The following is a 72,089-nucleotide window of genomic DNA, read 5'->3' as shown; positions in this document are numbered from 1 at the left end:
CACGTCCGCAGATCTTAGCACTTTCTTTTCGTGGGCGCGCATTATCTAGGAGTGACTGCGTGTCCAGCGTCCTGTACGCGCACCTAAAGGCGCTGCAGCGACAAAGTGCGGGCTATAGCATTGGACAGTTTTGTTCACCTGAAGCCGTAAAACAGAAGTTCTAATGAGTTTGTCTTTGTACATTTATAGCCGCCAAAACTAACATGTCAACATGAAATAGAGTAAAGTATAGCAGTGTAGCTGGCGACGTAAAGCTGATCATAGAAAGAATGTCGCCCACAACGTGACCATTTGCCTTCTGCTTCCTTCCTTCCTTTACGGAGCCCACATTGCGTCTGGGGTACAAAACGAGCTCACTACCGTATCAAGAATAGGCTTCTGTATTGTTTTTTTTCTTTTTGCTGCTGTAGCTGCGCGCTTTTACTATCAAAAGAAACCACAGTAATCGAAATGGTCTTACCTTGAATGATGTGAAAATGCAGCTGCTGCCCGTGCTCGACATGTCGCGAAGGCGGCTTTCTTCCTCTTCCGTGAAGCTCTATCCTTATGATTTGTCATGACTCATGTGAAGCCCGGCAAGGCACTCGTGCTGCAGGTACTCCCACACGCACTCGCAGCGCACCCTAAACAAACTTTAAAGAAGCCCTCTAAGCGAGCATGGGAAACAGAAATTCGCACCATTTTCTGCGTCATCAATCACTATATCAATAGGTACATATTAGCGCGAGCAAAATAACAATGACTTGAGAAAGGAATGGCAGGAGGCAGAAATATCTCAGCTCCCAACATTTCTGCTTCGTTCCACTTCTTTCTCGAGTGTTTTTGTTTTCTTGAGCTGATATTAATTAATTCCTTATAGCGAAAGAGGGACGCACGAAGTTCGCACAATGGGGGGCCACCATTCCCCTCATCATGATTTACGGCCCGTGAATCGACCGGCACTCGCAAAACTGCCCATTTCCTACGCATTAGTGCAATGCACCTTCCATTGCTTACATGAATGCGAAGCGCATGTTTCGCACTCATGTAAACGTGTTTTATGCACACCGATGTCACCACACTTTCTTACAAACTTATCCTTTTCAGAAACGTTTCTGTTTTTTTCGAGCTACTAGGCGTAAGTCCAAGATCGCCTATTTCTACTCGTCAGCCTTATGACTCACGCTAACGAGTCAAGGAGCTGCTATCTTGACGCATTGACAGTTCTCCGCACGGCAGACTTCCCAATGACGAATTGTCAGCAGGTGCCGCGTGTTCTTGACATTTTTCTCTATTCTTTTTCTCCCCTTCTCCCTCCCCTTGTAGGGTAGCATATAAGCCTTTCCTTTGCCTTTCTCTCTCTCTCTCTCTCCTTCAGGCGAAAGCGTCCTTCAGGCGAAAGCGTCGGCAGGGTGCCTTGTCGCATGGTGTTGTACACTGGCACTGAAGAAAACCAACAAGTTCCCTACTCGACGTTGCAATCTTTAGATTGAGTGGCATAAACCCTCAGTGCATAGGAAATATAGATGGGCTTCGCCACTGCCACTCCCCCACCAGACCTGCTCAGTGGGAGCATAGTCAAAAGTTATCCGCCTTTCTGCCTCCCTGAAGGACCTCACTTGTCGCAGGTGCTTCAAAGCAGAAAAAAAAGAGCCCTGGTGCCTCATTGCTATCCCCGCACCGAAGTACTTTCTTACACCACGCCGTGCATTCAGCAAATTTCATGTCACTTCGCTTCGTTGTTACTGGCTGAAAAATCTGCAAGATTTTCAGGCAGTAGCATGATTTTAGCCAGTTTATGCAGTGAGCAACAGAATAAATATTGCTTGATTTTGTGATTTATTGAAACCGATGACGGATATTCACAGCCGACTCCGAGAGAAGAGTTTGCAAGTGCCCGCGTCCCCTTAGAGCGAGTTTGCAGTGATTATGAGGAACGCCGTCATGGGGTACTTCAGAACATTGGTGTTCGCGCATTTCGGCGCTATGAAATTGTGCGCTTGTCGTATATAAAGGTGGAAAGCGAACACGCGTCCTCAACTCCTGCCGCACCATAGTTTTCCCCAGAGTAAATAAATGAAATAAACACGCAGAAATACAAAACAGACTTCATCTCATTCCTGTAGGTGTGCCTCGTTTTGTGTTTGTGCTGTTTATTGTGATGGGTTCATACCAACAAGTGCAGCACGTCTGAAGCTCCGTATATTTCACGGTAAAAAAGGATATTCACAAATACCTTACCCACGCACGTCTGCTCAGTTCGCTCGTATCGCTCATTTGTCGTTCGTTTTTCTACTTTCTTCTGACTGTCGTCGCACAGCCCTCGCTTTTCGCTATAGTCCGTGGGGGGTGAGGAGGTCGACAAAGACGTGCACACATAAAACAGGGACTTTCAAAAAACTCGGCCTTTCTTTTCCCGTGAATACACTCACCCCATCCTCTCGGAGGATACTGCCCACCTGTTTTCACGCTCTCTCGCGGTACCGCGCAGCCTTATGAGACTCTGAGGGGAGGAAGGCTTACAGATGACGGTGCATGGTTTGAAGTTAGAAAAGACGTTTCCTCCTGAGGCAAAATGTTTTCGCACGCCGCATTCGGGGAGACAGGGAACCTTCAAATTCAGCGCTTTCCTTTTTTCTGTTTAGGTGGCGCTAGGGGAAGATTTTTGTTGTAGTGATAGGAATAATGTAGATTTCTCAATATTCCTGCAGTTCTTGTGTGCGATTCGTGTGCATAAGTATACCAGGAGACCGTAACTGTTATATTTTAGGCTATGCATGCTTAGATTTCAGCGCTATTTCAAGATAACGATTTTGTTGATGTTTATGGCACGATAAATTACGACAATTGGCAAGCTTTATTTCGCATTTCTGCTTGCTTTATTGAAAAACACTACGTTGAGGAAACATATCAGGCGTTCTAGTTTATCCACGTGCAAATTCAGCTAACAAATTTCAGTAGTTCTCCGCAAAAATGGGCCAGGGTAGGCCTATCTAATGAAAATAATGGCCAATTTAAATCAATATAATTAAAAAGCGAGCGGGCGTACATAAATCAAATTGAGCACTCAAACGGAAAATGCCATCCTCTATATACACCCAAAAAATGAATTTTCTCTAGCAAATAGGTGACGGATAGTCCGCATCGACATTTACTAAATTTGGCTCTTTTCAAAAGCTAATCAGCAATACAGTAAAAGTGCTAGAATAATTTGCTACGTTGAGGAAATAGATAAATATGTCTTAAATGTTCTGCGCAAAGAACAGTGCTGTAACTGCAGCAGATTTTTCAGAAAATGGTTACTGCTGACACACAGTCAGACCAAACCATGTAACTAGCGCTTATTATTGGCTCTCCCTACCCAAATGCTAAAAGCTTACTTTTCTTTAATAGATATATTTAAAATGTACAAAAATAAGCTTTTTAATGACACATAAACCAACTATATAGACAAGAAGAACTGCCGCCACGTCAGTTGGAAAAGTGACAAAAACGATGTGGTCGTGCCGCCAGAGTGATCCCGCCGCCTTAAGTGCCAACGATTCGGCCACAGTTTTCCGAGCTGCCGCGGCCGTCAAACCTGTGCAAAGTGTAGTACGCACGAACATGCCACATACAATTGTTAAGAAACCGCTACCCACTGCACGAACTGCAATGGTGGACACTCCGCTTACTCTCGCCCATGCCCTACATGGAAACATGAGAAAGAAGTACTCACCGTGAAAGTAAATGAAAACATGTAGTCCAGGGAGGCGCGAAAGCGTCTACTGATGCAAGGTCCTTCATTTGCGGAGATGGCACGAAAGGGGGCAGTTCCACCAAAATCTGTGGCGCCCGCACGTACCACACAAAGTGGACGAGCGGCAGCGCCATTCACCCCCTCAGCGAAAGTATCACAGGCTCTTCCGCCACCAAAAGGCTTGTAGGCCTCCGGAGCTGAAGCCCCAGGGCCTTCTGTTTCGACAGATAGCCCGAAGACCTCCGTGCCTGCACACGTGAACCACGAGTGGGCACCCAGCACCTCGTCCGAGCTGATGGAGACAACAGCGAGTCCAACGGTGTCTTCTGTGCCGAAGGACAGGCGCGCGCGCATTGGAGCACACCAGAAAATCAAAAACCATCATTACAGGGCCTGAAAAGGCTTGGTAACTTGACGCAATACTTCTTTAGTACACACATCACTCGTTTACACTCATAATGAATACACAATATATACAATGGAAGGTCAGAGGATTGCTTAGAAATCTCGACGATATCCACGAACTCTTACACCAACACTCCCCAAAAGTGCTGTGTGTACAAGAGACACACCTAAATTCCAGAAACACTAATGTTCTACGTCGTTATGTAATGTTCAGAAAGGACCGGAATGACACTGTAGCGTCACCTGGCGGTGTGGCCATTATAGTTGTTCAGGGCGTAGCGTGTACACATCTACCGCTACAAACATCCCTTGAGGCAGTGGCTGTTCGACCTGTTCTTTTGAACAAACTTGTCATCATAATCTCTCTTACATACCTCCACAGTACCGTCTTCAAAACACGAATTCCAGTCACTGATACATGAACTACCGGAACCTTATATGGTCCTTGGAGACTTGAATGCACATAATGGTCTATGGGGCAACTCTCTCTGCGATGCACGAGGTCGGCTAATCGAACAGTTTCTCTTTGCTTCGAGTGCAATTCTTTTGAATAGGAAAGAGCCAACATACTTTAACCTCGCCAACAAAACCTATTCTTGCATAGATCTCAGCATTGGGTCCCCATCGCTTGTACCTCTACTTTAATGGAAAGTGATCAACAATCCTTTCGAAAGTCATCACTTTCCGATTATTCTAAATGCACCACTAGAAAAAGGTCGTCCACATGTTCCCAGATGGCAGACAGACAAAGCGGACTGGGAACAGTTTCAAAACACTACTCGTTTATGTTGGACTGACATATGTACGTTAAACGTAGATGAAGCTGTGCAGTACTTCACAGCTTTTCTTACTGATGCAACAGCCAAGTGCATACTGCAAACATCTGGTATGCCGGGCAAGCGATGCGTTCCATGGTGGAACACTGAGTGTCGGAATGCCCGAAAAGAGCAGAACAGGGCACGGAGGTTGCTTCGGAATTCACCGACAGCCGAAAATTTTGACAGCTTTAAGAAAATAAAGTTTCAAGGCAGGTGAACATGTCGACAGGCCAGAAGAGAAAGCTGGCACAAGTTTTTACCAGGGCTAAAGTCTGGAACATGGTTGGTAGGGTAGCAGGAGGACAAGTGCAGTCACTCCCACTCGTAAACACACAGGGTGACAGCCTGCAAGATCAGGCGAACTTCTTTGGTGCACACTACGAGCAGGTGTCTAGCTCGTCGCACTACACTGAAGCTTTCCAAAGATACAAAGCAAAGATACAAAAAAGAAACTAGAATACAAGTGCACAAATTACGAGGCATATAATCAACCTTTTAACTTAGCTGAGCTACAAACATTACTAAACTCCTGCAGTAATTCTGCCCCAGGCTACGACCGTGTGAGGTATGAAATGTTGAAAAACCTGCCACTCAAAACGCAAAAAACTTTACTCTCCCTATACAATGCCACCTGGCTTTCTGGCACCATCCCAGCTTCCTGGAAAGAGGCCATTGTTATCCCTATTTTGAAATAGGGGAAGGACCCTTCCTCAGTTTCGAGTTATAGGCCCATTGCACTTACAAGCTGTCTTTGTAAACTTTTTGAAAAGATGATAAACCGCCGACTTCTACATTTCCTCGAAACACACAATCTGCTCGACCGATTCCAGTGCGGGTTTCGAGAAGGTAGATCCACCACCGACCATCTGGTGCGCATTGAGGGAGAGATTCGAGACGCTTTCGTCCACAAACAATACTTCCTCTCGGTGTTTCTCGATATCGAAAAGGCATACCACACAACATGGCGTCTTGGCATATTAAAAGACATGTCTCACTTGAGTGTGCGCGGTAGAATGCTTTCCATAATCGAGACTTACTTGTCCCATCGCACATTCCGTGTCTGTGTGGGCAGTATTCTCTTCCAAACATTTGTCCAAGAAACGGGAGTACCGCAAGGTGGTGTACTTAGTGGTACACTTTTTATTATCAAAATGAGTGCCTTGCACCTGTTCATCCCCCGCAACATGTTCTATTGCACATATGTCGATGACTCCAGCTTGGCTTTAAGTCATGCAACCTTGCAATGTGTGAGCGGCAGGTTCAGCTGGGTTAAACATAGTCTCCAAATAGGCAGATGAAAACGGATTTCGACTTAACCCACAAAAAACACGTGTGTCTTGTTCTCTCGAAAGAGAGGCATGCACTCGGAACCCGACATTGAACTTAACGGTCAACGCCTGTCTGTTAATGCAGAACATAAATTTTTAGGCTTAATCTTAGACAGCAAGTTGACCTTCGTACCGCTCATCAAGTATTTAAAAATAAAATGTTTAAAAGCCATGAATGTTTTAAAAGTATTTCCACGTCCTACGTGGGGTAGTGACAGGCAATGTCTCATGAATCTGTATAGAAGCCTCATTCGCACCCACTTAGATTATGGGGCTCTTTATCAGTCTGCGACGCAAACCGCTTTGAATATGCTGAACCCCGTGCACCGTTTGGCCATTCGCCTTTCTACGGGTGCATTTCGCACCAGCCCCGTAAAAATCTTTACGTTGAGTCAAATGAGTGGTTACTTCATCTGCAGAGAACATACACGTCCTTTGTATATTTTCTTAAGGTGAAAGCAGACAAAAAGCACCCCTCATACTCTACTATTAGTGATTTGACGAGCTCCACTCTGTTTCGAAACAGGCCTTCGATGAGGCAGCCCTTCTCAGTTCGCCTAAAGGGTCTAGTTGAGGAAACTGAAGCGTCACTTGAACACAGTTCAATGGCTCCTGTAGCATACCCACCACCGTGGCAGCATACCCGCCACCGTGCTCGATTTTATCAAATGCGCTTTCGAGGTCGAGGCCAAGAATTGCTCTGGTCCCTTTCGTGTTGTCATCGAGTACATGATGTTTCAACTGTAGCATTGCATCTTGTGTAGATAACTGTGGGCGGAATCCGATGATCGATGATGGATATGCCCCTTTTTGCTCTAGATAGAAGAAAGTATATAGCTAAGACGTAAAATAGTGATAACATGTATCATCGATGCAATATAGCACGGAGCGAGTGCTTCAAATATGTTATCCCTGCTTCACGTGTACACATGCTACGCTTTCTGCGTCAGTGTCGACTAAGCTACTCGCCATTTTCCAGTACTTCTTCAGATTATCAAGGAGCATGCTTTTGAGGGTGTCGATCTTTTGCTTTTGCTGCTCGTGGTGTCGTAAGAGATCGTCGCGAAGCACTGATATTCGAAGGACGAGGTTTTCAGTATTCTGGAAAAGCTTGCCCATGTCTTCAGCCATCTTCTCGGCCATTGCACGCACTCTTCCACCAAGGCCGGCGTAGAAAAATCGAAGCGTTTGCGAATTTTACGTGATTCTTCGATCGTCCAACTTATTTACCACAGTAACAATGAACAACATGAGGCGAATGGGAAAAGATATACAAGGTATTCACATTGTATTTGTGATCACGCTCAGTAAAAATGTTCTTTGGTAAAATTTCAATATATGCGCTGAGTCGAGGTGTTTAGGCCCCATGCTTAGCTTAAGATATCAGACTTATTGTACACTGACCCCCCTCCTCCCCCAATCATACCCTGGAATTATCCTCCCTTTCACGGCGATTCACCCGCTGGCCGGGGGATGGAATCCCGGTCGCGGCGGCCCCATTTTCAGTGACGAGTTAAAATGTTTGAAGTCCGCGTACTTGCATCCGAACCCCTCCCTCACTTGCCACCCCCTTCAATGCAGCACAAGCCAATTTTTATAGGCGCTGCTTTGAGACGGTGCAAAGTTCAAGTCAAGGAGCACTTCTGAATACGGGGTTTAGCTTATTTAGTTTCTTTCTATTTTGTGTTGCTCTCTTGTGAACACAGATGCAATATAGTGATGTTTCCTGCTGCTGCCCACTGTAAAATGTGTAAGGCCTATAGCGTTTTTCGCTTTTACTCTCATACCTTCCACCAAGTTCAATTGTATTGATCAGAAGTTAATAATTGAATAAATTATAATATATCAAAATATATAATAAATATAATTTATAATATTGTGAAGTTAAGTTCACGGTAGCAAGCTGTCATTAAAAATTTTCATTACGATAAAGCACACTTTCGAATCAAAATAAATACTTAAATTCTTTTGCTAAGTTTTTTACTGCTGCAGGTACTCAGAAGTCAATGGGCATCCGTTTTTTATTCAGTCAAAATCACGCGGTTAGAATGTTTTGTTTTTTGGGTAATTTACGCTTATTTTGTCTCTCGAACGAAAATTCAACTGCCCCATGACTTTCCGGCTCTTTTTGAAATCAATTTTCTCCTCGAAAAGTGAACAGAAGTGAACCAATGCGCAACTTTACCTACAATCCCTTTTCTGGAGCTGCCTAATAATGTGAATTCAAGCTCACGACAGCAAACTGTCATGTTGCATTTTCATTAATATAAAGCACAACTTGGAATGATTAAAATAAAATAAATAAATAAATATATTAATAAATAAATAAGTGCACTACCTTAGCATTCTATATTGCTGCATGCACTCAAAAGTTGATGGGCACCCGTTTCTTATTTAGAGAGAAAATGATGCGTTTAAAATGTTTCGATCTTTTGGGGTAACTTACGTGCATCTTGTCTTTCGAATTAGCCCTGACTGTGCCAAAATTTTCCAGTATTTTAAGAGGCACATTTTCGCCTGTAAACGCTGAACAAATGTGAACCAATAATTTAAAAGTATGTGTAATTGCAATCACACTGTGAATGCCCGAAAAAACAAAAGCTATGGGGCATATTGAGGCATCCAAACACAGGTTGACTACTTTTGCATGGAATATGTTACACTGCGTTTGTTTGTTTCTTAATTACTTGATTAAGTAGGTTTTATCCAAATTCTTTTGAAGCAGTGAAGCTCTGCAAAAAATAGGAATTCAAAGAGGAAGCTGTAGATTAGTTTGAGGAACCTCTAAATAGGTAGTTTCTTTAAGTATTCGCGAGTCTGTGTGGGTCCGGCTTACCTTACCTTCACAGTTTCAACTGTAGCATTGCATCTTCGGTGGATAACTGTGGGCGGAATCTGATGATTGATGATGGATGTGCCCCTTCTTGCTCTAGATAAGCTTGCCAGCGGTTAAGTAGGGCGTGCTCCGTAGCCTTGCCTACTTACGACGTCTGCGATATGGGGCCAAGATTGTCGAAGCTCGGTGCTTTTCTAGGTTTTGGGATAAGGAAAATTCTTGCAGTTTTCCACTGTTCCGGCAAGCAACCCCGCTGCCAGCAGTCGTTCATGTATTCCGTAAACCGCTGCACGGATCAATCGTCAAGATTTGTTAGAGCACGATTCGACACCCTATCTAGACCTGATGCCGATCTGCTGTTGAGACTGTGCAGCGCCGTCCTCTCTTCTACGCTCAAGTCCTTAGCCAGTTTTTCGTTAACGTCCCCTACGTACGGGCGGTGAGGCACAGATGAAGTCTTTGGTAAGTACTTCGCCCATAATCTGGCAGCCACTGAATCTACCATGTTTTTCGATCTCCTTGTGTAACAGACGGGCAAGGCAGTCCCTCTGGTGTGACTTGGTTTTCTTTTTGTCCAGGAGGTACTTGAGCAGGTGCCACGCTTTGCCATTGTGTAGTTGCCCGTCCACTGAATTACACAACTCGTTCCATTGCTGGGGGTTGAGAATGCGGCAGTGTTCCTCGATGTTGCGGTTAATCTCCGCTATTTTCTTTCTGAGTCTACGATTGAGCCTCTTTCCCTTCCATCTTGCTAAGATAGAGTTCTTCGCCTAAGTAAGATGCGCCAGGCGGCTGTCGATCTTGTCCGCTTCGAAACGCCGTTGCAATTTTCTTGGTCGAAGCTTTGCTGTCCGCTACCAGCAAGTGGGACCACGCTTCAATGTCCGTGATTTTATCTTCTGTAGATTCTTGTTGCCCTCGTTTTTTCTGAAATCATCCCAATCAGTCCATTCAAATCTGCGTTTACTGTCCTGCGCTTTGTCCGATGTCGGAACATTAATTTCGATAATCATGTGGTCGCTACCCAGATCGGCAAATGTGTTTTTTCACAAGGTGGCTGCCGCCCCGGCATTTATTACGAAGGTCAAGTCCGGAGTCATGTCCCTGGTTGTGGAGTTGCCTATGCTTGTCGGGTGCGCCGGATCCGTTATTAGACTGAAGTCGAGCTCTTGCGCGTCTTTGCCTAGTTGTCTTCCCTTGACCGTGCTGTATCCGTAACCCCCTGTCGTGTCTGCCGCATGGAAATCACCCTCTACAACAAGCGTCTGAGACCCTGCAATCTTGAGCGTCTTCTGAAGCAACGCCCTAAATCGTTGACGCTGCTTCTACGGGCTACTATAAACGTTCAATAGAAATATGCTTTCGCTGCTTCGTTGAGTGGGGACTAGTTCGATGAGAGCGTGTTCCATCTGGGCGCCGCTTAGTTTGTGGTGAGCAAACGTGAGACGCTTCCTTACGAGCGTGCATAAACCTCTTCTCTCGATTTTGCTGCTGTTTGAATCGTAGCCTGTTTAGGTAGCCGCGTCTTTAAGCGTTTCTTGAAGTAAGGTAACATCTGGTTTTTGTGTTGAATGCCTAATGTGTTGCTGTAGAACTGCCTTTTTTCCGGTGAAGCCACGGCAATTCCACTGCCATATGACCATCCCTTGAGCAGCGTTAGCCATGATGTGGGTTTGGGTTACCCGGCTGCCCTGGAAGGGTGCTTGGTTTCGCGTCGCTGTGTGCCGTTACGTGTCCATGTTGCATGAATACTGGGTGATTCATTGTCATCTGCATGATTCCCTCGAGTTTAGAGGTCCTATGTCCGAGTCTGAGGACAGTTGGGTGTAAAGTCTCAAAGGAGCTTTGCATGGTGCACAGTATTTTCTTGATGTCCAGAAAGAATTTCAGCTCCTAACTGGCTCTCGGAACCTTCTTCGTGTATTTCTGGTTGAATCGCCCGTTTTTTCGAAGCTGGAGCACCTGCGTCTGAATCTGAGTCTGAAGCGCCCACGTCTGGAACGCTCGCCACCACCGGGTGGTTTTGGGTATGTTTGTTTTGTGCCGACACCGCACGCTCGTGTCTGAGTTCTTGCATCTCTTGGGTGGCCCCTGCGCAAAGATGACACGCAAAATCGTGAAGCGTTCCACATCTTTTGGGTACACATCTCGGCGAAGCATGCACTCGTAGAATGAACGACCCAGGAATCGTTTGCAACGAATGCCAAAAGGTTGGAAGACCTAGTTCTCATCCAACTTGACACGAACTGTGTCCTATATTAGGAGAACATGTCGCCCGCATGAAAGCCAGAACAGACCATGAATAGTCTAGGAGGTGCGTACATCAAAGAAGGACGCAGCGGTCTCTATAACGTGCACTGTGGTTCATGGTTTCCTACATTAGTGCATGCATCGATTTCGGCTCATTTATATGAACCACATAGAGATCGCTGCTTTTGCCGCTATTCTGCTAATTATGGCATATTCATACACTAAATTACATTATATGACACAAACTTACAAAAAACTACACATCCCACAACATTACACGATATTTCTTTCCTAAAGATATTTGCTGGTTGCGCGGGTCACAGTGCAATACATGAAAAAAGGCTTCTTACAGCTTTTCGCATTTTAGTTTCACTGAAGACATCGCGCTCGTTATTTAAAACTGATCAGAACTATCATGACTCACTGCAGTAACATAAAATTCTTACAGGCTAATCTGGACCATACACGTGATGCCAGGAAATTATTGATAAAATACATGACACAACAACATTTCAATTTCGCCTTCGTGTGTGACCTGCACATCCGCGCTGGCACTGTTCAAGGCCTACCACATAAAATAACAAAGTTCCACGCAACAAACAATCCTTGCGTCATGCTTATAGTACACAACACTAATTTTGACTTATTCCCATTATACGTAATAGATTTGGTTGTTGCAGTAAAGTGTGAAAGCTTTAACCAAACATTAATACTGATAGCTGCTAGTGGACCGCTGTAAAGACCTATTGATCCAGTTGTGGATCAGTTGGAAGGTGTAGTTTCATTATTCACAGATTGTACTTTCATCATAGCCGGAGATTTTCATTCTAAGCATAGAATGGGGGGCCAGCTATAGGAGATGTTCGTGGCTCTGAAGTAGTCCAATTCGTGACGGCGAATGACTTAGTCATACTGAACAACCCCAACTCCCCTCCATCTTTCACGACTCTGTATGCAGATTCATGGATAGGTTTAACCATGGTTTCGCATGACCTCACCCGCGATGCTTACAATTGGAAGGTTCTCCAAATTGCTACCCTCTCGGACCACAACTACATTGAATTCTCGTTCTCACAAGCACATACCAGCAGTATTAAACGATTAACTAATATAAGAAGAGCGAAAATTCTTAACAAATATACAGGACGACACTTGGTTCACAAAGATACTCGGCTGCAACATTGGGTCACCTGAAGCCTTAGACATGGTTATAGACAAGTTCTATGCAATATACTCCGCTTTAAGCCAACGTTACTCACGACACATAACATCGCGCAGTAAATTAGGTAATGGTTGTGGACACCAGAATTGACTATTGAACGTAAGCGTGTTCGGGCTCTGCGACCACGATATCTGCGAACCGCTAACCCCCTCTTTCGATACATATATCGCAAATTGTACGCTGACGCATTCTTCACCTACAAGGATAAAATCAGGAAAGCAAAATCATAGTTTGATAAAGACATTTGTGACTTTCTTACTAAGGAATGATTATATGGTGATGTTTTCAAAACAGAATTCCAAAAACACCACCAAGTAACTTTTCTTTCTCCTCTAGATTTACCTAACGGCACTCGCACAACTTGTGGAATTGAGTCCGGCCGGCTCCCACTCGATACATTGGTAGTAGTGGACAGCTGTTCTGAAGACAATATGCACCACACTATCATGCATAACATTGCGGCTAGTCGTTACCCGTGGCATACTTCTGACCCCCCTTTTACAATATCTGAGATAGAGTGCACGATAAAACAGGGTAATTCACACTTTGCTCTTGGACACGACGGATTACCTTACCCATTCATTAAAGGAATATTGGAATACCATCCTCAATTTTTCTATTTTATATTCAATACCGCCTTAAGAATCGGACACTTCCCACAGTCTTGGAGAAGAGGAAAGTAATATTCATACCAAAGCCAGAACGTCTGCTCAATTCTTCTAATGCATATAGACCAATAGTAATGAACTCTGTATTCAGTAAAGTATTAGAAAGACTCTTGAATGCTCGTCTGTATTATTTCCTGCATAATAATAATCTTCTTCCCAATACGGTTTTACGTACAATAAAAGGGCTACTGTAGCACTGTACACACTGCCAAGCAAGTTAGCTGCATACAAGGCATCCTAATTTCCTGCCATACTCATATCTATTAACTTTGTAGGAGCATTTGATAGCGTTTGGCATCCTGCAGCCTTAAACATTTTACGCCAGCACAGGTGCCCACAAAACTTGTACTGTCTACTCAAATCCTTTTTATCGAACCGCACTGTCTGTAACTTTTTCGACCAACGTCACACAAGAGACAGTTCGTACAACAATTGGCAGCCCACAAGGATCTTCTATCAGTCCGCTACTGTGGAACATAGTAATACACAGCTTACTCAATCTTCCCGTGCCACCCGGTGTATACATACAGGCGTACGGGGACGATACCATCATTGTTATCACAGATACGTCAAGACTCCGGTTACAAGCAAAGACTGAGGATGTCCTGGCTTTGATATCCGAGTGGGCACGAGAACAAAATGTTACGGTAAGTGCCGAGAAGTCCTTCGTGTTCTTTAATAACGGATACATAAGTACATCAAAACGTCGCCCATCTATCCGCATGGATGGCATTTTTCTGGAACGCAAAAAAATTAAGATTCTAGGTGTATTATTTGACCCCTCTTTAAGTTTTCATGATAATAACTTCGTTTTTTTGTTTTACATTTCAATTTCTTTTACAAGTGGAACTTGACGTGGTGTATTCTACATATTGTTGGTCAGTTTCGTACAAGTGTCAGTACAAGAAACTTGCCCTTTCATTTGTGCAATATACCTGTAAAATATCATTGCAATCTAAGTACCTGCACAACCTTCGGACCACCTGTTTTGGTCTTGTTTACTGCTACCTGTCTGGCTACTTTTTACAATTGTTCTAATGGCCAATTCTTTGTATCTGTCTGCTTAGTAAAAGATGTGTTAAATCTTAGTGCTTAATTGCACATGCTTGTACGATCAAACTTATTTTATCACACTGCGCAATGACACCAGTGAAAAAAAGATTGTCTGATTTGCTCAACCTGCGTTTCACCATATTTGGTAGTTAAATTTTTTTGATTCTAACTCACACGACCCGTGCCTTTCACACTGCCAGAGTGTTGCATTTTTAAGAAGTCATTAAAAATAACCAAATGGGCCAGTTTTTAAAACTGTAATATGCGCTAGTCATTGAAAGGAGCAATATTTACAGCAAAGAACGCTTGTTTTTGTACTCCCGTTACAGTTTATTTTCCTGCAGCTGCTGTTGCAAAGCTCTGTGGTGTTGTTTGTACTTTTAAAATGAAATAAAATTTCAAGTTGTGAAATATTTCTTCATGCGGTTTGCTAGTCATAAAATTTTATCTTTAAAGTGTTACATGATAATGAAAATACTTCACACCTGTCATGACTGTCTCGTAATTTTCTGAACCACATCGATGATAGTTCAAAAGAAATAGCAAATGGTCTATAATAGGTAGAAGTGTGCACAAATTTTTTAGCAAACACCTCCGAATAATTTACAGCCTTCTAGATCATTCGCAAAAAAGCTAGAATACTGAATGTAAATGAATGGCTCAGGCGAAAAAAAAACCACAACCATTTGTATAATAAGCATTTTTCTAGGCAATACTTCCATTCATTCACAGCATGCTTAGGAGTGTTTACACAGTTGGAATCGAAAGGGTTGGGCATGTGCATCAGCTGCAAATGTCTCGGCAAGCAGCAGTTAACAAGTGGCACAACCCTGTTAAGCAGCGTTGGAAACATTGCACAACAAGCTACTTGGAAGCTTAGCCAATATCTTATCAGTATGCCAAGGAGAAAGGTTATTTTCAATAGCCTAGCAAGAGTATCCACATGCTAGTTTGGCAGCGAACCCCTGGAATCACTGCGTACAAAGTTGTCTGTTCGTCTAATGCAATCAGTAGCAGGGGTTGTAGAGCCAATTTCGTAGAGCCAACGTTGCCAAAATACAACAAATGCGCTTTTAAAACAGTTGGAAAGAGAAGGTGGATGCTTGCGATGAAAAATCCGTGAACAGGGGTTGTGTCATGCCTACGTATTGTCACAACCCCCATTCACGGATTTTTCGTAACGAATACACCTTGAAATTTGTCACATCACGCTCAAGATTTCAGTGCAAACTTTTAAAATGAAACATTGAGGTTGATTTTTTTCTTTGCTTGTGAAAGCTATGATGTAGTTAATGACATTAGAGTCTTCATAGTACATTTTGTCAATCTAAACCAGTTTACCTTAACAGTGAAGCATACCGTGAATCTAAAGTGACTACTGTCACGGCGCGGCTCAACACATTCCTGTGCCGCAGAGTAGCGTTTTCATGTTCGGAGAAGTGCACATGGTTGGAGATATTGAAAATGCTACACAAGCCCTATCAAATCAATGCTGAGTGGCTGTAGGGGGGGGGGGAGGTGCAGCAGCTTAAAATTCTCATTTTATTCTTTCTTTTCAGAGATTTTGTGTTTCTTCACTTTTTGGCACAGACTCGAAGCAGCCAGAATATATCGTTACAACCGGTAACGAGGGGTGGTGGGGTGAGGGACATAATTTGGAGCAGCTGTTGAAGAACTCGATTTCGTTGACGTAGTAAAAAAGTGCTTTAACCTAAACCGAAGGAAGCCATGAAGCTTCCAGTTCATTTTGCGGTGGAATCAACAGGCGCATGATTATAAGCGGCTCATTTCACTGTAGAAAGCACAACGCTTGACGACGCAGCAGTTTCTGATTGTTATAAGCGTATTTATTTACAGACACTATTGGCCCTTAAACGGGGCTATTACAGGAGTGGAAGAGAAAATATGAAAACATAATCATTCTAGAATCAGAAAAAAAATAATATGTATAATTGGAACTTACTGATGAAGAAAGAATATGTAGCAGTACTCCTACACCACAAAATGTAACCAAATAATAAAATATATGCAAAAGCTCATGTACAGACAAAAAAAGCTTTTCAAAAAGAAATCTGCGGATGAGCACGAAAAGGCTTCTTCGGTCGAGGAATTCCATTCGGTGATAGCTCTTGAGAAGAAGCTATAGTACTTATAACAATAGGTGAAAACAGCAGGGGCACGAATGAACTTTGAATGACACTGACCAGAAGTTTCCCCACAATGGATATCAAAATAGTCATCATATGTTGCACGGACATGGTGAAAAATAGTCAGGTAAAAATAATTAGGTCTTTCGTATTCACTTTCAGCCTGAATGATGGGTAGATCTGCTAGAGCACATGGTTGAGATGGTGAATTTGTCCACCAATGTTTATTAAATATAAACCCGACTGCTAGATGCTGAATTTTTCAATTTTCGTGATACTTGTAACATAAAAAAGATCCCGACAGTGGCACAAAGTGCATCCTAATAAATAAGTAGTTGTACTTGAAGCAATTACAAGTGCCATATAACTAAAATTATAAATCAACATGCCTCACTTTGGCTACTGCATGGTCGTGAAGCAGCGAGTACCACACTTACAGTAACCATGATCGAATCCTGTATGGTGCACCTGCTCTTCAGGATCCGACTGACTAGTATCACTGACAGAAGCCTGCTCAGGGAAATATAGCTCAGCTGCTTGTTGGCGCATGTCAAAAGTTTTAGATTTGGGTGAGCGACAGTGGTACTGCTCCTCAATTTTGTCACTGGATGAATCACTGAGTGCATGACTTGACGACGGTAAGCTCATTACTGAGGTGTCTGTTTTTGAAGGAGGTGAAATTCTCTCCACCTTTGCTAGAATATTGGACAGCGCAGGCCTAAGCCAAAGTGTGGCTTGGTCTTCTACTATTGGTGCTGCTACCAAGTGGTCCAATATTTCTTCAAGCATGGTAACGCAGTCACGGTCGTAAGTGCAGTCTTCTTTTTCCAACTCTTCAATGTCTTCAATCATGTCTTCAACTCCTTCCTCATCGTCCCAGTCCTGCAATATGTAGCAAAGGAGGTTTTTGTATTTCAATACACTCTCATTCAATTTGTGTAAATCCAATTTTAGTGAATCCATTCCATGGTTCCTTGAAAAAGCAATTCAGGACCCTTTAACAGCAACGTCCAGTCTTAAAAGATCATAAAGATATCTCCAACTTCCCACATAGGCAAAGATACTTCGGACTCGGTAGCAGAGCAGTGGCCTTGTAATGGTCGTTGCTCTAGAAAGAGTGATATTCACAATGCCCATAATAAAGGGGTGCTGACACGAAAATTTATGGCCGAGATAGACGGTGGCAGTGGTTCTCAGATGGCAATCTTCGCATCCTAGGGGGACTGCGAAGCCATTTCTAAGATCTGCAAAACTTTCACCAGCTTTTGATTTTTTATTTTTTTACTTAAGCAACTCTGTCTAAGCGATACTGTGCCACATATTGATGAACTGTCCAAAATAAAACGTGGAAAGTTTCTTTGATGTTTTTGATAGCAATGAAAGGCAGCTGCTTCATTCTCCAGTTGTGTTAATTTGCCTACTTACCCCACCCCACCTCCCTACCATCCGCGGCTAGGGGTTCCCATCACTTCCACCAGTCCGCAAGGGGTCCCTGACACATCCATGACTGAGAACCACTGGCCTGTGGGATCGATTTTCATGAACACCCCATGAGTAATAAAAGCGAATATAGCTTGAAAGGTGTCTTAAATCAATTTTGAAGTTTACGTGAGCGATCGACTCCATCGTGCTATTTACGCCTTAAGGACCCCTTACTTCTCTCAAGTGACTTCGCTGGAGCAAGTTACGACGTCATAGCCGCCATTTTTCTTTGGTCGCAATCGCTCCAACAGACTATTACTTGGCAGCTGCTCGCGAGTCTGTGGCTGTGGTGCATGAGAAAAAACATTTGTGTTTGACGTCATTGCTGTCCTGTTTTCTGTTCAGAAAAAAATTTGTATAAATAAAGCTAGCGAAACGGCCGGGAGCGCATTATGAGCATGGCATGTAGTCATGTTGTTACATGACACGAATGTCATGATCTTTATGCTAGGGTCTTGTGTTCACCATGCAATCTCGCCATACTATACCAGTTTTGCAATATGCCATGTGAACGAAACCACTGCAAGAGCTGCAGGATCATGAAATGTAAATCATGACATACATGTCATGATTGTCATAATATGACTAGTCAAATATGTTCATCAAACAGTCATGTTATGTCATACCAAGTTTGGTATCGATACCTTTATCGAAAGGGCCGGGAGAGCTAAAAGTCGTAGGCGAATAAATAAATAGATAGATAGATAGATAGATAGATAGATAGATAGATAGATAGATAGATAGATAGATAGATAGATAGATAGATAGATAGATAGATAGATAGATATATAGATAGATAGATGGATAAACAGACAGACAGACACAGATAGACAGACAGACAGACAGACACCCACGAAACACGAAACGTCGTATAAACTTCTCGAAATGACTAGAAAGGTATGCGGACATCTAGGTATAATATTTGACGTTGAATAAATGTTTTCAAAGAAGTTTTTAGAAGACATTGAGAAAACGCTCTTTACAAGAAGTCTTTTTCAAAACATTTACAAAAAGCTATCTTCTAGAACTTTGGTAGAATTCGCGGATGAGGTTTTGAGGGTGTTTTCTCGGTTTCTTTCTTTTTTTGAATCAAAATACTATTCGCTTTACATATTTAGGTAGCATATATTTTTACATGATTTTTACATTTTAAATGTAATAATTGAGCTCTCTAGTCAGCATTAAGAAACTAAGATGCGCAAATGCGGTGTGCGCCTGCGCGGCTAGAACGATTTTACTTGTCTGGACGTGTTTACCGGTTGCTCAGTCGCCTCTTGAAGAAGCGGGTTTGAGTCGATTTCTCTCGTGTTTTAAAGGTGCGCTTGCACTTTGTGTTCGTGTTTTGTGTTCTGCCAGTGCTGCTGACTACGAAGAAGCGCTATACCCAAGCGAAGACGTGTGGGTTCGTATCGTGGAGCACTCGCCAGGTTAGTACCACACTGCTGCTGTCGGCGCTTTGTTATCACTCACCACGTTTTTCCTACCATGTGCACGATGAGCGAGCTTTCGCTTACATGGGAACCCAGCTTTTCTGTAGTACTTCAGCAGTGTAAAAGCAAAGTTGTACGAAGTTAGCGCGGAAGCATGCACGCGTAGCGGGAATTCGGCGGCAGATTCGAGCAGAGTTGTGGCGGCTGTCCGCCTCTGTTGGCAGTGGTGTTGGAGGAGGGCCCTGCTCGCGAGTGACCACTATTTTTTTTTATTAATTCTGGGGCGTTAGTTAGCTGTAGGCATTGATGCCTGTTCATATTTTGCACTATTGAAGTGAACGTGTCTAAGGCAGTTTCATCTGCTGTATGTTCCATTTTAAACAGCTACAGTATTTATACGTTATGACAACTATCAGAGAAGTTTTGGCAAGGCTCTGTTTGGCATCTCTCAATTTTTTTCTTGCCAGTAGTCGAATGTATGCCGGTGTGTGCATCCGCGCCAGCACGAGTCTTTATAAACTACCATGATACTCGAGTTGATCCGTGTTTGTGTGCAGTGTGTTGCATCGTCCTAGGTAGGGGTTGCAAAGGTTTCACCTACACTTAAGTGTTCATGCAGCTTGTTTAGTAAAATTCTAACTTTCGGTATACACCAGCAACATAGGTTGCCTCATGCGGCCTGAATCTGTGGATTTTAAGCCATTCGTTTATCCTGAACTGTATTTTAGAACGAATATTTCTTGGCTAAATGTGGCCAAATTGTTGTACCTTACTCTGCGAGCACTAATTCAGTCATAAGTCCACGCGTTTGAGCACCATGGATTTTACTATGCTGGTTTCCACTATGCATGTATTTTGATTTGGTTTAATAAATCTTTTATGCACCTCGTCCAACCTTTGTGCTGATACTTTGCTGTATGATTGTGTATGAATATTAAGAATAGTTTATAGCATTACCTCAAATAAAATTTTCTGATTAATGACAAGCTTACAGTATATTGGATAAAGTAAACTTTCTAGGCATGCGCGACAGATATTGACGGAATCTTTTGCATGTGCAGAATCAATATTTCATTTATCACTCAAAACTCGTGATAATGTCATAAATATTGGTAAGCATGCATAAGTCATGCACGTATTGCTGTTAAAATGTAGAGTTTGAGACCGTTTTTACTTGAGAATAACAACTCTACGTAGAATGCAAGTTTTCAAGCTATTGGCACCGAAGGAATTATACAAACTCGGAAATCAGTTTCATCAGATCTTATTGCTGAATCGCGGTCAATAGCTTCCAAGATTCTGGTTCCCACAGATTGTTGGAGACGTTTGCATACTTTATTGGGATGGTGTGTGGTTCAAGATGGGTGCCTCATATGGTTTTTTTTTTGCATTGAGAGATTGTGGTGTTTGAGTGAGGCGTATTGCCATTTTAGCCATTCAGAATCATTGAAACTGATGATCATAGTTTGGCAGCACACAATAGTATTTTTTGACACCAATTTATGACATTGGAGGTATGATTGTCTCAGTGTGAGCAGCCTGAAAAAGGCTACATTAGTTGTATTTGAAATCAAATTCATGTTCGAATATATAGGGGTGATTCCACGAGAGATCGACACGGGTCCAAAAGTTTATATTTTAGATTTCATTGAGTATTTTATATTTCGTGCACCTCTCACCAGGTAGCCCGAATATCAACTTCGTTTAATGATAACGGCATAACTTACGAGAAAAAAAATATCAAACTTCACCAACATGGAGGCACCAATGTCGTCACTTGTCATTTTCAAAAATTGCAGATGCTATAAAAAGACAAATATTCTTGTTTCAAAGAAGATATTTTCTACCTGAAATGCATGTCTAATGAAAATTGATTTCATGCCGTTTCAAGTTTGTAGACGTTAAGAAAATTGCTTTTAAAAACGTCTAATTTTGCGACAGTTTAAAATAGGTTACGCATTCCCCATTTTTTGTCTCTGAAAGTAATGCAAGCAGCATTTTCAAACTTGACACGTTTTAAGGATATAGTTTGTTCATTAGGTACATAAATTATTGCTGCCGTAGGCAAATATAAATTTTTATATATTGCCTTAAAGTTCTCATATTGGCAAAAGTGTACTCCACTGAAATTTGAATAATAAAAAAACCCATCTTCGATTTTTCTTAAAATCTCGTAAATAGACAACCGAAGGCCATCATACAGTAATATAGAAAAACATGTTGCATTTTGTTTTTAGCGACAATATTCGTGGTACAAATCAGAGCTTTTCGAGAATGCGCTGATAAGTTTAGAAATCTAGAAATCAGAACGGAAAAGCGGCAATAAGCTTCAAACGCAAGTAAACGTGACCGCATTTGGTGAAGAAAGGCTGTTTTAGCAGATAGGAGTAACTATACTTAACATGGTATTTACAGTATCTGAATTCACTCTTATACGTAGAGCACTGAGACTTCTATTATGTGGTGCCTCTCCATTACTGACACACAGATGGAGTTGCTGTGACGGCCTTGTGTTTGCAACACGTTGGGTAGGATAATTGAATGTTGAATGAGTTCATAAATGATTCATAACAAATTTTTATCATTTGGGGCACGAAGACTGAAGAACACGCTTTAGGGCAAGTTGTCGTCCCTTGTCTGCTCTACAGATGAATTGCTGTGCGCCGCATCTCGGAGGCAATGCTTTAGAGCATATGGTTAAAAGTTGGGACAAAGATTACGCCTCCCGTAATTTTATCGACAAAAACACTGTAAAATTCATTTTAACGTACTATACTTCAGTTTTGCATTCGCACTGCGGATACTTGTGCGCATGTATAGTAAACATTTACAAAGATTCTTTAAAAATCTAGAAAGACGTTTTTTAGACTTATTGCTAAAAGTTTTCTAGCCCTATAATAACGTGGCGTTAGCACAGCTACAGGAGGTTTTCATGCTGCTCAGGTTTAAATAACATCTCAACAAGACTTCTTATATACTTTTGGACTATCCTTTTTGGACATTTACAAGAAGTTTTCAAGCTTTTCTTGTGTTTTGTGGGTAGACACACAGACAGACAGACAGACACGCTCAAAGTGGCTGAACTTCGCTAAAAATGCTTTGCATTTTAAATTTCTTGATGCGAACCGCGCGGAATTGCGTCACAGTTTTGAGTGCTGACATGGTCGAATGTTGCACCCGCTAGGTGGTGATAATTGCACTCTGTGGCTTGTCACAGAGTCTAACTGTATTGCGACAAGCCTGTATGTGTCGCAGGCTGCAAAAAACGATGTGTAGTGTTATGACTAACAGGCCCCAAGGAAGACATTGCAGTGAAAAAAACGCGAGGCCAAAATTTTCGTGTCAGTACTTTTTCAAACATTTTCATCACCCGAACACTGACTGCCTAAACAGCATCATCTGCAATGCAAAAATGGCTAGCATAGTGTGGTAGAGTAAATGGATCATCTTAGTTCCAGCTTTACATATCATGAATTTTCCCATATTTTATTGCAAAATTTTGCATGTGTAGTAAAAAAAGCTTATTGGTTTCACTTTGTGCGATTCGGACCTTATAGTAATTGTGACCTTTTTATTGAGTTATGATCCAAATTTTACATTAAAACACAAAATTAAATGTGCCTTTGCTCAGAAACACAAGAGTATGGCTACGAAATCTGGCATGCTTATTCCACTCAGTAGTCTCAATAGCCCCAAGCAGGGTTTAATGCTTGGGGTTGATGCTGCTACCGAAAGTATTTGTACTTATCATAGCTCAATGCGATCGATAGCTGGCTGATACAGTAAAACCTCCTTCACCGAATCCTCGTTAATTTGAAAAATCAGATCATTCAGATGTGTTTCCTGGTCTTGGCCAACACATGCATTGTTCAATGGCACCAAACTCTCGTTATTTGGTCATATGTTGCCACAACCCTATTACTTCGGATGATTCTCGGAGCTCACCAAGCACAAACCACCGCAAATGTACAATGCAGAAGAATGAAAACCAAGGTGACAATAGCCAAAACAGACCACCGAGACAAGGCAGCACTGTCCAAATCGTTATCTTCACCAGCTAGTGACCATGGCTATGTCCGCAGATCCGGCACTGAGTGGCTTCATTTTAATTTCATGCAACGCATGCACGATATCTCAAAGCCCAAACACAACGGAAGCTGCTGATTAAGACCTTTCTGCTGTGGTCGGCTAGGCGGCATAAAACTCCTTTGCTACATAGCGATAAATGATCTATCAGTTGCCGGTTATTTTACTTGCAAATAAACTATTGTTACGTGCATGTGGTGGTGGTGGCAGCAAAAAAAAAAGATGAAGTGTGCAGAGCATGTTTCGAGCTGAATAAACGTGGAACTCTCGCACCACCTTGCACCGGGAACGAATTTGTAGATTGAAAATGGCGGCTTTTACTCTGCTCTGATGCAAACTAAGTAGATCTATGTATTCATCAAGAAAATAAAAGCATATTCATGTAACAAACACTTGTTCGTTGTTTTCTTGACACTTTTAATAATACTACATTCACTAAATTTGGCCATTTTTCCTGGTCCCATAAAATTTTTATCAACGAGCTTTTACTGTACATTGTTCCACATCTGCGCGCGGCACGCCCCCTTCACAAACGACGCCAGTGCAGAGACATCACAGCTGATATGCACACAGCGAGCAAAGGTCGGGAAACAACCTGCGCTAACCAATGGTCGCTTCTTGCAAACACAAAATATTAAGGCCCATCCACATGCTCGTGGGTGCGGCGAAGGCATAGTGGTTAGAGCATCCACCTCGCATGCAAGATGTCCGTGGTTCAAATTCCGGTGCCGCGCAATTCCCAACCGGATTTTTAAAAAAAATTCGCATGTTGATAGAACTGCATTAAGAGGCCTGGGGTGCGGCCTCACCGGTAACCACCGCCGGGAACGCACTCCCTCTCCAGAGAAGGATTGGCCACCCTGGTGCAGTATCTGGCTACTACCTCCCACATGCACACGTCAAATAACTCACGGCCCTCAGTCCCCAGCAGCTGCGAAGCAACTGACCACGGCAGCGGTCAGATCTGCAACGCAGCAGAGGGTGCTAAAAATCTTTGGCTCCGGACAGGCCGCCATTGGAACCTGAACTTGGCAACATTTAACGCTAGAACCTTATCTAGTGAGGGAAGTCTAGCTGTACTATTCAAGGAGCTAGAGGGTGTTAAATGGGATATAATAGGGCTCATTGAGGTTAGGAGGACAGATGAGGCCTATACTGTGCTACAGAATGGGCACGTCCTTTGCAATCAGGGCTTGGCAGACAGAAGAGAACTGGAAGTGGGGTTCCTAATTCACAGAAACATGGCTGGCAACATAGAGAAATACTATAGCATTAATTAAAGGGTGGCAGGTATTGTAATTAAACTGAATAAAAGAGTCAAGATGAAGGTAGTACAGGCTTACGCGCCTACATCCAGCCACGATGACGCTTCAGTTGAAAGCTTCTATGAAGACGTGGAATCGGCAATGATAAGGTAAAAACACAGTATACTATAGTGATGGGTGAGTTTAATGCAAAGGTAGGGAAGAAGCAGGCTGGAGACTAGGCAGTAGAAGATTATGGCATCGGCACTAGAAACACCAGAGGAGAGCTACTAGTAGAATTCGCAGAACGCAATAATTTGCGGATTTTGAATACCTTCTCCCGAAAACGAGAAAACCGCAAGTGGACATGGAGGAGCCCTAATGGCAAAAATAAGAACGAAATAAACTTTATAATGACTGCACACCAAGGAATCGTGAAGGATGTGGAAGTGGTTGGCAAGGTACGATGCAGTGACCTTAGAATGGTACGGTCTCGAATTCGCCTAGAGTTGAAGAAAAAACCAAATAAACTGATACGCAAGAAGCCAATCAATGAGCTAGCACTGAGAGGGAAAGTAGAGGAATTCAGAGTGTCGCTGCAGAACAGGTATTCGGCTCTTAGTGAAGAAACCAACCTTAGCGTAGATACAATGAATGATAATCTGACGAGTATCATTACGGAGTGTGCAGTAGAAGCTGGAGGCAGGGTAGTTAGGACACTTGCAAGCTTTCCCAGGAAACAAAAAACCTAATTACGAAGCGTCGAATCATGAAAGTCTCAAGTACAACAGACAAAATAGAATTGGTAGAGCTTTCGAAGTTTATTAATAGGCGTAAGGTATGCGATGTAAGAAGGTATAACATGGAGAGAATTGAACATGCTCTAAAAAACGGAGAAAGAGTCAAAGCAGTGAAGAGGAAACTGGGGATAGGCAAAAGTCGGATGTATGCACTAAAGGACAAAGAAGGCAAAATAACTACCAATATAAATAGGATAGTTAAAATAGCGGAGGAAGTTTCAGAGATCTGTACAGTAGCCGAGACAACCACGACCTTAATACTATAAGAACTAGCAGTAACACAGATGACACCCAACCAGTAATGACAGAAGAAGTCAGAAAAGCTTTGGAGAGCATGCAAAGAGGCAAAGCTGCTGGTGAGGATCAGGTAACATCAGACCTGCAGAAAGATGGAGGACAGATTGTGTTCGAAAAACTAGCCACCCAGTTTACGAGGTGTCTCTTGACGGGAAGGGTACCAGAGTCTTGGAAGAACGCTAACATCATCTTAATACATAAGAAAGGAGATGACAAGGACTTGAAGAATTACAGGCTGATCGGCTTGCTCTCTGTAGTATACAAGCTATTTACAAAGGTGATTGCTAACAGAGTAAAGAAAACATTAGAATTCAATCAACCAAAGGAACAAGCAGGATTTAGAACAGGCTACTCAACAATTGACCACATTCATACTATCAATCAGGTAATAGAAAAATGCTCAGAGTATAACTAACCACTATACATAGCCTTCATAGATTACGAGAAGGCGTTTGATTCAGTAGAAATATCAGCCCTCATGCAGACACTGCAGAGTCAGGGCACAGATGAAGTATATATAAACATTCTGGAAGAAATCTGCAGGGGATCAACTGCTACCATAGTGCTTCATAAAGAAAGCAACAGAATACCAATCAAGAAGGGTGTAAGGCAGGGGGACACAATCTCTCCAATGCTATTTACCGCGTCCTTACAGGAGGTTTTCAGAAGCCTAGAATGAGAACAGTTAGGGATAAGAGTTAATGGAGAATACCTTAGTAACTTGCGCTTCGCCGATGACATTGCATTGCTGAGTAACTCAGGGGACAAATTGCAACTCATGATTACGGAGTTAGACAAGGAGAGCAGAAAGGTGGGTCTTAAAATTAATCTGCAGAAAACGAAAGTAATGTACAACAACCTCGGAAAGCAGCAGTGCTTCGAGAGAGGTAATAGTGCACTTCAAGTTGTAAAAGAATGTCTACTTAGGGCACGTAATGACCGCAGAGCCTAACCACGAGATTGAAGTAACTGGAAGAATAAGAATGGGGTGGAGCACATTCGGCAAGCACTCTCAAATTATGACAGGTAGATTGCCACAATCCCTGAAGAGGAAGGTATATAACAGCTGTATTTTGCCGGTACTTAGCTACGAAGCAGGAACCTGGAGACTTACAAAGAAGGTTCAGCTTAAATTGAGGACGACGCAGCGATCAATAGAAAGAAAAATGGTAGGTGTAACCTTAAGAGACAAGAAGAGAGCAGAGTGGATTAGGGGACAAACGGGGGTTAAGGATATCATAGTTGAAATAAAGAAGAAGAAATGGACATGGGCCGGGCATGTAGCGCATAGACAGGATAACCGCTGGACATTAAGGGTAACTAACTTGATTCCCAGAGAAGGGAAGCGTGTTAGGGGGAGACAGAAGGTTAGGTGGGCAGATGAGATTAAGAAGTTTTCGGGTATAAATTGGCAGCAGTAAGCACAGGACCGGGTTAACTGGCGGAACATGGGATAGGCCTTTGTCCTGCAGTGGACGTAGTCAGGCTGATGATGATGATAATGAAGTTTTCATGCCCACATTGACTATATTGAAGAAAAAGCTGAAGTGTCCACCTCCCGCCTCCTCGCATTGGTAAATCGCACCGTTCACTAAACAGTTCACTCATTAGATTACTCTACCGTCAAGTGATATTGCCCTCTCTCACACATGCATCTCCAGTATGGTGGCCTATGTTCCCATCAAAATACAATAGAGCGCGAGTTTTATCTCTTCAGCGAACTGTCTTAATTTCTTTAACAGGTGCATTTTACACCACACGTACGTCATCTCTGCAGATTCTCGCTAACGCGCCTCCGTTACCATTGGAGTTGCACAGACTTTGTGCAGAATTTTCTTTATTCATACTCCAGAACATAACTTACTATGGTGTAAAAACATTCAAACCGTCTGACATACTATATTCATGCAGTCCGTGGGCTCATCACCCCAGTATAAAATATAAATTTATTTTCTTTAAACTCTCATCATTACAAGAAGTGGTTATTTTAGAAACAAAAGCCATTCACGTGTACACTGACGGCTCATACACATCTTATACAGCGGGAGCGGCATATATTGATTTGAGAAATGACGGAAAAATCATAACTATCAGAAAATTTGAGATCCGTAATGCATCAAGCGCATGCGACACGGAATTATTTCCATTCCAAGAAGCCCTCCATTTCGTTTTTACAAACAACTTTAACACGCCTGCCCACATTTACACAGACTGTCTATCGCTTCTAATGAAACTTTCAAGTCTCACTAATAACTATAAAAGAATTTGGAACATGAAGCTTCTTCTTAATCATATATTCTCACCAGGCAAAATTATAAAACTGTATCATGTACCTAGACATGTGGGAATTTTGGGAAATGAACTAGCCGACGTTGCAGCTGCAGTAGGAGGGAGATGAGGCTTCGTGCGTTACCCCAAAATATCAATTCGTTCAGTACGAACTCATTTTCATAAAATCTTGAATTTATATTGGCGCGTCCATTCGCAGACTGAGGGACCTGAGACAACGCTATTTCATTGGATCACAAGACCGTACAAAATTCCTCAATGGTTCCTCTCTCCTAAAAGCCTAAGGGACTTATTGTCTGGTCACGGACACTTCCAGTATTATTTTTATCGATTCAATATAACTGCATCGGACAGGTGTATGTGGTGTGCACCTTGCTTGAGCGAACAACACTACTTTAATGAATGCCCAAACACGCAACACATTGTGACCCATTTACGTGTGCACAAAAGTGATACAACACTTATCGCACGCAATATTATCGGCTATTGACCAATAAAAAATCTCGTGCGTACCTACTTCAGTTAGTGACTGTCATGCGCAACTCGGTTTCTATGACATCCACATGAAACGCATAAGCTACCAACACTTTATCAGGACGTCGCTTCATACTGCGAATAACCTCCCTATCATAACTCTTGCGTGAATGCTCTCGATTATAGTCGCAGTTATGCCAACAAAGGTGGAGGAAAACCTCTGCGAGTGATAACGATAGCATCACTGCTCCATTTTCCCTAAGTACTCGAACCATAGCATCCGCAACGCTTGCGCAAGTACCTAACCTTGCCCCCCCCTTTTTTTCAAAGCTTGCTACTATTGCAAATGGCGCCTTGTCTAAGTTCACAGTGGCAAACAGACTGCCCAAGGTTTCCTATTGCATCGCTTGTTGGAACGACAGCCCGACGTGCCTGGCTACACTGCTCCTGGTGAATAAATAGGCTTCGACATCACAGAGGCCTCTGCTACCATCCTCGTCAACATTTACTCATCGTCAAGACCACTGGCCGGCATCCCACTTCATCGTTTTGTTTGGACTTTCCGCATCCAACGACAACGCACCTAAAATAAACATGCAGAAACACACACACACGCACACGAACCCCAATAACTCAAGTTAGGGAAATACACTGCTGCTGCATGTCGATCAGCTCAACCCTGAGAAAATAACTAGTTTATTTATTGCACAATCATGCTGCACTCACTAGGTTCTAGCCATGTCATTTTTTAAGCTAATTTGCTTAAAAAAAGAACTTAGGAAGTTTCTCCTCTTCATTTAAGTTAGATTAGCTTGAGCCCGTTTTACCTTCTGGTGGTACAAGCTATCCCCATTTTCCTTTTAGTTCTTTTCACATAAATGTGCCGAAACACACACACACATACCTCTTGGGTTAGCTTTTGGACTATCTCGCGCATTACTGCGTTCTCTTTTTTTAGTTCATCTATAATAGCAGTATTGATCAAATTTGTTTGCTCTGGAGCCCCGCAGGGGCGCCTGCGCAAGCTGGCGTTTGGTGTGTAGTGACACCACTGACCCGAGCTAACGGGGGAGTTTTGACTCCCTGCCACGCCTAGCCGTGCGTGGCTTTGCCGTGTCCGGGGAAAGGGGGATTCTGGGGGTTGAGCTGACGCTGGGTGATTGCACCTTTAAGGCCCCCCAGCAGAGGCAACACACCCCTTTGGCCCCGGTTCACATAGACGGCACCCCTAAGCTGACCCACCTAGGAGAAATCGGCAGTCGCCTTTTGCTATCTCTCTCTACCTACATCTTCGTCTTTATTTCTGATTTTTATCTGTCCTGTCACCTCTTTTTCATTTACTTCAAAATTTTCTGGCGGCGAGGGTTAACCCTGTGTAGTTACCCAACCTTGGGTAGTTATATTCGGTTATAGCGGCGATGCATGGCTGGCGCCTCTAAGTGTTTACTATTCAACCTTGTGGCGTCCCTTTGTTGGGCTCGGTGGTGGTTGGCCACCATTGACGCTGAACTGTACACAATCTGTATGGCCAACTTTTCCCCCCTCTTCCTGATCGCCCCACAAAAAGGTGGCGCACCGAAGAGCCGTTTCTTTTTTCCAAACCGAAGCAGTCTTATCCCAAGTTTCATGTCGTCCATAACCAAAAAGAGAACAAAACAGTTCGAGCAATTTCACCTTTTCTTGTCTCGAAAACACTCACCGAAGCAATCGGCCCAGGATACCGTGTAACGCAGTTGGGAAGCGGCGACCTCCTGTTGAAGGTCCGCAAGAAGCTCCAATACGACAACTTACCTAAACTGATAGCGTTTGGGGATGTCCGAGTCTCAGTGGGCCCACACAGTTCAATGAATACAGTGCGCGGCGTGGTCTCTGATGACGACCTGCTTGAACTGTCCTAAAGTGAATTATTAGAAGGCTGGAAAGACCAGAATGTATTCCAAGTCCAAAGAATAACTATACGACGAGACAAAAAGGAAACACCCGCGAAACACATAATCATCACCTTTGGTACCAGTGACTTACCCGATTCAATTGAAACTGGCTACTGCAAGCTTCGTGTCAGGCCCTACGTGCCAAACCCTCGCAGATGTTTCAAGTGCCAGCGCTTTGGACATGGGTCACAAAGTTGCAGAAGGCGTAATACTTGCGAAAAATGTGCATCTAATGAGCACGCATCAGATACCTGTAATTCAAACACATCATGTTGTGCGAACTGTGAAAGAAACCATGCTGCTTAGTCGAGATCGTGCCCAATCTGGAAGACAGAAAAACAAATCCTTGAGATTAAAGTGAAGTTCAACCCCTCTTTCCAGAAGCACGTAAACGGTTCTCCATCCATCAGTCCAGTCCCTCCTTTGCCGATGAGAAGCGCCGGGGCGCCGCGCCGCATCTTTCCGTGCCCGCAAAAGTCACACAGAGCGAGACTGCAGGCGCGCCATAAGCGCTCCCGGCTTGAGCAGCCAGTACTGCTCCGCCATCTAACAAACATGGCCAGCAGGCTCCCCAGTCTGCTGGACCTCGGACCACTGCAAGCGCAGTTAGGTCCAAAAGTTCTGTGAATGTGCCTGCTGAGCAGACACTATCCACCACCTCACTAAAGGCGATGGATACAAGTACGACTCCTCCGGCGCCCGAGACAACGAAGGAGAGGCGAAGCTCTTTGGAGCGCACTAAAAAAAAAAGAATACGAATTACAGGTCCTCCTAAAGACCCTGTAACGTAAGGCAACTTTTTTGTACACACAGCAACACACAGAATAAGATGACACAAATATTACAGTCGAACGTCAGAGGACTGCTGAAACACCTCAACGATATTCAAGAACTTTTACACAATTATACACCAACAAAAGTGCTGTGTGTACAAGAGACACACTTGAAACCAAAACACAGAAACTTTCTACGTCATTACGCTATGTTTAGAAAGGATCGGAATGATGCAGTCGCGTCATCCGTTGGCGTTGCTGTGGATTTAAGAACAGCATTTACCAAAAAATTGTTGTGGATTTAAGAACTGCCTGTACACATTTACCACTTCAGACGTCTTTTGAGGCAGTAGCCGTTCGAGCCATTATCTTGAATAAACTGTTCACAATTTGCTCTATTTATATACCTCCTCATCACCAACTTAGTAAACAAGAATTCCAGGTGTTAATTGGTGAACTTCCAGAATCGTACCTTCTCCTTGGAGATTTTACTGCACATAGCAGTCTGTGGGGTGACTCACGCTGCGATGCACGAGGTCGTCTGATTGAACAGTTTCTTCTCTCTTCTGGTGCATGTCTCCTCAATAGAAAAGAGGCAACATATTATAGGCTCGCTAACCATACCTACTCGTCCATCGACCTAAGCATTGTATCTCAATCGCTTCTTCCACTACTCTACTGGAAAGTCATTAATAATCCTTTTGGAATAGACCACTATTCTTTAGTTCTGAGCTCAGCAGTACTAAATTAGTGTCCTCCACAGGTTCCCAAATGGCTGATAGAAAAAGCATATTGGGACCAATTTTGCAAGGCTGGCAGCTTAAGTTGGACTGACATATGGGGTTCTAGCTTAGACGCGGCTGTACAATACTTTACTGCTTTTGTTATTGAAGCTGCAGCTCAGTGCATTCCGCAAACATCTGGACTGGGCAGAAAACGTCGAGTGCCGTGGTGAAACAGTGAGTGCCGAAATGCTCGCAAACAACAAAACAAAGCATGGAGACAGCTCCGAGACTCACGGACCACTGAAAATCTTGTCAATTTTAAAAACATCAAGTCCCAAGCTAGGAGAACGCGACAACAGGCCAGCAGTGAAAGCTGGCAGAGGTTTTTATCGGAAATCATTATATATACTCATGACGCAAGAGTATGGAAAATGGTGAGTAGGTTAGTAGGACGAGAACCACATCCTCTTCCTCAACTAAGCACACAAGGCAATGGTTTGGAAGACCAAGCGAACTTCCTTGGTGCACACTTTGAAGAGGTCTCCAGCTTGTCCCATTACAGTCCAGCATTTCAACAATATAAAGCAAGAATAGAAGAACAGAAAATAGAATGCAAATCCACAAACAATGAGGCATACTTAATTAATGAACCTTTAATCTTAGCTGAGTTACAAGCATCATTAAACTGCTGTAACAAAACTGCCCCAGGCCCTGACCGTATATTATAAGAAATCCTCAAACGTCTGCCTCCTGAAACCCAGAAAACTCTTCTTTTTTGTATAATGCCGTTTGGTTTTTCGGTGAGATCCCTTCCACCTGGAAAGAAGCAATCATTATTCCAATTCTTAAGCAGAGCAAGGACACATCTTTTGCATCAAGCTGCAGGCCCATAGCATTGACAAGTTGCGTATGCAAGTTTTTAAAAAATGCTGAACAGACGATGGGTGCATTTTCTTGAACCAAATAGACTCCTTTACCCTTACCAGTGCGGGTTCCGAGAGGCTAAGTCCACTACTGACCACCTTGTCCGTATCGAGGCACGAATTCCCGAAGCTTTCATTCATAAACAATTCTTTCTGTCAGTGTTCATTGATATACAGAAGGCCTATGACACTACGTGGCGCTTTGGCATACTCCGGGACCTGTCACTCCTAGGTGTGCGGGGCAGAATGTTGAATATAATCGAAAGCTACCTGTCTAATCGGACATTTCGTGTCCGAGTGGGCACTGTGTTGTCCCGTACATTTGCTCAAGAAACAGGAGTGCAGCAAGGAGGGGTACTGAGTTGTACACTTTTTATAGTGAAAATGAACTCTTTGCGCCTCGTTATCCCGCGGAATATATTTTACTGTACATATGTCGACGATGTGCAGGTCGGCTTTAAGTCCTGTAACCTCTCAGTGTGTGAACGTCAGGTTCAACTAGGTTTGAACAAGGTCTCTCAATGGGCAGATGAAAATGGTTTTAAACTGAACGCGCAAAAGAGTACCGTCATCTTGTTCTGCCGAAAGAGGGGCGTTCATCCCGATCCCGAGATTGACCTGCATGGTCAACGTCTGTCTGTGCAAATAGAGCATAAATTTCTGGGCCTAATATTAGACACAAAACTAACCTTCATCCAATAAATCAAGTATTGAAAAGACAGGTGTTTCAAAACCATGAATATTTTGAAAGTGTTATCACGAACTACCTGGTGCAGGGACAGGAAATGTCTGATGAATTTATATAAAAGCCTTGTACGCACGTGCCTAGATTACGGTGCTATAATCTATCAGTCTGCGACACCATCAGCCTTAAAGATTCTCGACCCTGTCCACCATCTAGGCATATGCCTCTTTACGGGTGGTTTTCGAACTAGCCCCTTTGAGAGTCTGTACGTAGAATCAAATGAATGGTCACTCCACCTGCAGAGATGTTACCTGTCTTTTACATGCCATTTCAAGGTTAACGCTGATTAGGAACATCCCGCTCACTCCACAACTATTGATCTGTTTAACACTACCTTGTTCAATAACCGTCCTTCGTTGAGACAGCCCCACTCACTTCGCATCAGGAGGCTCGCTGAGGAAACAGCTGTGCCACTTTTAGATCAACGTTTGATGGCTCCAGCAGTAGATCTACCACCATGGAAGTGGCAAGTAATAGAGTACGGTATATCTTTCATGGAAGTCACTAAACGCGCACCTTCTGTACATATCCGCCAGCACTTCCTCGAACTCCTACAGAAGTACACTTGTCCAGAATTTTTCGCAGATGCTTCGAAGTCTCACACTTGTGTGTCCTATGCAGCTGTTGGCCCATCTTTCTCCTACTCCGGTATCCTGCACTCTGAAACAAGCATCTTCACAGCAGAGGCTCATGCAATATTTGTGGGAGTCAAGCATATAAAGAAACTGCAATTACAACGTGCGGTAATATACACAGATTCGCTGAGCATTGTGATGGCTCTGAAAACTCTGCATAAACATAAAAATCCTGTCCTTGTGTCCTTGTACTCTCTGTTGTGCACGATCTACGCTCTTAAACGGCATGTTGTAGTCTGCTGGGTGCCAGGGCACCGGGAAATCGCTGGAAACGTGTTGGCGGATCAGCTGGCCGCATCTGCCCAAGACAACGCTGGCACCAATACATCTATAGCTGTACCTGCGATTGATCTGAAACCATTTCTACGACGGGAGCTCAGGGCGTCCTGGCTGCGCCTATGGAATCGGCAGACAGAAAACAAACTGCATGTTGTCCAGCCGAGACTTGGAAATTGGTCAACAGTATACAGATCACGCTACACACAAGTCACACTTACAAGACTACAGATAGGACACACATACTCGACACATTCATACCTTTTGTCTGGTATTGATGCACCACTGTGTGAGAAATGTGGAGAACCGCTCACGGTTCTCCACATCCTTGTCCCGCGCAGTGATTTAGATTCTCTCAGAAAAAAAGCACTTTTTATATCCCTACCGACAACAGATATCCTTGCACTCATCAATGTTCATTGGTAGAGAACCCGTTTTTTCTGATAAATCATTGCTGGTATTTTTAACAGATGTACGTACCTTTAATGTCATATACCCAGGCGCTCGGTAGCACGATCTCTGAAGAGAGGTCGCTGCCGCGGTGGATGCATTTCCGTCAATGTCTCACTATCACGTCTCGTCATTTAGTATTGCTGCACATATTTCACGTCAATGTCATGGTTTTAATGCTTCTATGTTTTTACCCGCGTTTCCACTAGGAATTTTGGGGCCCTTTTACAGCCACATATCATATCATTGTTCATTTATCTAGGCTTTTGAAATGGCACTCTTTGGCCATCAATTGGCCCTTGCGCCATTAAAAACTACTCTTCATCATCATCATCATTTGCTCTGGAGCTGTAGGTGCTTTACAGACCGCCTCTCGTGGGGTGCCCCAGACTTTGTCCGCCCTGCTCATCTTGTCTATTGGAGCTGGTGTCGTGGACCTGGAACCTCTCGGTGATCGTGTGAGCTTTGTCTTGCTGCGAAAGCAAGACTGGCTACGCGATGGCGACCTTGATTTCAATGCGGCTGTCTCGGTCAGCAGGTAGTCTTGCTGCGTCCATTGCTTATTAGCTGATCGGGGCTCCCATCGGCGTCTGCGTCTTTGCAGTCTTTGTCGGCGGTCATATGAGTGGCACCGCACAGGTTACACTTAAGCGAACACTGGTGTTGTCGGTCGGGGTTGTGCAGGCCGCAGCCCCGGAAGATGTGGTTAGTAGGATTCGGGCAAACGTCCATACGGGGGCCGAGGCGGCGGCATTGGTAACACATGTCTATTTTTTGCAATAAAAAGTGCAAGGAATAAGCGTTGCGTCATACCTGACGAACTTGGACACTTTGAGTTCGTCGAACGCGATGACAACCACGGATGTATTGCCTATGCGTTTGGCCGCCAACGCCAACGGGTTTCTTGGATTTACGATTCTCTGGTCCAGCACTCGGGTTCGGCCTCAAGGGGAATGCCTCGACTCACTCCCTTGGTTGTATTGTAATGCCGTTTCATGCGCGTTGACTTCGTGGAGTTTCCCTTGGATGGATATCTGCCGTATTCTGGCGTAGCGGTCGGCGTTTGCTCGTTTCCGAGTGCTTACGACGACGATGTTCTGACGAGCATTCGGGCAGGCGGTGTCCTCTGCGCTTTCTTCTTTCGTCATACTGGCAGCCGCAAAGATTGCAGTAGTGACTGTTGGGGCGCCGACCTGGACGATGTCGAGGCGGCCTTGTGGTCGCACCATAATCTTGATATCTTCTTTGGGTAGTTTGGGCATGCGTCCCGCCTTCGTAACTCTTCCTTTGGTATTCTTTGGCTTAGTGCCTTGCTGGCGAATGTCGAAGTTGTTGGTGCTTACGTCGATGTCGCTTGACGAGTCCACCCCACGTTGCCAAGCTCATAAATGCCGTGTTCCGGCAGTCTTCCATTTCGCGTCTTGGTAATTCCGTCGGCGGAAATGTCTTCCCTTGTCACTTGCACATACATTCTTGAGTTGCATTCATCGGCTTGTGCCATTGCATTGAAAAGAGTCTGCACAAGTGGCACCGCGTCCATCGGCGCCGCTCTGCTCTTGCGCCGGCTAGGCCTATCGTTAGGCGTTCACGCTTGGGTCCAGCGTGGCTGCGGCTCGGTCGTAAGACAGACATCAAGAACTCCTCTAAATATGATGGTCCACCTCAAAATCAGGTATCCGTTGATTCTGCTTGACTTCACAGATTCGTTAGTGAAAGAGTTCCGGTGAACGCGGTTAAAATCACTGTGATATCATTTGAAGAAATTGGAGCCGATGAAGCACGTCCGCTCGTTTCGGCGATTGCAGCGCCACCCACGCATAGCCGCTGGCCTGAATATTTTCGGGTGTTGATGGTTCTTCAGCTGCAAAAGTAAGGCAACATAATTAGAACGTCCGTTAATCAATATTTAGCTACACGGTAACCTACGTTTACGCTTAATGTTTTCGGCTGATACGGACGGCGTTTGTTGCCGTGCGTTCATTTCTCCCTGCACCGGCTGCATGGAGAGAGTGGCAATGACCGTTGCTGAGACCTCAAAAATGAATACGTCTAACTGCTTAGGGTCGCATAAACCTTACCTTCTAGTTGTCAACCTCCTCGACTACCTTGACGCATTCATTGTTGTCAGCTTGCGACGATTCCAGGTTTTTCATGAAATTAAACTGCTGGTACCACGACTGGGACGCAGGGAGGGAAAACGTCCTTCCGCGCTCAGACGCTGGTGACTTCTGGAACGAAAAGTAATTTACTCTTCATTTTTCCTCTCTTTATTATAAAATATTTGCCCCGCTTCACGCAAATACAAAGTACACGGCGATCAACGCCAGCAGACTCGAGCGAAGCTTTCTCGGAAGCGACACGGCTAGCGACGTTCGCGGCGTGGCCTTTGAGATTCAGGCCATACAGCCATCACAGAAGCATTTTTAAGCACACAGTAGTAAGTGCCGTTGCCTCCGCGAGGTGGTTACACACGCGCTGCTTCCGCGCTGTTCGCGAGCTCACTCGGTCACTGCGCCGCCTGCGCAACTTTCGCTTTCTGTTCTGCCCTGCCCCGAAGTACAGAGTTCGAGCGAAAATCCTCGGCTTTGACCAAACATCGCCCGCCCGTAGTCCCTGCCCGCACCCTTCTGTGCACCGTCGCCTGTGTGGTGCGCCCGTGTCCACAACACCATTCCGTTAGGATCGAGGGCCCGCCCAATGGCATCGCGCATTACTAGCGTGTGCGCTGCGCTGGCTGGCTGCACTGCACCGCGTGCAACCCAAGGATTCGCCGTACTTTGTTGGCGCCGACAGTGCTCGTCATAACCATAAGTTTTCCAGCACGAATGCCCCAAGGCTGTAGAGGAATAAAGGGCTCGTCGCATCGTTTCGTATCGGGCCAGAATCACCCGCCGTCTTTTCGGGGTCACCCTCTGCGAACAGACTGAAGGAGATCTACAAAGGATCGCGGCGGCGGAAAAAACTATGTAACGGCGTGCCGAAATGGGTCCCATCGGAGTCAGCCGCGCATTTTTGCCGTTGTTGTCGCTAACTGTCGGCGGATGGGCACCAGAGGGTTAACAACCTCTCATGCCTCTCTCAACCTACATCTTCACACTTTATTCTAGGGCCATTGCATGGTTTCGCATGTGCTATTCAGTATTAGGACGTTGATATTGGATTCTTCTGCTGTGTACAAGTTGTGAAATGCCGCAATGTACGCAATATGACACATGACGAAAGAGTGTGTAAGTCGTATGAGACTATCCTCTTTCTACCACTTTTGCTAGTGACCCTCTTGAGAACTCTCATGGCGTTTGTAGTCTCGTGTTTAAATTTAGTGATCGTTTCTCCATTAGCTACATTTGCCTGGATTATCAAGCCGAGGTCTCTTATTCTTTTTACTATAGGGATCGTTGCTTCATTACTCTTGCGTAGCCTGACCTCTTCGTATTCTCGTCTGGTCCTTGCTATCATTTCTCTAGGCCCGAGTGGCCTACCTATGTGTGTGTGCGGTAGAGTAGGAGTTCGGACTTTTTCAGCGAGCATCGTAGTCCTGTTCCATCGAGATATTCCTCTACTTTGACGATTGCCAGTTGTAACGCCTTTTCGATGTGGCCATCGCTGCCTCGGTGCACCCAGATAGTAATGTAGTCGGCATAAAATGAGTGCCGGACGTCTTCAATTGCTTGCAGTTCTTCAGCGAGCCCAATCATAGGTTAAAGAGTATGGGCAAGATTACCGATCCTTGTGGTGTGCCAGTGGTACCCAACATTTGCTCTTCTAGTTGGAGGTCTCCTGTCACCAGAACGGCTAGCCTGACCGTCAAGAAATCTTTTACGTAGTTGTGCGCACGTAAACCGATGTTTTTTCGAGATATTTGGTGCAGTATCGCCAAGTGCTCGATTTTATCAAACGCGCTCTCGTGGTCGAGGCCAAGAATTGCTCTGGTTCCTTTCATGTTGCCATCGAGTACATGATGTTTCATCTGTAGCATTGCATCTTGTGTGGATAACTGTGAGCGGATTCCGATGATCGATAATGGATATGCGTTTTTTGCTCTAGATAGGCTTGCCAGCGGTTAAGTAGAGCATGCTCTATAGCCTTGCCTACACAGGTCGTCAGCGATATGGGGCAAAGATTGTCGAGGCTCGGCGCTTTACCAGGTTTTGGGATAAGGAGAATCGTCGCAGTTTTTCACTGTTCCGGCAAGCAACTTCGCCACCAGGAGTCCTTCATGTATTCCGTCAACCTCTGCACGGATCAATTGTCAAGATTTTTTAGAGCACGATTCGACACCCTATACAGACCCGGTGCAGATCTGCTGTTGAGACTGCGCAGCGCCGTCCTCTCTTCTATGCTGAAGTCCTTATCCAGTTCTTCATGAACGTCCCCCTCGTACGGGCGGTGCGGCACAGATGAAGTGTTTAGTAAGTACTTCGCTTGTAATCGGGCAGCCACTGAATCTTTACCATGTTTTTCGATCTCCTTGTGTAACAGAGGGGCAAGGCAGTCCCTCTGGTGTGACTTGGTTTTCTTTTCGTCCAGGAGGTACTTGCGCAGGTGCCACGCTTTGCCATTGTGTAGTGGCCCGTCCACTGAATTACACAGCTCGTTCCATTGCGGATTGTTGAGAATGCAGCAGTGCTCCTTGATGTTGTGGTTAATCTCCGCTATTTCCTTTCTGAGTCTTCGATTGAGCCTCTGTCCCTTCCATCTTGCTAAGATAGAGTTCTTCACCTCAGTGAGATGCGCCAGGCGGCTTCCATCTTGTCCGCTTCGATCACCGTTTCAATTTTCTTTTTTGAAAATTTGGTGTCCGCTACCAGTGAGCGGGACCACGCTTCAATGTCCGTGATTTTATCTTCTGTAGATTCTTGTTGCCCTCATTTCTTTCTAATTTCATCCCAATCTGTCCATTAAAATCTGCGTTTGCTGTCCTGCGCTTTTTCCGATGTCGGAACAGGAATTTCGATAATCATCTGGTTACTACCCAGTTTAGCAGATGTGTTTTCCCTGTGGTAGCTGCCCCTCCGGCCTTTCTTACGAAGGTCAATCCGGAGTCGTGTCCCTGGTGGTGGAGTTGCCTATTCTTGTCGGGTGCGCCGTATCCGTTATTAGAGTCAAGTCGAGCTCTTGCACGTCTTGGCCTAGTTGTCTTCTCTTGACCGTGCTGTATCCGTAACCCCACGCCGTGTCTGCCGCAATGAAATCACCCCCTACAACAAGAGTCTGAGACCCAGCAACCATGAGCGTCTTCTGAAGCAACGCCCTTAATCGTTGACGCTGTTTCGGCGGGCTACTATAAACGTTCAATATAAATATGCTTTCGTTGCTTCGTGTAGTGGGGACTAGTTCGATGAGAGCGTATTCCATCTGGACGCCGCTTAGTTTGTGGTGAGCGAACGTGAGACGCTTTCTTATGAGCGTGCATAAACCTCTTCTCTCGATTTTGCTGCTGTGCGAATTGTAGCCTGTTTCGGTAGCCACGTTTGTAAGCGTTTCTTGAAGTAATATAACAACTGGTTTTCGTTGACCATCCCTTGAACAGCGTAAGACCATCCCTTGAACAGCGTTAGCCGTGATGTGGGTTTGAGTTACCCGGCTGCCCTGGAAGGGGGCTCGGTCTCACGTCGCTGTGTGCCGTTGCGTGTCCGTGTTGCGTGAACACTGGGTGATTCATTGTCATCTGCATGCTTCCCTCGAGTTTAGTGCTCCTATATCTGAGTCCGAGGACAGTTGCGTGTAGAGTCTGAAAGGAGCTTTGCATGGTGCACAGCATTTTCTTGATGTCCATAATTTGAGCTCGTAACTGGCTCTCGAAACCTTATTCGTGTACTTTGGTTGAGTCGCCCATTTTTTCGAAGCTGGAGCACCTGCGTCTGAATCTGAGTATGAAGCGCCCACGTCTGGAACGCTCGCCGCCACCGGGTTTTGTGCCGACACGGCACGCTCGCGTCTGAGTTCTTGCACCTCAAGGGTGGCCCCTGCCCACGGATGACACGCGAAATCGTGAAGCCTTCCACATCTCTTGGGTACACATCTTGGTTGTGTCATGCCTACGTATTGTCACAACCCCCATTCACGGATTTTTCGTAACGAATACACCTTGAAATTTGTCACATCACGCACAAGATTTCAGTGCAAACTTTTAAAATGAAACATCGAGTTTGATTTTTTCCTTTGCTAGTGAAAGCTATGATGTAGTTAGTAACATTAGAGTCTTCAAAGTACATTTTGTTTATCTAAAGCAGTTTAACTTAACAGTGAAGCATACCGTGAATCTTAAGTGACTACTGTCAAGGCGCGGCTCAACACCACATTCCTGTGCCGCAGAGTAGCGTTTTCATGTTCGGAGAAGTGCACATGGTTGGAGATATTGAGAATGCAACACAAGCCCTATCGAATCAATGCTGAGTGGCTGTAGGGGGGGGGGGGAGGGGAGGTGCAGCAGCTTAAGTTTCTCAGTTTATTCTTTCTTTTAAGTGATTTTGTGTTTCTTTACTTTTTGGCACAGACTCGAAGCAGCCAGAATATATCGTTACAACCGGTAACGAGGGGTGGCGGGGTGAGGGACATAGTTTGGAGCAGCTGTTGAAGAACTCGATTTCGTTGACGTAGTAAAAAAAGTGCTTTAACTGACACCGATGGAGGCCATGAAGCTTCCAGTTCATTTTGCGGTGGAATCAACAGGGGCATGATTATAACCGGCTCTTTTCACTGTAGAAAGCACAATGCTTGACGACGCAGCAGTTTCTGATTGTTATAATCGTATTTATTTACAGATACTATTGGCCCTTAAACGGGGCTATTATAGAAGTGGAACAGAAAAATATGAAAACATAATCATTCTAGAATCAGAAAAAAAATTAACATGTGTAAGTGGAACTTACTGATGAAGGAAGAATATGTAGCAGTACTTCTGCACCACAAAATGTAACCAAATAATAAAATTATATGCACAAGCTCATGTACAGACAAAAAAAAAGCTTTTCAAAAAGAAATCTGCGGATGAACACGAAAAGGCTTCTTCGGTCGAGGAATTTCATTCGGTGATAGCTCTTGAGAAGAAGCTATAGTACTTATAACAATAGGTGAAAACAGCAGGGGCACGAATGAACTTTGAATGACACTGACCAGAAATTTCCCCACAATGGATATCAAAATAGTCATCATATGTTGCACGGACATGGTGACTAATAGTCAGGTAAAAATAATTAGGTCTTTCGTATTCACTTTCAGCCTGAATGATAGGTAGCTCTGCTAGAGCACATGGTTGAGATGGTGAATTTGTCCACCAATGTTTATTAAATATAAACCCGACTGCTAGATGCTGAAGTTTTCAATTTTTGTGATACTTGTAACATAAAAAAGATCCTGACAGTGGCACAAAGTGCATCCTAATAAATAAGTAGTTGTACTTGAAGCAATTACAGGCGCCATCATAACTAAAATGATAATCAACATGCCTCACTTTGACTACTGCATGGTCGTGAAGCAGCGAGTACCATACTTACAGTACCCATGATCGAAACCTGTATGGTGTACCTGCTCTTCAGGACCCGACTGACTAGTATCACTGACAGAAGCCTGCTCAGGGAAATATAGCTCAGCTTCTTGTTGGCTCATGTCGAAAGTTTTGGATTTGGGTGAGCGACAGTGGTACTGCTCCTCACTTTTGTCACTGGATGAATCACTTAGTGCATGGCTTGACGACGGTAAGCTCATTACGGAGGTGTCTTTTTTTGAAGGAGGTGAAATTCTCTCCACCTTTGCTAGAATATTGGACAGCGCAGGCCTATGCCAAGGTGTGGCTTGGTCTTCTACCATTGGTGCTGCTACCAAGTGGTCCATTATTTCTGCAAGCATGGTCACGCAGTCACGGTCGTCAGTGCAATCTTCCTTTTCCAACTCTTCAGTGTCTTCAATCATGTCTTCAACTCCTTCCTCATCGTCCCAGTCCTGCAATATGTAGCAAAGGAGGTTTTTGTATTTCAATACACTTTCATCCAATTTGTGTAAATCCAATTTTAGTGAATCCATTCCATGGTTCCTTAAAAAAGCATTTCAGGACCCTTTAACAGCAACGTCCACTCTTAAAAGATCATAAAGATATCTACAACTTCCCACATAGGCAAAGATACCTTGGACTCGGTAGCAGAGCAGTGGCCTTGTAATGGTCGTTGCTCTAGAAAGAGTGATATTCAAAATGCTCATAAGAAAGGGGTGCTGACACGAAAATTTATGGCCGAGATAGACGGTGGCAGTTGATCTCAGATGGCAATCTGCGCATCCTAGGGGGTCTGCGAAGCCATTTCTATGATCTGCAAAACTTTCACCAGCTTTTTATTTTTTATTTTTTTACTTAAGCAACTCTGTCTAAGCGATAATGTGCCACATATTGATGAACTGTCCAAAATAAAACGTGGAAAGTTTCTTTGATGTTTTTGATAGCAATAAAAGGCAGCTGTTTCATTCTCCAGTTGTGTTAATTTGCCTACTTAGCCCACCCCACCTACCTACCATCCGCGGCTAGGGGTTCCCCATCACTTTCACCAGTCCGCAAGGGGTCCCTGACACAACCATGACTGAGAACCACTGGCCTGTGGGATCGATTTACATGAACATCCCTTGAGTATTAAAAGCGAATAGAGCTTGAAAGGTGTCTTAAATGAATTTTAAAGTTTACGTGAGTGATTGACTCCATCGTGCTATTTACGCCTTAAGGACCCCTTAATTCCCTCAAGTGACTTCGCTGGAGCAAGTTACGACGTCATAGCCGCCATTTTTCTTTGTTCGCAATCGCTCCAACAGACTATTACTTGGCAGCTGCTCGTGAGTCTGTGGCTGTTGTGCATGAGAAAAACATTTGTGTTTGACGTCATTGCTGTCCTGTTTTCTGTTCAGAAATTTGGTATAAATAAAGCTAGCGAAACGGCCGCGAGCGCATTATGAGCATGGCATGTAGTCATGTTGTTACATGACACGAATGTCATGATCTTTATGCTAGGGTCTTGTGTTCACCATGCAATCATGCCATACTATACCAGTTTTGCAATATGCCATGTGAACGAAAGCACTGCAAGAGCTGCAGGATCATGAAATGTAAATCATGAAATACATGTCATGATTGTCATATTATGACTAGTCAAATATGTTCATCAAACAATCATGTTACGTCATACCAAATTTGGTATCGATACCTTTATCGAAAGGGCCGGGAGAGCTAAAAGTCGTAGGCGAATAAATAGATAGATAGATAGATAGATATATATATAGATAGATAGATGGATAAACAGACATACAGACATACAGATAGACAGACAGACACAGATAGACAGACAGACAGACAGACAGACACCCACGAAACACGAAACGTCGTATAAACTTCTCGAAATGACTGGAAAGGTATGCGGACATCTAGGTATAATATTTGACGTTGAATAAATGTTTTCAAAGAAGTTTTTTAGAAGACATTGAGAAAACGCTCTTTACAAGAAGTCTTTTTCAAAACATTTACTAAAAGCTATCTTCTAGAACTTTGGTAGAATTCGCGGATGAGGTTTTGAGGGTGTTTTCTCGGTTTCTTTCTTTTTTTAATCAAAATACTATTCGCTTTACATATTTATGTAGCATATATTTTTACATATTTTTTACATTTTAAATGTAATATTTGAGCTCTCTAGTCAGCATTAAGAAACTAAGATGCGCAAATGCGGTGTGCGCCTGCACGGCTAGAACGATTTTACTTATCTGGACATGTTTACCGGTTGCTCAGTCGCCTCTTGAAGAAGAGGGTTTGAGTCGATTTCTCTCGTGTTTTAAAGGTGTGCTTGCACTTTGTGTTCGTGTTTTGTGTTCTGCCAGTGCTGCTGACTACGAAGAAGCGCTATACCCAAGCGAAGACGTGTGGGTTCGTATCGTGGAGCACTTGCCAGGTATGTACCACACTGCTGCTGTTGGCGCTTTGTTATCACCCACCACGTTTTTCCTACCATGTGCACGATGAGCGAGCTTTCGCCTACATGGGAACCCAGCTTTTCTGTAGTACTTCAGCAGTGTAAAAGCAAAGTTGTGCGAAGTTAGCGCGGAAGCATGCACGCGTAGCGGGAATTCGGCGGCAGATTCGAGCAGAGTTGTGGCGGCTGTCCGCCTCTGTTGGCAGTGGTGTTGGAGGAGGGCCCTGCTCGCGAGTGACTACTATTTTTTTTGTTAATTCGGGGGCGTTAGTTAGCTGTAGGCATTGATACCTGTTCATATTGTGCACTATTGAAGTGAACGTGTCTAAGGCAGTTTCATCTGCTGTACGTTCCATTTTAAACAGCTACAGTATTTATACGTTATGACAACTATCAGAAAAGTTTTGGCAAGGCTCTGTTTGGCATCTCTCAATTTTTTCCTTGCCAGTAGTCGAATGTATGCCGGTGTGTGCATCCACGCCAGCACGAGTCTTTATAAACTACCATGATACTCGAGTTGATCCGTGTTTGTGTGCAGTGTGTTGCATCGTCCTAGGTAGGGGTTGCAAAGGTTTCACCTACACTTAAGTGTTCATGCAGCTCGTTTAGTAAAATTCTAACTTTTGGTATACACCAGCAACATAGGTTGCCTCATGCGGCCTGAATCTGTGGATTTTAAGCCGTTAGTTTATCCTGAACTGTATTTTAGAACGAATATTTCATGGCTAAATGTGGCCAAATTGTTGTACCTTACTGTGCAAGCACTAATTCAGTCATAAGCCCACCCGTTTCAGCACCATGGATTTTACTATGCTGGTTTCCACTATGCATGTATTTTGATTTGGTTTAATAAATCTTTTATGCACCTCGTCCAACCTTGGTGCTGAAACTTTGCTGTATGATTGTGTATGAACATTAAGAATAGTTTAGAGCATTACCTCCAATAAATTTTCTGATTAATGACAAGCTTACAGTATATTGGATGAAGTAAACTTTCTAGGCATGCGCGACAGATGTTGACGGAATCTGTTGCATTTGCAGAATCTATATTTCATTTATCACTCAAAACTCGTGATAATGTCATAAATCATGGTGAGCATGCGTAAGTCATGCACGTATTGCTGTTAAAATGTAAAGTTGGAGACCGTATTTACTTGAGAATAACAAATATACGTAGAATGCAAGTTTTCAAGCTATTGGCCCCGAAGGAATTATACAAATTCGAAAATCAGTTTCATCAGATCTTATTGCTGAATCGCGGTCAATAGCTTCCAAGATTCTGGTTCCCGCAGATTGTTGCAGAAGTTTGCATGCTTTATTGGGATGGTGTGTGGTTCAAGATGGGTGCCTCATATGGTTTTTTTTGCATTGAGAGATTGTGGTGTTTGAGTGAGGCGTATTGCCATTTTAGCCATCCAGAATCAATGAAACTGAATATCATAATTTGGCAGCACACAATAGTATTTTTTGACACCAATTTATGACATTAGAGGTATAATTATCTCAGTGTGAGCAGCCTGAAAAAGGCTACAGTAGTTGTATTTGAAATCAAATTCATGTTCAAATATATAGGGGTGATTCTACGACAGATCGACACGGGTCCAAAAGTTTATATTTAAGATTTCATTGAGTATTTTATATTTCGTGCACCTCTCACCAGGTAGCCCAAAAGTCAACTTCATTTTATTATAACGGCATAACTTACAAGAAAAAAAATATCTAACTTCACCAACATGGAGGCACTAATTTTGTCACCTGTCATTTTAAAAAATTGCAGATGCTATAAAAAGACAAATATTTTTGTTTCAAGGAAGATATTTTTTACCTGAAATTCATGTCTAATGAAAAATGATTTCATGCCGTTTCAAGTTTGTAGACCTTAAGAAAATTGCTTTTAAAAATGTCTAATTTTGCAACAGTTTAAAATAAGTTACGCATTCCCCATTTTTTGTCTCTGAAAGTAATGCAAGCAGCATTTTCAAACTTGACACGTTTTAAGGATATAGTTTGTTCATTAGGTACATAAATTATTGCTGCCGTAGGCAAATATAAATTTTTATATATTGCCTTAAAGTTCTCATATTGGCAAAAGTGTACTCCACTGAAATTTGAATAATAAAAAAACCCATCTTCGATTTTTCTTAAAATCTCGTAAATAGACAACCGAAGGCCATCATACAGTAATATAGAAAAACATGTTGCATTTTGTTTTTAGCGACAATATTCGTGGTACAAATCAGAGCTTTTCGAGAATGCGCTGATAAGTTTAGAAATCTAGAAATCAGAACGGAAAAGCGGCAATAAGCTTCAAACGCGAGTAAACGTGACCGCATTTGGTGAAGAAAGGCTGTTTTAGCAGATAGAAGTAACTATTTTTAACATGGTATTTACAGTATCTGAATTCACTCTTTTACGTAGAGCACTGAGACTTCTAATATGTGGTGCCTCTCCATTACTGACACACAGATGGAGTTGCTGCGACGGCCATGTGTTTGCAACACGTTGGGTAAAAGAATTAAATGTTGAATGAGTTCATAAATGATTCATAACAAATTTTTATCATTTGGGGCACGAAGACTGAAGAACACGCTTTAGGGCAAGTTGTCATCCCTCGTCTGCTCTACAGATGAATTGCTGTGCGCCGCATCTCGGAGGCAATGCTTTAGATCATATGGTTAAAACTTGGGACAAAGATTACGCCTCCCGTAGTTTTATCGACAAAAACATTGTGAAATTCATTTTAACGTACTATACTTCAGTTTTGCATTCGCACTGCGGATACTTGTGCGCATGTATAGTAAACATTTACAAAGATTCTTTAAAAATCTAGAAAGACGTTTTTTAGACTTATTGCTAAAAGTTTTCTAGCCCTATAATAACGTGGCGTTAGCACAGCTACAGGAGGTTTACGTGCTGCTCAGGTTTAAATAACATCTCAACAAGACTTCTTATATACTTTTGGACTATCCTTTTTGGACATTTACAAGAAGTTTTCAAGCTTTTCTTGTGTTTTGTGGGTAGACACACAGACAGACAGACAGACAGACAGACAGACATACAGACACGCTCAAAGTGGCTGAACTTCGCTAAGAAATGCTTTGCATTTTAAATTTCTTGATGCGAACCGCGCGGAATTGCGTCACAGTTTTGATTGCTGACATGGTCGAGTGTTGCACCCGCTAGGTGGTGATAGTTGCACTCTGTGGCTTGTCACAGAGTGCAACTGTAGTGCGACAAGCCTGTATGTGTCGCAGGCTGCAAAAAACGATGTGTAGTGTTATGACTAACAGGCCCCAAGGAAGACATTGCAATGAAAAAAACGCGAGGCCAAAATTTTCGTCTCCGTACTTTTTCAAACATTTTCATCACCCGAACACTGACTGCCTAAACAGCATCATCTGCAATGCAAAAATGGCTAGCATATGTGGTAGAGTAAATGGATCATCTTAGTTCCAGCTTTAAATATCATGAATTTTTCCATATTTTATTGCAAAATTTTGCATGTGTAGTAAAAAAAGCTTATTGGTTTCACTTTGTGCGATTCGGACCTTATAGTAATTGTGACCTTTTTATTGAGTTACGATCCAAATTTTACATTAAAACACAAAATTAAATGTGCCTTTGCTCAAAAACACAACAGTATGGCTACGAAATCTGGCATGCTTATTCCACTTAGTAGTGTCATTAGCCCCAAGCAGGGTTTAATGCTAGGGGTTGATGCTGCTACTGAAGGTATTTGTACTTATCATAGCTCAATGCGATCGATAGCTGGCTGATACAGTAAAAACTCCTTCACAGAATCCTCGTTAATTTGGAAAATCAGATCATTCGAATGTGTTTCCCGGTCTTGGCCAACACATGCATTGTTCAATGGCACCAAACTCTCGTTAATTTGGTCATATGTTGCCACAACCCTATTACTTCGGATGATTCTCTGAGCTCACAAAGCACAAACCACCGCAAATGTACAATGCAGAAGAATGAAAACCAAGGTGACAATAGCCAAAACAGACCACCGAGACAAGGCAGCACTGTCCAAATCGTTATCTTCACCAGCTAGTGACCATGGCTATGTCCGCAGATCCGGCACTGAGTGGCTTCATTTTAATTTCATGCAACGCATGCACGATATCTCAAAGCCCAAACACAACGGAAGCTGCTGATTAAGACCTTTCTGCTGTGGTCGGCTAGGCGGCATAAAACTCCTTTGCTACATAGCGATAAATGATCTATCAGTTGCCGGTTATTTTACTTGCAAATAAACTATTGTTACGTGCATGTGGTGGTGGTGGCAGCAAAAAAAAAAATGAAGTGTGCAGAGCATGTTTCGAGCTGAATAAACGTGGAACTCTCGCACCACCTTGCACCGGGAACGAATTTGTAGATTGAAAATGGCGGCTTTTACTCTGCTCTGATGCAAACTAAGTAGATCTATGTATTCATCAAGAAAATGAAAGCATATTCATGCAAACACAAAATATTAGGGCCCATCCACATGCTCGTGGGTGCGGCGAAGGCATAGTGGTTAGAGCATCCACCTCGCATGCAAGATGTCCGTGGTTCAAATTCCGGTGCCGCGCAATTCCCAACCGGATTTTTAAAAAAAATTCGCATGTTGATAGAACTGCATTAAGAGGCCTGGGGTGCGGCCTCACCGGTAACCACCGCCGGGAACGCACTCCCTCACCAGAGAAGGATTGGCCACCCTGGTGCACTATCTGGCCACTACCTCCCACATGCATACGTCAAATAACTCACGGCCCTCAGTCCCCAGCAGCTGCGAAGCAACTGACCACGGCGGCGGTCAGATCTGCAACGCAGCAGAGGGTGCTAAGAATCTCTGGATCCGGACAGGCCGCCATTGGAACCTGAACTTGGCAACATTTAACGCTAGAACCTTATCTAGTGAAGGAAGTCTAGCTGTACTATTCGAGGAGCTAGAGGGTGTTAAATGGGATATAATAAGGCTCATTGAGGTTAGGAGGACAGATGAGGCCTATACTGTGCTACAGAATGGGCACGTCCTTTGCTATCGGGGCTTGGCACACAGGAGAGAACTTGGAGTGGGATTCCTAATTCACAGAAACATAGCTGGCAACATAGAGGAATACTATAGCATTAATGAAAGGGTGGTAGGTATTGTAATTAAACTGAATAAAAGATACAAGGTGAAGGTAGTACAGGCTTACGCGCCTACATCCAGCCATGATGACGTTTCAGTTGAAAGCTTCTATGAAGACCTGGAATCGGCAATAATAAGGTAAAAACACAGTATACTATAGTGATGGGCGACTTTATTGCAAAGGTAGGGAAGAAGCAGGCTGGAGACCAGGCAGTAGGAGATTATGGCATCGGCACTAGAAACACCAGAGAAGAGCTACTAGTAGAATTCGCAGAACACAATAATTTGCGGATTTTGAATACCTTCTACCGAAAACGAGAAAACCGCAAGTGGACATGGAGGAGCCCTAATGGCGAAAATAAGAACGAAATAGACTTTATAATGACTGCACACCCAGGAATCGTGAAGGATGTGGAAGTGGTTGGCAAGGTACGATGCAGTGACCATAGAACGGTACGGTCTCGAATTCGCCTGGAGCTGAAGAAGGAACCACAAAAACTGCTCCGCAAGAAGCCAATCAATGAGCTAGCACTGAGAGGGAAAGTAGAGGAATTCAGAGTGTCGCTGCAGAACAGGTATTCGGCTCTTAGTGAAGAAACCAACCTTAGCGTAGATACAATGAATGATGATCTGACGAGTATCATTACGGAGTGTGCAGTGGAAGCAGGAGCCAGGGTAGTTAGGACACTGGCAAACTTTTCCAGGAAACAAAAGACCTAATTAGGAAGCGTCAAATCATGAAAGTCTCAAGTACAACAGACAAAATAGAACTGGCAGAGCTTTCGAAGTTTATTAATAGGCGTAAGGTATGCGATGTAAGAAGGTATAACATGCAGAGAATTGAACATGCTCTGAAAAACGGAGAAAGCGTCAAAGCAGTGAAGAGGAAACTTGGGATAGGCAAAAGTCGAATGTATGCACTAAGGGACAAAGAAGGCAAAATAACTACCAATATAAATAGGATAGTTAAAATAGCGGAGGAGTTTTCAGAGATCTGTACAGTAGCCGAGACAACCACGACCTTAATACTATAAGAACTAGCAGTAACCCAGATGACACCCCACCAGTAATGATAGAAGAAGTCAGAAAAGCTTTGGAGAGCATCCAAAGAGGCAAAGCTGCTGGTGAGGATCAGGTAACATCAGACCTGCTGAAAGATGGAGGACAGATTGTGTTAGAAAAACTAGCCACCCTGTTTACGAGGTGTCTCCTGACGGGAAGGGTACCAGAGTCTTGGAAGAACGCTAACATCATCTTAATACATAAGAAAGGAGATGACAAGGACTTGAAGAATTGCAGGCTGATCGGCTTGCTCTCTGTAGTATACAAGCTATTTACAAACGTGATTGCTAACAGAGTAAAGAAAACATTAGAATTCAATCAACCGAAGGAACAAGCAGGATTTAGAACAGGCTACTCAACAACTGACCACATTCATACTATCAATCAGGTAATAGAAAAATGCTCAGAGTATAACTAACCACTATACATAGCCTTCATAGATTACGAGAAGGCGTTTGATTCAGTAGAAATATCAGCCCTCATGCAGACACTGCAGAGTCAGGGCACAGATGAAGTATATATAAACATTCTGGAAGAAATCTGCAGGGGATCAACTGCTACCATAGTGCTTCATAAAGAAAGCAACAGAATACCAATCTAGAAGGGTGTAAGGCAGGGGGACACAGTCTCTCCAATGCTATTTACCGCGTGCTTACAGGAGGTTTTCAGAAGCCTAGAACGAGAACAGTTAGGGATAAGAGTTAATGGAGAATACCTTAGTAACTTGCGCTTCGCCGATGACATTGCATTGCTGAGTAACTCAGGGGACAAATTGAAACTCATGATTACGGAGTTAGACAAGGAGAGCAGAAAGGTGGGTCTTAAAATTAATCTGCAGAAAACGAAAGTAATGTACAACAACCTCGAAAAGCAGCAGCGCTTCGAGATAGGTAATAGTGCACTTGAAGTTGTAAAAGACTGTCTACTTAGGGCAGGTAATAACCGCAGAGCCTAAGCACGAGATGTAAGTAACTGGAAGAATAGGAATGGGGTGGAGCACATTCGGCAAGCACTCTCAAATTATGACAGGTAGATTGCCACTATCCCTCAAGAGGAAGGTATATAACAGCTGTATCTTGCCGGTACTTAGCTACGCAGCAGGAACCTGGAGACTTACAAAGAGGGTTCAGCTTAAATTGAGGACGACGCAGCGATCAATGCAAAGAAAAATGGTAGGTGGAACCTTAAGAGACAAGAAGAGAGCAGAGTCGATTAGGGGACAAACGGGGGTCAAGGATATCATAGTTGAAATAAAGAAGAGGAAATGGTAATGGGCCGGGCATGTAGCGCATAGACAGGATAACCGCTGGTCATTAAGGGTAACTAACTTGATTCCCAGAGAAGGGAAGCGTGTTAGGGGGAGACAGAAGGTTAGGTGGGCAGATGAGATTAAGAAGTTTTCGGGTATAAATTGGCAGCAGCAAGCACAGGACCGGGTTAACTGGCGGAACATGCGATAGGCCTTTGTCCTGCAGTGGACGTAGTCCGGCTGATGATGATGATAATGAAGTTTTCATGTCCACATTGTCTATATTAAAGAAAAAGCTCAAGTGTCCACCTCCCGCCTCCTCGCGTTGGTAAATCGCACCGTTCACTAAACAGTTCACTCATTAGACGACTCTACCGTCAAGTGATATTGCCCTCTCTCACACGTGCATCTCCAGTATGGTGGCCTATGTTCCCATCAAAATACAGTAGAGCGCGAGTTTTATCACTTCAGCGAACTGTCTTAATTTCTTTAAAAGGTGCATTTTACACCACACGTACGTCATCCCTGCAGATTCTCGCTAACGCGCCTCCATTACCATTGGAGTTGGACAGACTTTCTGCAGAATTTTCTTTATTCATACTCCAGAACATAACTTACTATGGTGTAAAAACATTCAAACCATCTGACATACTATATCCATGCAGTCTGTGGGCTCATCACTTCAGTAAAAAATATAAATTTATTTTCACTAAACTCTCATCATTACAATAAGTGGTTATTTTAGAAACAAAAGCCATTCACGTATACACTGACGGCTCATACACATCTTATACAGCGGGAGCGGCATATATTGCTTTGAGAAATGATGGAAAAATTATAACTATCAGGAAATATGAGATCCATAATGCTTCAAGGGCATGCGACACGGAATTAATTCCATTTCAAGAAGCCCTCCATTTTGTTTTTACAAAAAACTTTAACATGCCAGCCCACATTTACACAGACTGTCTATCGCTTCTAATGAAACTTTCAAGTCTCAATAATAACGATGAAAGAATTTGAAACATCAAGCTTCTTCTTAACCATATATTTTCATCAGGCAAAATTATAAAACTGTATCATGTACCTAGCCATGTGGGAATTTCGGGAAATGAACTAGCCGATGTTCCAGCTGCATTAGGAGGGGATCAGGCTTCGTGCGTTACCTCAAAATATTACTTCTGTCAGTACGAACTCATTTCCATAAAAACTTGAATTTATATTGGCGCACCCATTTGCAGACTGAGGGACCTGAGACAACGCTATTTCATTGGATCACAAGTCCGTACAAAATTCATCAATGATTCCCCTCTCCTAAAAGCCTATGGCACTTATTGTCTGGTCACGACACTTCCAGTATTATCTTTATCGATTCAATATAACTGCATCCGACAGGTGTATGTGATGTGCACCTTCCTTGAGCGAACAACACTACTTTAATGAATGCCCAAACACGCAACACATTGTGGCCCATTCACGTGTGCACAAAAGTGATACAACACTTATTGCACGCATTATTATCGGCTATTGACCAATAAAAATCTCGTGCGTACCCACTTCAGTTAGTGACTGTCATGCGCAACTCGGTTTCTATGACATCCACATGAAACGCATAAGCTACCAACACTTTATCAGCACGTCGCTTCATACGGCGAATAACCTCCCTATCATAACTCTTGCGGGAATGCTCTCGATTATAGTCGCAGTTATGCCAACAAAGGTGGGGGAAAACCTCTGCGAGTCATAACGATAGCATCACTGCTCCATTTTCCCTAAGTACTCGAACCATAGCATCCGCAACGCTTGCGCAAGTACCTAACCTAGCCCCCCTCTTTTTTTCAAAGCTTGCTACTATTGCAAATGGCGCCTTGACAAAGTTCGCAACGGCAAACAGACTGCCCAAGGTTTCCTATTGCATCGCTTGTTGGAACAACAGCCCGACGTGCCTGACTACACTGCTCCTGGTGAAGAAATAGGCTTCGACATCACAGAGGCCTCTGCTACCGTCCTCGTCAACATTTACTCATCGTCAAGACCACTGGCCGGCATCCCACTTCGTCGTTTTGTTTGGACTTTCCGCATCCAATGACAACGCACTTAAAATAAACATGCAGAAACACACACACACGCACACGAACCCCAAGAACTCAAGTTAAGGAAATACACTGCTGCTGCATGTTGATCTGTTCAACCCTGAGAAGATAACTAGTTTATTTATTGCACATTCATGCCGCACTCATTAGGCTCTAGCTATGTCATTTTTTAAGCTAATTTGCTTTAAAAAGAACTTGGGAAATTTTCCCTCTTCATTTATGTTAGATTGGCTTGAGCCCGTTTTGCCTCCTGGTGGTACAGGCTATCCCCTTTTTCCTTTTAGTTCTTTTCACATAAATGTGGCGAAACACACACACAGATACCTCTCGGGTTAGCTTGTGGACTAGCTCGCGCATTACCGCGTTCTCTTTTCTTTAGTTCATCTATAATGGCAGTATTGATCAAATTTCTTTGCTCTATAGCCCCGCAGGGGCGCCTGCGCAAGCAGGCGTTTGGTGTGTAGTGACACCACTGACCCGAGCTAACGGGGGAGTTTTGACTCCCTGCCACGCCTAGCCGTGCGTGGCTTTGCCGTGTCCGGGGAAAGGGGGATTCTGGGGGTTGAGCTGACGCTGGGTGATTGGAACTTTAAGGCCCCCCAGCAGAGGCAACACACCCCTTTGGCCCCGGTTCACATAGACGGCACCCCTAAGCTGACCCACCTAGGGGAAATCAGCAGTCGCCTTTTGCTAACTCTCTCTACCTAGATATTCGTCTTTATCTCTCACTTTTTATCTGTCCTGTCATCTCTTTTCTATTTACTTCAAAATTTTCTGGCGGCGAGGGTTAACCCTGTGTAGTTACCCAACCTTCGGTAGTTATATTCGGTTATAGCGGTGATGCATGGCTGGCGCCTCCAAGTGTTCACTATTCAACCTTGTGGCGTCCCTTTGTTGGGCTCGGTGGTTGGTGGCCACCATCGCCGCTGAACTGTACACAATCTGTATGGCCAACTTTCTCCCTCGTCTTCCTGATCGCCGCACCAAAAGGTGGCGCACCGAAGAGCCGTTTCTTTTTTCCAAACCGAAGCAGTCTTATCCCAAGTTTCATGTCGTCCATAGCCAAAAAGAGAACAAAACAGTTCGAGCAATTTCACCTTTTCTTGTCTCGAAAATATTCACCGAAGCAATCGGCCCAGGATACCGTGTAACGAAGTTGGGAAGCGGCGACCTCCTGTTGGAGGTCCGCAACAAGCTCCAATACGAACACTTATCTAAACTGATAGCGTTTGGGGATGTCCGAGTCTCAGTGGGCCCACACAGTTTAATGAATATAGTGCGCGGCGTGGTCTCTGATGACGACCTGCTTGAACTGTCCTAAAGTGCATTATTAGAAGTCTGGAAAGACCAGAATGTAGTCAAAGTCCAAAGAATAACTATACGACGAGACAAAAAGGAAACACCCGCGAAACACATACTCATCACCTTTGGTACCAGTGACTTACCCGATTCAATTGAAACTGGCTACAGCAAGCTTCGTGTGAGGCCCTACGTGCCAAACCCTCGCAGATGTTTCAAGTGCCAGCGCTTTGGACATGGGTCACAAAGTTGCAGAAAGCGTAATGCTTGCTCAAAATGTGCATCTAACGAGCACGCATCAGATACTTGTAATTCAAACACATCATGTTGTGCGAACTGTGAAGGAAACCATGCTGCTTAGTCGAGATCATGCCCAATCTAGAAGACAGAAAAACAAATCCTTGAGATTAAAGTGAATTTCAACCCCTCTTTTCAAGAAGCACGTAAACGGTTCTCCATCCATCAGCCCAGTCCCTCCTTTGCTGATGAGACGCGCCGGGGCGCCGCGCCGTATCTTTCCGGGCCCGCAAAAGTCACACAGAGTGAGACTGCGGGCGCGCCACAAGGGCTCCCGGCTTGAGCAGCCAGTACTGCTCCGCCACCTAACAAACATGGCCAGCAGGCTCCCCAGTCTGCTGGACCTCGGACCACTGCAAGCGCAGTTAGGTCCGAAAGTTCTGTGAATGTGCCTGCTGAGCAGACACTATCCACCACCTCACAAGAGGCGATGGATACAAGTACGACTCCTCCGGCGCCCGAGACGCCGAAGGAGAGGCGAAGCTTTTTGGAGCGCACTGAAAAAGAAAGAATATGAATTACAGGTCCTCCTAAGGACCCTGTAATGTAAGGCAACTTCTTTGTACAGACAGCAACACACAGAATAAAATGACACAAATATTACAGTCGAACGTCAGAGGACTGCTGAAACACCTCAACGATATTCAAGAACTTTTACACAATTATACACCAACAAAAGTGCTGTGTGTACAAGAGACACACTTGAAACCAAAACACAGAAACTTTCTACGTCATTACGCTATGTTTAGAAAGGATCGGAATGATGCAGTCGCGGCATCCGTTGGCGTTGCTGTGGATTTAAGAACAGCATTTACCAAAAAATTGTTGTGGATTTAAGAACTGCCTGTACACATTTACCACTTCAGACGTCTTTTGAGGCAGTAGCCGTTCGAGCCATTATCTTGAATAAACTGTTCACAATTTGCTCTATTTATATACCTCCTCAGCACCAACTTAGTAAACAAGAATTCCAGGCGTTAATTGGTGAACTTCTAGAATCGTACCTTCTCCTTGGAGATTTTAATGCACATAGCAGTCTGTGGGGTGACTCACACTGCGATGCACGAGGTCGTCTGATTGAACAGTTTCTTCTCTCTTTGGTGCATGTCTCCTCAATAGGAAAGAGGCAACATATTATAGGCTCGCTAACCATACCTACTCGTCCATCGACCTAAGCATTGTATCTCCATCGCTTCTTCCACTACTCTACTGGAAAATCATTATTAGTCCTTTTGGAAGTGACCACTATTCTTTAGTTCTGAGCTCATCATCATCATCATCAGCCTGACTACGTCCACTGCAGGACAAAGGCCTCTCCCATGTTCCGCCAGTTAACCCGGTCCTGTGCTTGCTGCTGCCAATTTATACCCGCAAACTTCTTAATCTCATCTGCCCACCTAACCTTCTGTCTCCCTCTAGCCCGCTTCCCTTCTCTGGGAATCCAGTCAGTTACCCTTAGTGACCAGCGGTTATCCTGTCTACGCGCTACATGCCCTGCCCATGTCCATTTCTTCATCTTGATTTCAGCTATGATATCCTTAACCCCCGTTTGTTCCCTAATCCACTCTGCTCTCTTCTTGTCTCTTAAGGTTACACCTACCATTTTTCTTTCCATTGCTCGCTGCGTCGTCCTCAATTTAAGCTGAACCCTCTTTGTAAGTCTCCAGGTTTCTGCTCCGTAGCTAAGTACCGGCAAGATACAGCTGTTATATACCTTCCTCTTGAGGGATAGTGGCAATCTACCTGTCATAATTTGAGAGTGCTTGCCGAATGTTCTCCACCCCATTCTTATTCTTCTAGTTACTTCAATCTCGTGGTTCGGCTCTGCGGTTATTACCTGCCCCAAGTAGACATAGTCTTTTACAACTTCAAGTGCACTATTACCTATCTCGAAGCGCTGCTCCTTGCCGAGGTTGTTGTACATTACTTTCGTTTTCTGCAGATTAATTTTAAGACCCACCTTTCTGTTCTCCTTGTCTAACTCCGTAATCATGAGTTGCAATTCGTCCCCCGAGTTACTCAGCAATGCAATGTCATCGGCGAAGCGCAGGTTACTAAGGTATTCTCCATTGACTCTTATCCCTAACTGCTCCCATTCTAGGCTTCTGAAAACCTCGTGTAAGCACGCGGTAAATAGCATTGGGGAAATTGTGTCCCCCTGCCTTACACCCTTCTTGATTGGTATTCTGTTGCTTTCTTTATGAAGCACTATGGTAGCAGTTGATCCCCTGTAGATTTCTTCCAGAATGTTTATATATACTTCATCTACGCCCTGATTCCGCAGTGTTTGCATGACGGCTGATATTTCTACTGAATCAAACGCCTTCTCGTAATCTATGAAGGCTATGTATAGTGGTTGGTTATACTCTGAGCATTTCTCTATTACCTGATTGATAGTATGAATGTGGTCAATTGTTGAGTAGCCTGTTCGAAATCCTGCTTGTTCCTTTGGTTGATTGAATTCTAATGTTTTCTTTACTCTGTTAGCAATTACCTTTGTAAATAGCTTGTATACTACAGAGAGCAAGCTGATCGGCCTGTAATTCTTCAAGTCCTTGTCATCTCCTTTCTTATGTATTAAGATGAAGTTAGCGTTCTTCCAAGACTCTGGTACTCTTCCCGTCAGGAGACACCTCGTAAACAGGGTGGCTAGTTTTTCTAACACAATCTGTCCTCCATCTTTCAGCAAATCTGATGTTACCTGATCCTCACCAGCAGCTTTGCCCCTTTGCATGCTCTCCAAAGCTTTTCTGACTTCTTCTATCATTACTGGTGGGGTGTAATCTGGGTTACTGCTAGTTCTTATAGTATTAAGGTCGTGGTTGTCTCGGCTACTGTACAGATCTTTGTAAAACTCCTCCGCTATTTTAACTATCCTATCCATATTTGTAGTTATTTTACCTTCTTTGTCCCTTAGTGCATACATCCGACTTTTGCCTATCCCAAGTTTCCTCTTCAATGCTTTGACACTTCCTCCGTTTTTCAGAGCGTGTTCAATTCTCTCCATGTTATACCTTCTTACATCGCATACCTTACGTCTATTAATCAACTTCGAAAGCTCTGCCAGTTCTATTTTGTCTGTTGTACTTGACACTTTCATGATTTGACGCTTCTTAATTAGGTTCTTCGTTTCTTGGGAAAGCTTGCCAGTGTCCTGTCTAACTACCCGGCCTCCAACTTCCACTGCACACTCCGTAATGATACTCGTCAGATTATCATTCAATGTATCTACGCTAAGGTTGGTTTCCTCCCTAAGAGCCGAATACCTGTTCTGCAGCGACACTCTGAATTCCTGTACTTTCCCTCTCAGTGCTAGCTGATTGATTGGCTTCTTGCGTATCAGTTTCTGTCGTTCCTTCTTCAAGTCTAGGCGAATTCGAGACCGTACCATTCTATGGTCACTGCATCGTACCTTGCCAATCACTTCCACATCCTTAACGATTCCAGGGTGTGCACTCATTATAAAGTCTATTTCGTTCTTATTTTCGCCATTAGGGCTCCTCCATGTCCACTTGCGGTTTTCTCGTTTTCGGTAGAAGGTATTCAAAATCCGTAAATTATTGCGTTCTGCGAATTCTACTAGTAGCTCTCCTCTGGCGTTTCTAGTACCGATGCCATAATCTCCTACTGCCTGGTCTCCAGCCTGCTTCTTCCCTACCTTTGCATTAAAGTCGCCCATCACCATAGTATACTGTGTATTTACCTTACTCACTGCCGATTCCACGTCTTCATAGAAGCTTTCAACTGAAGCGTCATCATGGCTGGATGTAGGCGCGTAAGCCTGTACTACCTTCATTTTGTATCTTTTATTCAGTTTAATTACGATACCTGCCACCCTTTCATTAATGCTATAGTATTCCTCTATGTTGCCAGCTATGTTTCTGTGAATTAGGAACCCCACTCCCAGTTCTCTTCTGTCTGCCAAGCCCCTGTAGCAAAGGACGTGCCCATTCTGTAGCACCGTATAGGCCTCATCTGTCCTCCTAACCTCACTGAGCCCTATTATATCCCATTTAACACCCTCTAGCTCCTCGAATAGTACAGCTAGACTTCCCTCACTAGATAAGGTTCTAGCGTTAAACGTTGCCAAGTTCAGGTTCCAATGGCGGCCTGTCCGGATCCAGAGATTCTTAGCACCCTCTGCTGCGTTGCAGATCTGACCGCCGCCGTGGTCAGTTGCTTCGCAGCTGCTGGGGACTGAGGGCCGTGAGTTATTTGACGTAAGCATGTGGGAGGTAGTGGCCAGATACTGCACCAGGGTGGCCAATCCTTCTCTGGTGAGGGAGTGCGTTCTCGGCGGTGTTTGCCGGTGAGGCCGCACCCCAGGCCTCCTAATGCAGTTCCATCAACACGCGGATTTTTTTTTTAATCCGGTTGGGAACTGCGCGGTACCGGGATTTGAACCACGGACCTCTTGCATTGGTGAACTTCTAGAATCCTGAGCTCAGCAGTACCAAATAAAAGTCCTCCACAGGTTCCCAAATGGCTGATAAAAAAGCATATTGGGACCAATTTTGCAAGGCTGGCAGCTTAAGTTGGACTGACATATGCGGTTCTAGCTTAGATGCGGCTGTACAATACTTTACTGCTTTTGTTATTGAAGCTGCAGCTAAGTGCATTCCGCAAACAACTGGACTGGGCAGAAAACGACGAGTGCCGTGGTGGAACAGTGAGTGCCGAAATGCTCGCAAACAACAAAACAAAGCATGGAGATAGCTCCGAGACTCACCGACCACTGAAAATCTTGTCAAATTTCAAAACATCAAGTCCCAAGCTAGGAGAACGCGACAACAGTCCAGCAGAGAAAGCTGGCAGAGTTTTTTATTGGAAATCATTATATATACTCATGAAGCAAGAATATGGAAAATGGTGAGTAGGGTAGTAGGACGAGAGCCACATCCTCTACCTTTACTAAGCACACAAGGCAATGGTTTGGAAGACCAAGCGAACTTCCTTGGTGCACACTTTGAACAGGTCTCCAGCTTGTCCCATTACAGTCCAGCATTTCAACGATATAAAGCAAGAATAGAAGAACAGAAAATAGAATGCAAATCCACAAACAATGAGGCATACTTAATTAATGAACCTTTAATCTTAGCTGAGTTACAAGCATCATTAAACTGCTGTAACAAAACTGTCCTAGGCCCTGACCGTATATTATAAGAAATGCTCGAACGTCTGCCTCCTGAAACCCAGAAAACTCTTCTTTCTTTGTATAATGCCGTTTGGTTTTCCAGTGAGATCTCTTCTACCTGGAAAGAAGCAATCATTATTCCAATTCTTAAGCAGGACAAGGACCCATCTTTAGCATCAAGTTACAGGCCCATAGCATTGACAAGTTGCGTATGCAAGGTTTTTGAAAAAATGCTGAACAGACGATTGGTGCATTTTCTTGAAACAAATAGACTCCGTTATCCTTACCAGTGTGAGTTCCGAGAGGCTAAGTCCACTACTGACCACCTTGTCCGTATCGAGGCACGAATTCGCGATGCTTTCATTCATAAACAATTCTTTCTGTCAGTGTTCCTCGATATAGAAAAGGCCTATGACACTACTCGGCGCTTTGGCATACTCCGGGACCTGTCACTCCTAGGTGTGCGGGGCAGAATGTTGAATATAATCGAAAGCTACCTGTCTAATCGGAGATTTCGTGTGCGAGTGGGCACTGTGTTGTCCCGTACATTTGCTCAAGAAAGAGGAGTGCAGCAAGGAGGGGTACTGAGTTGTACACTTTTATAGTAAAAATGAACTCTTTGGGCCTCGTTATCACACGGAATATATTTTACTGTACATATGTCGACGATGTACAGGTCGGCTTTAAGTCCTGTAACCTCTCAGTGTGTGAACGTCAGGTTCAACTAGGTTTGAACAAGGTCTCTCAATGGGCAGATGAAAATGGTTTTAAACTGAACGCGCAAAAGAGTACCATCATCTTGTTCGGCCGAAAGAGGGGCGTTCATCCCGATCCCGAGATTGACCTGCATGGTCAACGTCTGTCTCTGAAAATAGAGCATAAATTTCTGGGCCTAATATTAGACACAAAACTAACCTTCATCCAATACATCAAGTATTTAAAAGACAGGTGTTTCAAAACCATGAATATTTTGAAAGTGTTATCACGAACTACCTGGTGCAGTGACAGGAAATGTCTGATGAAATTATATAAAAGACTTGTACGCACGCGCCTAGATTACGGTGCTATATTCTATCAGTCTGCGACACCATCAGCCTTAAAGATTCTCGACCCTGTCCACCAACTAGGCATATGCCTCTTTACGGGTGGTTTTCGAACTAGCCCCGTTGAGAGTCTGTACGTAGAATCCAATGAATGGTCGCTCCACCTGCTGAGATGTTACCTGTCTTTTACATGCCATTTCAAGGTTAACGCTGATTAGGAACATCCCGCTCACTCCACAATTATTGATTTGTTTAACACTACCTTGTTCAATAACCGTCCTTCGTTGAGACAGCCCCACTCACTTCGCATCAGGAGGCTCGCTGAGGAAACAGCTGTGCCACTTTTAGATCAACGTTTGATGGCTCCAGCAGTATATCTGCCACCATGAAAGTGGCAAGTAATAGAGTACGATATATCTTTCATGGAAGTCACTAAACGCGCACCTTCTGTACATATCCGCCTGCACTTCCTCGAACTCCTACACAAGTACACTTGTCCAGAATTTTTCGCAGATGCTTCGAAGTCTCACACTTGTGTGTCCTATGCAGCTGTTGGCCCATCTTTCTCCTACTCCGGTATCCTGCACTCTGAAACAAGCATCTTCACAGCGGAGGCTCACGCAATATTTGTGGGCGTCAAGCATATAAAGAAACTGCAATTACAACGTGCGGTAATATACACAGATTCGCTGAGCATTGTGATGGCTCTGAAAACTCTGCGTAAACATAAAAATCCTGTCCTTGTGTCCTTGTACTCTCTGTTGTGCACGATCTACGCTCTTAAACGGCATGTTGTAGTCTGCTGGGTGCCAGGGCACCGGAAAATCGCTGGAAACGTGTTGGCGGATCAGCTGGCCGCATCTGCCCAAGACAACGCTGGCACCAATACATCTATAGCTGTACCTGCGATTGATCTGAAACCATTTCTACGACGGGAGCTCAGGGCGTCCTGGCTGCGCCTATGGAATCGGCAGACAGAAAACAAACTGCATGTTGTCAAGCCGAGACTTGGAAATTGGTCAACAGTATACAGATCACGCTACACACAAGTCACACTTACAAGACTACAAATAGGACACACATACTTGACACATTCATACCTTTTGTCTGGTATTGATGCACCACTGTGTGAGAAATGTGGAGAACCGCTCACGATTCTCCACATCCTTGTCCCGCGCAGTGATTTAGATTCTCTCAGAAAAAAAGCACTTTTTATATCCCTACCGACAACAGATATCCTTGCACTCATCAATGTTCATTGGTAGAGAACCCCTTTTTTCTCATAAATCATTGCTGGTATTTTTAACAGATGTACGTACCTTTATTGTCATATACCGCGGCGCTCGTCAGCACTATCTCTGAAGAGAGGTCGCTGCCGCAGTGGATGCATTTCCATCAATGTCTCACTATCACAACGTCTCGTCATTTAGGATTGCTGCACATATTTCACGTCAATGTCATGGTTTTAATGCTTCTATGTTTTTACCCGCGTTTCCGCGAGGAATTTTGAGGCCCTTTTACAGCCACATATTATAGCATTGTTCATATATCTAGGCTTTTGAAATGGCACTCTTTGGCCATCAATTGGCCCTTGCGCCATTACAAACTACTCATCATTATCATCATCATTTGCTCTGGAGCTGTAGGTGCTTTACGACCGCCTCCCGTGGGGTGCCCCAGACTTTGTCCGCCCTGCTCACCTTGTCTATTGGAGCTGGCGTCGTGGACCTGGAACCTCTCGGCGATCGTGTGAGCTTTGTCTTGCTGCGAAACCAAGACTGGCTACGCGATTGCGACATTGATTTTGATGCGGCCGTCTCGGTGAGCAGGTAGTCTTGCTGCGTCCATTGCTTATTAGCTGATCGGGGCTCCTATCGGCGTCTGCGTATCACGTACGGAGTCTTGTACCTTCTTTTGCAGTCTTTGTCGGTGGTCATATGAGTGGCACCACACAGGTTACACTTGGGCGAACACTGGTGTTGTCGGTCGGGGTTGTGCAGGCCGCAGCCCCGGAAGATGTGGTTAGTAGGATTTGGGCAAACGTCCATATGGTGGCCGAGGCGGCCGCACTGGTAACAGATGTCTATTTTTTGCAATAAAAAGTGCAAGGAATGAGCATTGCGTCATACCTGACGAACTTTGGCACTTTGAGTCCGTCGAACGCGATGACAACCGTGGATGTATTGCCTATGCGTTGGGCCGCCAATGCCAACGGGTTTCTTGGGTTTACGATGCTCTGGTCCAGCACTCGGGGTCCGTCCTCAAGGGGAATGCCTCGAATCACTCCCTTGGTTGTATTGTAGGGTGCCGTTTTATGCGCGTTGACTTCGTGGAGTTTCCCTTGGATGGATATCTGCCGTATTCTGGCGTAGCGGTCGGCGTTTGCTCGTTTCCGAGTGCTGACGACGACGATGTTCTGACGAGCATTCGGGCAGGCGTTGTCCTGCGCTTTCTTCTTCCGTCATACTGGCAGCCGCAAAGATTGCAGTAGTGACTGTTGGGGTGCCGACCTGGACGATGTCGAGGCGGCCTTGTGGTCGCACCACAATCTTGATATCTTCTTTCGGTAGTTTGGGCATGCGTCCCGCCTTCGTAACTCTTCCTTTGTTATTCTTTGGCTTAGTGCCTTGCTGGCGAATGTCGAGGTTGTTGGTGCTTACGTCGATGTCGCTTGACGAGTCCACCCCACGTTGCCAAGCTCATAAACGCCGCGTTCCGGCAGTCATCCATTTGGCGTCTTGGTAATTCCGTCGGCGGAAATGTCTTCCCTTGTCACTTGCACATACATTCTTGAGTCGCATTCATCGGCTTGTGTTATTGCATTGGAAAGAGTCTGCACAAGTGGCACCGCGTCCATCGGCGTCGCTCTGCTCTTGTGCCGGCTAGGCCTATCGTTAGGCGTTCACGCTTGGGTCCAGCGTGGCTGCGGCTCGGTCGTAAGACAGACTTTAGGAACTCCTCGAAATATGATGGTCCACCTCAAAATCAGGTATCCGTTGATTCTGCTTGACTTCACAGATTCGTTAGTGAAAGAGTTCCGGTGAACGCGGTTAAAATCACTGTGATATCGTTTGAAGAAATTGGAGCCGATGAAGCACGTCCGCTCGTTTCGGCGATTGCAGCGCCACCCACGCATAGCCGCTGGCCTGAATATTTTCGGGTGTTGATGGTTCTTCAGCTGCAAAAGTAAGGCAACATAATAAGAACGTCCATTAATCAATATTTAGCTACACGGTAACCTACGTTCACGCTTAATGTTTTCGGCTGATACGGACGGCGTTTGTTGCCGTGCGTTCATTTCTCCCTCCACCGGCTGCATGGAGAGAGTGGCAATGACCGTTGCTGAGACCTCATATATGGATACGTCTAACTGTTTAAGGTCGCATAAGCCTTACCTTCTGGTTGTCAACCTCCTCGACTGCCTTGACGCATTCATTGTTGTCAGCTTGCGACGATTCCATGTTTTGCATGAAATTAAACTGCTGGTACCACGACTAGGACGCAGGGAGGGAAAACGTCCTTCCGCACTCAGACGCTGGTGACTTCTGGAACGAAAAGTAATTGGCTCTTCATTTTTCCCCTCTTTATTATAAAATATTTGCCCCGCTTCACGCAAATACGAAGTACACGGCGATCAACGCCAACGGACTCGAGCGAAGCTTTCTCGGAAGCGACACGGCTAGCGACGTTCGCGGCGTGGCCTTTGAGATTCAGGCCATACAGCCATCACAGAAGCATTTTTAAGCCCACAGTAGTAAGTGCCGTTGCCTCCGCGAGGTGGTTACACACGCGCTGCTTCCGCGCTGTTCGCGAGCTCACTCGGTCACTGCGCCGCCTGCGCAACTTTCGCTTTCTGTTCTGCCCTGCCCCGAAGTACAGAGTTCGAGCGAAAATCCTCGGCTTTGACCAAACATCGCCCGCCCGTAGTCCCTGCCCGCACCCTTCTGTGCACCGTCGCCTCTGTGGTGCGCCCGTGTCCACAACACCATTCCGTTAGGATCGAGGGCCCGCCCAATGGCATCGCGCATTACTAGCGTGTGCGCTGCGCTGGCTGGCTGCACTGCACCGCGTGCAACCCAAGGATTCGCCGTACTTTGTTGGCGCCGACAGTGCTCGTCATAACCATAAGTTTTCCAGCACGAATGCCCCAAGGCTGTAGAGGAATAAAGGGCTCGTCGCATCGTTTCGTATCGGGCCAGAATCACCCGCCGTCTTTTCGGGGTCACCCTCTGCGAACAGACTGAAGGGTATTTACGAAAGATCGCGGCGGCCGAAAAAACTAGGTAACGGCGTGCCGAGGTGGGTCCCATCGGAGTCAGCCACGCATTTTTGCCGTTGTTGTCGCTGACTGTCGGCGGATGGGCGCCAGAGGGTTAACAACCTCTCATGCCTCTCTCAAGCTACATCTTCACACTTTGTTCTAGGGGCATTGCACGGTTTCGCATGTGCTATCCAGTATTAGGACGTTGATATTGGATTCTTCTGCTGTGTACAAGTTGTGAAATGCCGCAATGTACGCAATATGACACATGACGAAAGAGTGTGTAAGTCGTATGAGACTATCCTCTCTCTACCACTTCTGCTAGTGACCCTCTTGAGAACTCTCATGGCGTTTGTAGTTTCGTGTTTTAGTTTAGTGATCGTTTCTCCATTAGCTACATTTGCCTGGATTATCATAGCGAGGTCTCTTATTCTTTTTACTATCGGGATCGTTGCTTCATTACTCGTGCGTAGCCTGATCTTTTTGTATTCTCGTCTGGTCCTTGCTATGATTTCTCTAGGCCCGATTGGCCTACCTCTGTGTGTGTGTGTAGTAGAGTAGGAGTTCGGACTTTTTCAGCGAGCATCGTAGTCCTGTTCTATCGAGATATTCCTCTACTTTGACGATTGCCAGTTGTAACGCCTTTTCGATGTGGCCATCGCTGCCTCGGTGCACCCAGATAGTAATGTCGTCGGCATAAATTGAGTGCCGGACGTCTTCAATTGCTTGCAGTTTTTCAGCGAGCCCAATCATAGGTTAAAGAGTATGGGCGAGATTACCGTTCCTTGTGGTGTGCCAGTGGTACCCAACATTCGCTCTTCTAGTTGGAGGTCTCCTGCCACCAGAACGGCTAGCCTGAGCGTCAAGAAATCTTTTACGTAGTTGTACGCACGTAAACCGATGTTTTGTCGGGATATTTGGTGCAGTATCGCCAAGTGCTCGATTTTATCAAACGCGCTCTCGAGGTGGAGGCGAAGAATTGCTCTGGTTCTTTTCATGTTGCCATCGAGTACATGATGTTTCATCTGTAGCATTGCATCTTGTGTGGATAACTGTGAGCGGAATCCGATGATCGATGATGGATATGCCTTTTTTTGCTCTAGATAGGCTTGCCAGCGGTTAAGTAGAGCATGCTCCATAGCCTTGCCTACACACGTCGTCAGCGATATGGGGCGAAGATTGTCGAGGCTCGGCGCTTTACCAGGTTTTGGGATAAGGAGAATCGTCGCAGTTTTCCACTGTTCCGGCAAGCAACTTCGCCACTAGGAGTCCTTCATGTATTCCGTCAACCTCTGCACGGATCAATCGTCAAGATTTTTTAGAGCACGATTCGACACCCTATACAGACCCGGTGCCGATCTGCTGTTGAGACTGCGCAGCGCCGTCCTCTCTTCTATGCTGAAGTCCTTTACCAGTTCTTCGTTAGCGTCCCCCTCGTACGGGCGGTGCGGCACAGATGAAGTGTTTAGTAAGTACTTCGCCCGTAATCTGGCAGCCACTGAATCTTTACCATGTTTTTCGATCTCCTTGTGTAACAGACGGGCAAGGCAGTCCCTCTGGTGTGACTTGGTTTTTGTTTCGTCCAGGAGGTACTTGAGCAGGTGCCACACTTTGCCATTGTGTAGTGGCCCATCCACTGAATTACACAACTCGTTCCATTTTTGGTGGTTGAGAATGCAGCAGTGCTCCTCGATGTTGTGGTCAATCTCCGCTATTTCCTTTCTGAGTCTTCGATTGAGCCTCTGTCCCTTCCATCTTGCTAAGATAGAGTTCTTCACCTCAGTGAGATGTGCTAGGCGGCTTCCATCTTGTCCGCTTCGATCACCGTTTCAATTTTCTTTTTTGCACCTTTGGTGTCCGCTACCAGTGAGCGGGACCACCCTTCAATGTCCGTGATTTTATCTTGTGTAGATTCTTGTTGCCCTCATTTCTTTCTAATATCATCCCAATCAGTCCATTAAAATCTGCGTTTGCTGTCCTGCACTTTGTCCGATGTCGAACATGAATTTCGAAAATCATCTGGTTACTACCCAGTTCAGCAGATGTGTTTTTCCGGTGGTGGCTGCCCCTCTGGCATTTCTTACGAAGGTCAAGTCCGGAGTCGTGTCCCTGGTGGTGGAGTTGCCTATTCTTGTCGGGTGCGCCGTATTCGTTATTAAAGTCAAGTCTAGCTCTTGCACGTCTTGGCCTAGTTGTCTTCTCTTGACCGTGCTGTATCCGTAACCCCACGCCGTGTCTGCTGCATTGAAATCACCCCCTACAATAAGAGTCTGAGACCCAGCAATCTTGAGCGTCTTCTGAAGCAACGCCCTAAATTGTTGACGCTGTTTCGGCGGACTACTACAAACGTTCATTAGAAATATGCTTTCGTTGCTTCGTTTAGTGAGGACTAGTTCGATGAGAGTGTATTCCATCTGGACGCCGCTTAGTTTGTGGTGAGCGAACGTGAGACGCTTTTTTATGAGCGTGCATAAACCTCTTCTCTCGATTTTGCTGCTGTGCGAATTGTAGCCTGTTTCGGTAGCCACGTTTGTAAGCGTTTCTTGAAGTATTATAACATCTGCTTTCGTGTTTAGTGCCTAATGTGTTGCTGTAGAACGGCCTTTTTTCGGCGAAGCCACGGCAATTCCACTACCATAAGACCATCCCTTGAGCAGCGTTAGCCGTGATGTGGGTTTGAGTTACCCGGCTGCCCTGGAAGGGTGCTCGGTCTCGCGTCGCTGTGTGCCGTTGCGTGTCCGTGTTGCGTGAACACTGGGTGATTCATTGTCATCTGCATGCTTCTCTCGAGTTTAGTGGTCGTATGTCTGAGTCCGAGGACAGTTGCGTACGTGTAGAGTCTCAAAGGAGCTTTGCATGGTGCACAGCATTTTCTTTATGTCCATAATTTGAGCTCGTAACTGGCCCTCGGAACCTTATTCGTGTACTTCTGGTTGAATCACCCGTTTTTTCGAAGCTGGAGCACCTGCGTCTGAATCTGAGTCTGAAGTGCCCACGTCTAGCACGCTCACCGCCACCGGGTGGTTTTGGGTATGTTTGTTTTGTGCTGACACGGCACGCTCGCGTCTGAGTTCTTGCACCTCTTGGGTGGCCCCTGCCCAAGGATGACACGCGAAATCGTGAAGCGGTCCACATCTTTTGGGTACACATCTCGGCGAAGCATGCACTCTTAGAATGAACGACCCAGGAATTGTTTCGAACATATGCCAAAACTTTGGAATACCTAGTTCTCATCCAACTGGACACGAACAGTTTCCTATAATACGAGAACGTGTGCCCGCATGAAAACCAGAACGGACCAAGGATAGTCTAGGAGGCGTGTACATCAAAGAAGGACGCAGCGGCCTTAATAACGTACACTGTTGTTCACGGTTTCCTACATTAGTGCACGCATCCATTTCGGCTCATTTATATGGAGCACATATGAGGTCGCTGCTTTTGCCTAATTATGGCATATTCATACACTAAATTACACCATATGACACAAACTTACAAAAAACTACACATCCCACAACATTACACGATATTTCTTTCCTAAAGATATTTGCTGGTTGCGCGGGTCACAGTGCAATACATGAAAAAAGGCTTCTTACAGCTTTTCGCATTTTCGTTTCAGTGAAGACATCGCGCTCGTTATTTAAAACTGATCAAAACTATCATGACTCACTGCAGTAACATAAAATTCTTACAGGCTAATCGGGACCATACACGTGATGCCAGGAAATTATTGATAAAATACATGACGCAACAACATTTCAATTTCGCCTTCGTGTGTGACCCGCACATCCGCGCTGGCACTGTTCAACGCCTACCACATAAAATAACAAAGTTTCACGCACCAAACAATCTTTGCGTCATGCTTCTAGTACACAACACTAATTTTGACTTATTGCCATTACACGTAACAGATTTGGTTATTGCAGTAAAGTGTGGAAGCCTTGACCAAACATTGATATTGATAGCTGTGTATGCACCGCCGTAAAGACCTATTGATCCAGTTCTGGAGCAGTTGCAAGGTGTAGTTTCATTATTCACAGATTGTACTTTCATCATAGCCGGAGATTTTAATTCTAAGCATAGAATGTGGGGGCTAGCTATAGGGGATGTTCGCGGCTCTGAAGTAGTCCAATTCGTGACAGTGAATGACTTAGTCATATTGAACAACCCCAACTCCGCTCCATCTTTCACGACTCCGTATGCAGATTCATGGATAGGTTTAACCATGGTTTCACATGACCTCACCCGCGATGCTTACCATAGGAAGGTTCTCCAAATTGCTACCCTCTCGGACCACAACTACATTGAATTCTCGTTCTCGCAAGCACATACCAACAATGCTATACGATTAACTAATCTAGGAAGAGCGAAAATTCTTAACAAACTGAAGGACGACACTTGGTTCACAACAAAGATACTCGGCTGCAACATTGGGTTATCTGAAGCCTTAGACATGGTTATAGACAAGTCCTATGCAATATACTTCACTTTAAGCCAACGTTACTTACGACACATAACATCACGTAGTAAATTAGGTAATGGTTGATGGACACCATAATTGACTATTGAACGTAAGCGTGTTCGGGTTATGCAACCATGATATCTGCGAAGAGCTGACCACCTCTTTCGATACATGTATCACAAAGTGTACGCTGACGCATTCTCCATCTACAAGGATAAAATGAGGAAAGTAAAATTTTCGTTTGATAAAGAAATATTTATATGGTGATGTTTTCAAAACAGAATTTCCAAAATACCACCAAGTAACTTTTCTTTCTCCTCTAGATTTACCTAACGGCACTCGCACAATTTCTGTAATTGAGTCCGCCCGGCTCCCACTCGATACATTGGTAGTAGTGGACAGCTGTTCTGAAGACGATATGCACCACACTATCATGCATAACATTGCGGCTAGTCGTTACCCGTGGCATACTTCTGACCCCCCTTTTACAATATCTGAGATAGAGTGCGCGATAAAACAGGGTAATTCACACTTTGCTCTTGGACACGACGGATTACCTTACCCATTCATTAAAGGAATATTTGAATACCACCCTCAATTTTTCTATTTTATATTCAATACTGCCTTAAGAATTGGACACTTCCCACAGTCTTGGAGAAGAGGAAAGTAATATTCATACCAAAGCCAGGACGTCCGCTCAATTCTCCTAATGCATATAGACCAATAGTAATGAACTCTGTATTCAGTAAAGTATTAGAAAGACTAATAAATGCTCGTCTGTATTACTTCCTGCACAATAATATTCTTCTTCACAACACAGTTTTATGCAGAATAAAAGTGCTTCTTCAGCCCTGTACACACTGCGAAGCAAGTTAGCTGCATACAAGGCATCCAAACTTCCTGCCATACTCATCTCTATTGTAGGAGCATTTGATAGCGTTTGGCATCCTGCAGTCTTAAACTTTTTACGCAAGCACAGGTGCCCACAAAACTTGTACTGTCTACTCAAATCCTCTTTATCGAATCGCACTGTAACTTTTTCGACCAACGTTGCACAAGATACAGTTCGTACAACAATTGGCAGGCCACAAGGATCCCCTATCAGTCCGCTACTGTGGAACATAGTA

The sequence above is a fragment of the Rhipicephalus microplus genome, chromosome X, assembly GCF_043290135.1.
Source record: "Rhipicephalus microplus isolate Deutch F79 chromosome X, USDA_Rmic, whole genome shotgun sequence".
NCBI lineage: Eukaryota > Metazoa > Arthropoda > Arachnida > Ixodida > Ixodidae > Rhipicephalus > Rhipicephalus microplus.
Note: the sequence above shows the minus strand (reverse complement) of the source record.